The following is a 72,089-nucleotide window of genomic DNA, read 5'->3' as shown; positions in this document are numbered from 1 at the left end:
TTGTATTTAGTGTTCAGTTCAATAAATAATATGAACACTTACCACGCTGCACCTTGGTCCACACCTTCTTCATACGACTACCGTTACAACAATCCAGGTGTGCAAAGCTTTTAGATACTTACCCAGAAAGACTCACAGCTGTTATCACTGCCAAAGGTGATTCTAACGTGGGTGAATACCTAGAGAAATATCTAATTTACATATTTCATTTTCAATACATTTGCAAAAATGTATGAAAGCATGTTTTCACTTTGTCATTGTAGGGTATTATACAGTTGAAGTCGGAAGTTTACATACACCTTAGCCAAAAACATTTAAACTCAGTTTTTTTTTACAATTCCTGACATTTAATCCAAGTAAAAATTCCCTGTCTTAGGTCAGGTAGGATCACCATTTTATTTTAAGAATGTGAAATGTCAGAATAATAGTAGAGTGATTTATTTAAGCTTTTATTTCTTTCATCACATTCCCAGTGGGTCAGAAGTTTACATACATTCAATTAGTATTTGGTAGCATTGCCTTTAAATTGTTTAACTTGGGTCAAACGTTTCGGGTAGCCTTCCACAAGCTTCCCACAATAAATTGGGTGAATTTTGTCCCATTCCTCCTGACAGAGCTGGTGTAACTGAGTCAGGTTTTCTATAGGATTGAGGTCAGGGCTTTGTGATGGCCACTCCAATATTGTTGTCCTTAAGCCATTTTGCCACAACTTTGAAAGTATGCTTTGGGTCATGTCTGTTGTCCGGACCTCTGGCAGTCTCTATGGGGGTGCCACAGGGTTCAATTCTCGGGCCGACTCTCTTCTCTGTATACATCAATGATGTCGCTCTTGCTGCTGGTGATTCTCTAATCCACCTCTACGCAGACGACCCCATTCTGTATACTTCTGTCCCTTCTTTGGACACTGTGTTAACTAACCTCCAGACGAGCGTCAATGCCCTACAACTCTCCTTCTGTGGCCTCCAACTGCTCTTAAAAGCAAATAAAACGAAATGCATGATATTCAACCGATCATTGCCCGCACCTGCCCGCCCATCCAGCATCACTCCTCTGGATGGCTCTGACTTAGAATACGTGGATAACTACAAATACCTGGCTTGACTGTAAACTCTCCTTCCAGACTCACATTAAGCACCTCCAATCAAAAATCAAATCTGGAATCGGCTTCCTATTTCGCAACAAAGCTTCCTTCACTCATTATGCCAAACACACCCTCGTAAAATTGACATTCCTACCGATCCTTGACTTCGGCGATGTCATCTATAAAATAGCCTCCAACACTCTACTCAGCAAACTGGATGTAGTCTATCACAGTGCCATCTGTTTTGTCACCAAAGCCCCATATACTACCCACCACTGCGACCTGTACGGTCTCGTTGGCTGGCCCTCGCTTCATACTCGTCGCCAAACTCACTGGCTACAGGTTATCTTCAAGTCTCGGCTAGGTAAAGCCCCGCCCTATCTCAGCTCGCTGGTCACCATAGCAGCACCCACTCGTAGCACACGCTCCAGCAGGTATATCTCACTGGTCACCCCCAAAGCCAATTCCTCCTTTGGTCGCCTTTCCTTTCAGTTCTCTGCTACCACTGACTGGAACGAACTGCAAAAATCACTGAAGCTGGAGATTCCCATCTCCCTCACTAGCTTTAAGAACCAGCTGTCAGAGCAGCTCACAGATCACTGCACCTGTTCATAGCCCATCTGTATACAGCCCATCTATCTACCCCATCCCATACTGTATTTATTTATTTAGCTCCTTTTGCACCACAGTATCTCCACTTGCACATCCATCTTTTGCACATCTACCATTCCAGTGTTTAATTGCCATATTGTAAATACTTCGCCACCATGACCTATTTATTGCCTTTAACTTCCTTATTTGACCTTATTTGCACTCACTGTATATAGACTTTGTTTTCTTTTTTTCTCCTGTATAATTGACTGTATGTTTTGTTCATTCCATGTGTAACTCTGTGTTGCTGCATGTGTCGAACTGCTATGCTTTATCTTGGCCAGGTCGCAGTTGCAAATGAGAACTTGTTCTCAACTAGCTTACCTGGTTAAATAAAGTTTTTTTTTTAAATGTCCATTTGCAAGACCCATTTGCGACCAAGCTTTAACTTCCTGCCTGATGTCTTGAGATGTTGCTTCAATATATCCACATCATTTTGCTACCTCATGATGCCATCTATTTTGTGAAGTGCACCAGACCCTCCTGCAGCAAAGCACCCCCACAACATGATGCTGCCACCCCCGTGCTTCACGGTTGGGATGGTGTTCTTCGGCTTGCAAGCCTTCCCCCTTTTTCCTCCAAATATAACAATAGTCATTATGGCCAAACAGTTCGATTGTTGTTTCATCAGACCAGAGGACATGAGCCGAATACAACAGGTAGACCTTACAGTGAAATGCTTACTTATAGGCTCTAACCAATAGTGCAAAAAAGGTATTAGGAGAACAATAGGTAAGTAAAGAAATAAAATCAACAGTAAAAAGACAGTGAAAAACAGTAGCGAGGCTATAAAAGTAGCAAGGCTACATACAAACACCGGTTAGTCAGGCTGATTGAGGGAGTATGTACATGTAGATATGGTTAAAGTGACTATGCATATATGATGAACAGAGGGTAGCAGTAGCGTAAAGAGAGGTAGGCAAGTGGTGGGTGGCAGGACACAGTGCAGATAGCCCGGTTAGCCAATGTACGGGAACACTGGTTGGTTAGGCCAATTGAGGTAGTATGTACATGGATGTATAACTAAAGTGACTATGCATATGATAAACAGAGAGTAGTAGCAGCAGCGTAAAAGAAGGGTTGGGGGGGTGGCACACAGTGCAACTTGTCCGGTTAGCCATTTGATTACCTGATTAGGAGTCTTATGGATAGGGGGTAAAAAACTGTTGAGAATACTTTTTGTCCTAGACTTGGCACTCCGGTACCGCTTGCCATGCGGTAGTAGAGAGAAGAGTCTATGACTGGGGTGGCTGGGGTCTTTGACAATTTTTAGGGCCTTCCTCTGACACCGCCTGGTGTAGAGGTCCTGGATGGCAGGCAGCTTAGCCCCAGTGATGTACTGGGCCAAAACGCACTACCCTCTGTAGTGCCTTGCGGTCGGAGGCCGAGCAAATTCGGTACCAGGCAGTGATGCTACCAGGCAGTGATGCAACAAGTCAGGATGCTCTCGATGTTGCAGCTGTAGAACCTTTTGAGGATCTCCTGACCCATGACAAATCTTTTTAGTTTCCTGAGGGGGAATAGGCTTTGTCTTGCCCTCTTCACAACTGTCTTGGTGTGCTTGGACCATTCTAGTTTGTTGGTGATGTGGACACGCTCTCAACCTGCTCCACTACAGCCCCGTCGATGAGAATGGGGGCGTCCTCAGTCCTCCTTTTCCTGTAGTCCACAATCATCTCCTTAGTCTTGGTCACATTGATGAATAGGTTGTTATTCTGGCACCACCCGACCAGGTCTCTGACCTTCTCCCTATAGGCTGTCTCGTTGTTGTCTGTGATCAGGCCTACCACTGTTGTGTCATCTGCAAACTTAATGATGGTGTTGGAGTCATGCCTGGCCATGCAGTCGTAGGTGAACAGGGAGTACAGGAGGGGACTGAGCACGCACCCCTGGGAGTCTCCAGTGTTGAGGATCAGCGTAGCAGTTGTGCTGCTACCTACCCTCACCACCTGGGGGCGGCACATCAGGAAGTCCAGGATTCATTTGCAGAGGGAGGTGTTTTGTCCCAGGATCCTTAGCTTAGTGATGAGCTTCGAGGGCACTATGGTGTAGAACACTGAGCTGTAGTCAATGAATAGCATTCTCACGTAAGTGTTCCTTTTGTCCAGGTGGGAAAGGGCGGTGTGGAGTGCAATAGACATTGCATCCCCTGTGGATATGTTTGGGCGGTATGCAGATTGGAGTGGGTCTTGGATTTCTGGGATAATGGTGTTGACCTGAGCCATTACCAGCCTTTCAAAGCACTTCATAGCTACAGACGTGAGTGCTACGGGTCTGTAGTCATTTAGGCAGGTTGCCTTTGTGTTCTTGGGCACAGGGACTATGGTGGTCTGCTTGAAACATGTTGGTATTACAGACTCAAACAGGGACATGTTGAAAATGTCAGTGAAGACACCTGCCAATTGGTCAGCACATGCCCGGAGCACTCGTCCTGGTAATCCGTCTGGTCCCGCAGCCTTGTGTATTTTGACCTGTTTAAAGGTCTTACTCACGTCGGCTACGGAGAGTGTGATCACACAGCCGTCCGGAACATCTGATGCTCTCATGCATGACTCAGTGTTGCTTGCCTCGAAGCCAGCATAGAAGTGATTTACCTTGTCTGGAAGGCTCGTGTCTCTGGGCAGCTTGCGGTTGTGCTTCCCTTTGTAGTCTGTAATAGTTTCAAGCCCTGCCACATAGGAGAAGCGTCGGAGCCGGTGTAGTAGGAGTCAATCTTAGCCCTGTATTGACGCTTTGCCTGTTTGGTGGTTCATCGCAGGGCATAGCAGGATTTCTTGTAATCTTGCGAGTCCGCACCTTGAAAGCGGCAGCTCTACCCTTTAGCTCAGTTCGAATGTTGCCTGTAATCCATGGCTTCTGGTTGGGGTATGTACGTACAGTCACTGTGGGGATGACGTCCTCGATGCACTTATCGATAAAGCCAGCGACTGATGTGGTGTACTCCTCAATGCCATCGGAAGAATCCCGGAAAATGTTCCAGTCTGTGAAAGCAAAGACCGAGTCACTGGTGCTTCCTGCTTTAATTTTTGCTTGTAAGCAGGAATCAGGAGGATAGAGTTGTGGTCGGATTTACCAAATGGAGGGCGAGGGAGAGCTTTGTATGCATCTCTGTTTGTGGAGTACAGGTGATCTAGAATTTTTCCACTCTTTGTTGCACATTTAACATGTTGATAGAAATTTATTAGAATTTATTTAAGTTTCCCTGCATTAATGTCTCCAGGTGAGTGGTTTCTTGTTTGCTTATTTCCTTATACAGCTGACTGAGTGCGGTCATGGTGTCAGCATCTGTCTTTGATGGTAGATAAACAGCCACTCTCTAGGCAAGTAGTGTGGCCTGCAATTTATCCCAATATACTCTACTTCAGAAGAGCATAATCTCGAGACTTCCTTACATTTCGTCCATTTGTTTACAAATATGCAGTCTTACCGGAGTGTGCTGTTCTATCTTGTCGGTGCAGCGTATATCCCGCTAGCTGAATATCTATGTCGTCATTCAGCCACGACTCTGTGAAACATAGGTTATTACAGGTTTTGATGTACCATTGGTAGGATATTCATGATCGTACCTCGTCTAGTTTAATGTCCAATTATTGCACGTTGGCGAGTAATATTGATGGTAATGGCAGCTTTCCCTCTCGCCTTCTGCGGGTCCTCACGAGGCATCCCGCTCTGTGTCCTCTGTACCTGCATTTCCTCCTCTTGCAAATAACAGGGATGTTGACCCTGTCGGGTGTTTGGAGAACACCTGTGCGTCTTGCTTGTTTCTCCGAAAAGTACAAAGATTGTACTTTTTCTCCATGTGCAGTTGCAAACCGTAGTCTGGCTTTTTTATGACGGTTTTGGAGCAGTGTTTTCTTCCTTGCTGAACGGTCTTTTAGGTTATGTCGATATAGGACTCGTTTTACTGTGAATATTGATACTTTTGTACCTGTTTCCTCCAGCATCTTCACAAGGTTGGTCTGCTGTTGTTCTGGGATAGATTGCACTTTTCGCACCAAAGTACGTTCATCTCTAGGAGACAGAATGCGTCTCCTTCTTGAGCGGTATAACAGCTGCATGGTCCCATGGTGATTATACTTGTGTACTATTGTTTGTACAGATGAACGTGGTACGTTCCCAAGGATGAACCAGACTTGTGGAAATCTACAGTCTACAATTTATTGTCTGAGGTCTTGGCTGATTTTTTAAATATTTTCCCATGAAAATAAGAGGCACTGAGTTTGAAGGTAGGCCTTGAAATACATCCACAGGTACACCTCCAATTGACTCAAATTATGTCAATTAGCCTATCAGAAGCTTCTAAAGCCATGACATCATTTTCTGGAATATTCCAAGCTGTTTAAAAGGCACAGTCAACTTAGTGTGTGTAAACTTCCGACTTCAACTGTATGTAGACGGCTAAGAAAAACAGCTATTTAATCAATTTTGAATTCAGTCTGTAACACAACCTCAAGGGGTATGAATACTTTCTGAAGGCACTGTACATATCAAATTCAAACACAATTACGTCCGTTGGGAAATGTCACAGTCCTCAAGATGATCATGATATTTTTAATACATTTTATACAGAATCTAATGTAATCTAACTACATATTTCAGCCCTCCAGTTAATTATTGGCGGTGTTATGACTTTCCCCCATGGGTGAGGATCAAAGAGACCCCCCTCTTTGGGCCAGTTGTATGACTTAATGACTGGTCGTAAAGTTCTCTCTCTTGCCTTGCAGTATTGAGAATGGAATGTCTGAGTGTTACAATAGAGAGAGACTTTGCAGTACTTTAACATTAAAAGATTGCACATCGAAACAATATTTCTAACATAAATAATGTGGGAGATGGTTGGTGGGGCTCGAAACAATAATCATGTCAAATCAGTTGACGTTTTCTGATGTCATTAAGGATGGAATAACAAGATAACGGTAACTCAACATCTAAATGTTGTAAAACATATATGATTAAATATGAAATTATTTGTGAAAATATAGCAATGTTTTAGCCTTTTAAATGAGATAATAAAGTAAAGTTTTACCCTATTCAGTAACCACACCCATGTGAGCATAGACATTATGCCAACAGGATGGAATACTCTTTTTACATTAGACCAAGCAGGCGGATGGTGTTGAGCTGGACATCACGAATGGTTAGACTCTACCAGACCAGTTATTGTGGAGCAGTGGCTACACATTGAAATGGTTTAAAATTACCAGACCAGAAAATGGTAAGACCCAAAATTTCAAGTGAAGAAGAAAAAGAATACATCAGAACATTCAGTCTGCAGCTGTTTAAGTACTTTAGTCTAGTAAACTCAACCAAAGACCACCGCGTGTGTACCTCTGATGAATCCAGTCTAACGAACACTCAGAGACAAAGAAGCCTACTACAACTGAGGACATGGTATCCTCTGGTGGACAACCAGAGACTTACACATCCAGAGACTTTCTGTCAAAATATTTGTCACGGACGGATCGAGTGGTTTCAACAGAGAGACAAAGACATCTAAGACAAAGACATCTAAGCGTAAATATATGTTGCACTTCTAAATCCGAATGAGCGGTTGTTAGGGTGCTAAATATCTAAATATTTATGGTGAGCATATTACACAACTGTATGTACGATAGTTCAATTCCTTTGTCTCTCCTTCTCCCGCTCTTTCTTTCCCCACCCCTTTCATTGTGTAACAAGCCGTCATATCGGGTTAGTCCACTAGGGACTTTTCATTACATTATTTTAGTAATCAATTCAACCTATATTGTGTGTGTTTATGTATTTCTGTGTGAATATTTAGTTAGTTAGTAAATAAATAATTAAGATAATTTGTGTATCGGTGAACCTATCCCTAAATACTTATTTCCACCATAATTTGCAAATAAATTCATACAAAATCTTACAATGTGATTTTCAGGATTTGTTTTCTCATTTTGTCTGTCATAGTTGAAGTGTACCTATGATGAAAATTACAGGCCTCTCTCATCTTTTTAAGTGGGAGAACTTGCACAATTGCTGGCTGACTAAATACTTTTTTGCCCCACTGTATACAAAATGTTCATTTATAAAGCGCGTTTGATCCAGATAAAAAAACAGCTTACAAAAAACTCAAAGTCACTGCAAAATATTTCAAAAGTTGCCTATAAACTTTGCCAAAATATTTCAAACTACTTTTGTAATACAACTTTAGGTATTTTTAAACGTTAATAATCGATCAAATTATAGACGGGGCAATCTGTGTTCAATACAGGAATGAAAACAAACCAGCTCCACTTTTCACGTCTTGCGCAACTCACAAAAGTGTACCCAGTTCCTAGTTGGCCTACTTCTTCATTGCACAAAGGAATTACCTCAACCAAATTCCAATGACTGGTGGAAGCGGTAGGAACTGAAAACAGGTTCCTAAGAAATATCCCTTGGCAATAACAAGTCAGGGAACAGAGAGAGGCAAAATTTAAAAAAATCGGAACAGTTAGTCCTTGGGGTTTTGCCTGCTACATAAATTCTGTTATACTCACAGACATGATTCAAACAGTTTTAGAAACTTCAGAGTGTTTTCTATCTAAATATATCTTATATTCTTGGCATGAGTAGCAGGAAGTTGAAATTGGGCACGCTATTTAGCCAAAAGTGAAAATTCTGCCCCCTAGCCCCAAGAGGGTTTAATCCAGATCAGTCTACACATTTTCGGATGCAATGCTGTTCTCTGTTAGCAGCTCTCTATTTAGCATATGATAGCACCCCCCAATCCTGGACCCAGGGACCCAGAGTTGGTCAATCAAGGGCATGATAATGAGTTGGTAAGTTGAGTCGAGTGCGCCAGCATCAGGGCAAGAATAAAGATACGTACCCGCCCAGGACCAGACCGGGAGAAGCTGGTCCACACAGTGCCTGGAGAAAACACCAAGGCAACAGTGACAGCATTGCATTGATTGACAAATAGAAAAATACTTTAGAAAAAATGTATTGTTGATAATACCAATGGTAGATACACAAAAGAGAAAAATAATAACAAAAATAAAACAGGTATGACAATAACAATGGGTGCATCATTGTCTCAATTGCGATCCAGGTAATTTGGTTCTGCTATTAGATGAAGCACAGTAATAACACAGTAATTTGTTGTATAAATAAACATAATTTGACATTGTATTCACAAACTTTGCTGTGCTTTTCAATGGTTGAATGCACAGTGATAGATATTTGTCTCAGGGCACAGGGCGAGACCCAGATGCAGACGGTTCGAGTCTCTGATATTTATTATAATCCAAGATGCAGGCAAGAGAGTGGTTGTGGACAGGCAAAAGACCATAACAAGGTCAGAGTCCAGGAGGTATAGAATGGCAGGCAGGCTCGAGGTCAGGGTAGGCAGTATGGTCAGGCAGGCGGGTTCAGAGTCAAGGCAGGCAAAAACAGAGAAAAGGAAAAAACATGAGCACGGAATAACACGCTGGTTGACTTGGCAAGACGAACTGGCAACAGACAAGCAGGGAACACAGGAATAATTACCCAGGGACCAATGAGAAAAACAGGTGACACCTGGAGGTGGGTGGAGACAATCACAAAGACAGGTAAAACAGATCAGAGTGTGACAATTTGGGTGAAAACTAAACCAAAAATCTTGTTTTACCATTGGAATTTGGTGCTTTTAGATGGTTGAAAGCATAGTGAAAACACACTGGAAATGCAACTAACTTTTGGCTGTCTTTTGAGTGGGTGAAAATAGGTTGTAATTTCTTTGATCCGCGCCTCAACCAAATATTACCCAATTACCCACTTTGATGACGTGGGGGAAGAGTGAGCCCTCATGTCTGGCATACACACACATTCTCCAGTTTACCCATGATTTGACACCTGCCATCTTCACATGTGTATTCACGTCGCAGTTTCTCTTCATGCTTGAGTGTGTATGTGTGGGTGTCACCACTCACGGCCGCCTATAGCCTTTTGGGGGCCTAAGCGAGATTTTGATGGGGGGGCCCCCCACCTTGCGGCAAAACATTTTAGTTGTCCCCCTGTTAATGGTGGAGACATTTTTTGGTTTGTTTTAAAGTACATTTCATGCAATTCTACACATTTTTCCATTGGGTGTAGCGAAATGTTGCAGGTTTTAAAGCACGTTTTCTACAATTCTATACATTTTTATTGATTTATGCCATGTTATTATGATATCTGAGTAAGAATGACTAACAAAATCAATGGGAGCCTCCTGGATGTCAGGGCCCCTGGGCATGTGCCCGGTCGGTATTCAGCCATGATTCCTACAAGTTTAGAAAGCTGACTAGACTAACTACCAAAAAAAATCCCCACAAAAATGTTTTCATGAATATAGACAATTTTGACTTTGCAGTTGGCCCATCTAGCGGAAAACGCTCAGTTCTGCCTCAAGGAAAAGACTCATCCCAATTAACGTCAATCTGTGGTTATGATACTGTGATCATACGGTTTACGGGAATACATTACCTTACCTTCTTCAAATCAAATCAAATTTTATTTGACACATACACATGGTTAGCAGATGTTAATGCGAGTGTAGCGAAATGCTTGTGCTTCTAGTTCCGACAATGCAGTAATAACCAACAAGTAATCTAGCTAACAATTCCAAAACTACTACCTTATAGACACAAGTGTGGGGATAAAGAATATGTACATAAAGATATATGAGTGAGTGATGGTACAGAGCGGCATAGGCAAGATACAGTAGATGGTATTGAGTGCAGTATATACATATGAGATGAGTATGTAAACAAAGTGGCATAGTTAAAATGGCTAGTGATACATGTATTACATAAAGATGCAGTAGATGATATAGAGTACAGTATATACATATGAATATGAGATGAATAATGTAGGGTATGTAAACATTATATTAGCTAGCATTGTTTAAAGTGCTTGGGTGATGACGAGTCCTGTAAGAGAATATATTAGAGTCAGCCAGCCAGTTAAAAATGTATTATTAGTGATGGTAAGAGCAATTTAAAAGAAAATGTGTTTGTTGGTGCACTTTGCTCACGTTTGATGCAAAGATGAGAGAATATGTCTTACCTCTGTGGTCCCTCCCAGTTGTACCTGTTTTTTCTTTGGGCGTATTGTAGGCTACCTAATTTTAAATGTAAGAGATTGTAATTAACTAAAAACCTGCCTACATTATGAATAATTTAGCAAATTGCATGCATCAACTAACATATTAGTCTACACCAGGCCCACGTCTAGAGACTACACCAGTGGTTTTCAACAGTGGAACTCTCAGGTGTGCAGCTAAACGTTTCCTAATCTTGATTATTTTTTGGAACACTCACTTATAAACATGCACATTACATTTTTACTTGGGAGCACTAGTGCCACTCAGATAATACTGTTGAATGGCACATGGTTACATCTGTATCGTTGTTTCAAGTCCGGTGCTCTCAGGCTGTTGGTTGTTGTATTTAAGCAATAAGGCCCAAGGGGGTGTGGTATATGGCCAATATACCATGGCTAAAGGCTGTTCTTAAGCACAACGCATCGCGGAGTGGCTGGATACAGCCCTTAGCCGTGGTACATTGACCATCAACCACAAACCCCCGAGGTGCATTTTTGCTATTATAAACTGGTCACCAACGCAATTAGAACAGTAAAAATAAATGTTTTGTCATACTCATGGTATATGGTCTGATGTACCACGGCTGTAAGCCAATCAGCATTCGGGGCTCGAACCACCAATTTTATAATATCATAATATAATATCATTATTGAGGGGCAAGCATTACGAGCAAAGTAATGTATAAGTCTGAAAGGCTTTGTATCCTTGGTTGAAGCATGCCTTTGTTTTGTTGGTTGTGCCTTTACATTGCAGAAAACCACTCGTCTCTTGCCCAAACCATTCAAAACAAAATACCTATTTACTGGAGCTAAATAATATATGTTTCTAGTAGGGATTCACATGATGCTCTTAAAGGGGTACACAAATTAATCATTATGAGTAAGGAACTATGAAAAAAGTTCAAATAAAGCCTAGAAAATCTAGAAAACAAACGTTTGTCAAAATAGATGATTTGCAATGTGTTTCAGATGAGATGGAGGTTATTACCACTAAATAAATGAATAGGGAATTTTTTTTTATCACATCAAGGTATGCCACGGTTTTAAAACATTTAAGAACCACTGGACTACTACTCCCCCACTCGCTACTCCATGTGGTTGTTGTCATCCGATCAAGATGATCCGATCACCATCTGATCGAGATTTGTTGCGTCTATACATGGTAATAAAATGTGTCTCTTATCTGCCCAGATTCGCTGGTCCCTCCTTTTATTCAAATGAATGCAACCTGCCTTGGACCTCCCGTTATGACACAAGATGTATAAATCGACAGAAAACAGTCAATAGTTTTTTAAAACTTTCATCAATACAGCCTACTTTTGTTATCCAAAAATGTAAGACTAGGCATAATAAGCTAATGTCCTGATAACCTCGACCTGAGTGTCCACAGTCATACAAAGGAATATTCGGAGAATCTCAACCATCCGTAAAAAATAATAATCTGGATGTGTGTACTCAATACAATTATTTCAATCCCTTTTATTCAATCCCTTTGTTACGGCAAGACTAAATATCTCCAGGAGTAAAAATGTGCTTAATAAGTTGCATGGATAATAATTCTGTTTAACATGATTTTGTAATGACTACTTCATCACTGTACCCCACACATACAATTATCTGTAAGGTTCCTAAGTCAAGCAGTGAATTTCAAACACAGATTCAATCACAAAGACTAGGGAGGTTTTCCAATGCCTACATGGGTAAAACATTTTTAAAAAGCAGACAGTGAATATCCATTTGAGCACAGTGAAGTTCTTAATTACACTTTGGATGGTGTATCGATGCACCCAGTCACTACAAATATACAGGCGTCCTTCCTAACTCAGTTGCCGGAGAGGAAGAAAACCACTCAGGGATTTCACCATGAGGCCAATGATGACTTTAAAGGTCTAAGCCGTTGGAGGGGTAAGGGGTTCTACTAAGCCAACATACTGAATTGTTTTAAGATGGTCATACCATGGATAATTTAGCTATTTGACTTTGAATTTTAGGAGCCCTTTATGTATTTATTTGATATATTTACAAATTATTTGATAAAATATTGAATTTGGCCTTTGCTAATATAGCCCATTGAAATGTGCTGAAGAATACATTCATCAATGGCATAACAGACAGGCAAAAATTAAGAAATAAGGTTTTGAAGTTTCTGTCCTACATCTTGGAGATATAAGAAAGCTCAGGCAATATATATTTTTTTATCCCTTATTTCTGTTGGAACAAAAAAATACCTCCATACTTCTATTAACACATACGTGTTACCGTCAGACAAGTCCCGTGAGAAGAATGATTTTTGGGATGTCTCATGGTCTAACAAACACAGCTGTACCTTGGAGATGCGGAGTACCTTGGAGATGCGGAAGGGCAACATAGGCAGATGCGGTGGTTCTCGCTCAGACTGGTCTGACTCCTCTCACGGAGGCTGGGGTGAGGCAAGTGCCTCCCGAGACACGTGCTCACCACCGCTGCAGACAAGGGCTACTACAAGTTCTGTGAGCTCCTCATCAACAGGTAATTACTGCTACAGTCTACTTACAGTATGAGAGTGAGAATGTCATTGCAGTCAGAATAACATTCCTCTCCAGTCTCATTGCCCAGACCAGCGACTACTCACTGAGTGAGTTATTAAAATGTTACAACCAGCAGTGTGTAGTTAGACAGTTGCTTCTAGCTAAAGTCCAAAATATTCACTTCGCTCTCTTTTAGTCCCGTCGATCTCAGAGCTGTGGCCAACCCTCATCTCCCAGGCCTAGTACAGCGACTCCTCTCTGAGTGAATATGTGTGCTGTTGTGGATGGGACTCTGCTCCCTACTCCCTACCCTGTGATTTGTTATATGAATTGTAATAAGATCTTTCCTATTTTCTCAAAAAATAAAATATGATTCTGAGCAATTAGTAAATGTCTATTAATTGTTTAAGTTGTTATTTACAGCTGTTTGTAGTTTGATATAGTATAATGCAACTGAATTGAAAACTATCAGGGGGGTGGCTAGGTAATATTAATTTGCATTGGGACACATCTGGGGAGATTCTGGGAAGACACCGGCAGTGTCGGCTTACTTCTGGCAGACGTGATGGGCCGATTCTGGGCAGTCATTCAATATGACATTGAATCGAGCCTGGCACCCGGATTTGGGTCGATTAAATCAGTTCCGGGCTGAGATTGGGCTGAGTCCTCATTGCTAGCTGAGGTGTAATTTACTGTAGATGAAACAGTCACATTAGCCTCTAGGGAACAAATAAATATTGGATGCAGATATGGTGGTACAAGTTAACTCATGTCTGACTACAACATTGTACGAACTAGCAGCAACAAACCCAAGCCAACCCAAGGCTATAGCAAAACATGTCACAGTTGGTTAGATTGTGTAACGGCTTCACCGGCCTGAACTCAATCTGGAACAAGTCAATCTACATCTGTAAAGCATAGAATTACCTTGCAAATTAGATTACGTTATTTCTCAAGCTATGTACACTAACAGAAAGAGGAGGAAGGGAAGCGCTACTAAGGTACACAACAGTAAATGTTGGTAGACAGAAGGTGCTCAATGGTAAAAGGGGTGAATTGGTCATCAAAAATAAAGGAGGACCAAGGCACTCTTCATATAATTAATTATAATGCCTATATTTGTATGGCATGTTCAATAGAAACAAGGTTTAAAGAATTTGACGAGTTTCGGCTGCATGGCCTTCGTCAGGCAGTACAAAGAAATAATACAATGTATACCTAGTAAGCAATACTATACACATTAAAAAGTGAAATACTGTAGCTATGTTATCATAAAAATACAACTCCAAGCTAGAAGTATCAGAAGTAGTAGTTCTAGAAGTAGTTCTAACCTTAAATATGACTGGGAGAAGTGTCAAGAATAAGAAAGCAATATATTCCATAGTACACTAGAACACAGTAAAACATGAACAACAACAGTCCAAACATAGCTGAGGGCAATTGAGCAAAATGTCCACTAGATGACAGCAAATGGACCTATCACAACCCTACAGGAAGGGTGAGAAATCCATATCTTCATTTCAACCAGGGTATTTAGTGGCCTGTAGTTTGTAAATCCCAAAACTTTCCCTTTGGTTTAACTGTTTAAGACGGTCCCCTTTTCTAATAGAGGCCGGAATATGATCAATACCCATAGCTTGTAGGGAGGCAGGGTTGCCATGGTGTAAGGACTTGTAGTGCCTTGCCATGGGGTAGTCTTCATTGCCTACCCGTATGGCATACTTGTGTTCCGCTAAGCGGTCTTGAAGGCGTCTCTTTGTCCGTCCAATGTAGAACACCTTGCACTGTGGACATTCCAATCTATAGATGACATGAGTGGTTTTGCAGTTAATGAAATGCTTGACATAATACTCCATTTTGGAAGCTGTGTCAACAAAATACTTTTTCTGTGCAATATTTCTGCATTGGTTACATTTAAAAGAGCCCTTGGGTTTGTGGTCAAGCCAAGTTTTTTGAGAGTCACCCGGAAGATAACTGTGGACTAATTTGTAATTTAGGGTAGGACATCTCTTAAAGCTTATGACTGGTGGCTCAGGAAATACTTGGTAGTGTATCACTTTGGATGATTCTTTTAATGTTCTCTGCTTCAGTGCTATATTTTGTAACAAAATACACGCTCTCTGATGTATCAAGAGGCACTCCCCTACGCAACAAGTTATCTCTGTCAAGTAATCCAGCCCTTATACCTGCATCTTTCAGGACCTGAACGCTGTAGCCTCGATTCAAGAATACCCTTACGCAATCATCAAAAAGGGGTTCTCAAGAAATATTGATCACAGCCTTGTTCTGGTCCTGCTCCGTGTGGATGGATAGTCTTGATTTCTTCCTCCCCGTCCGTGTTGGCCTCTTCCGCGTCCTCTCCCTCTCTTGTTGTGGTACCTGCGTGACACCTCTTCCTGATCTAAAAAATCTTGGGAGGAGCTGGCCTCTGAGTGTCTAGGGTGATCCCGTTCAAACGTTTGGGGTCACTTAGAAATGTCCTTGTTTTTGAAAGAAAAGCAAAAAAAAATTGTCCATTAAAATAACATCAAATTGATCAAAAATACAGTGTAGACATTGTTAATGTTGTAAGTTACTATTGTAACTGGAAACAGCAGACGTTTTATGGAATATCTGCTTAGGCGTACAAAGGCCCATTATCAGCAACCATCACTCCTGTGTTCCAATGGCATTTTGTGTTAGCTAATCCAAGATTTTAATTTATAAAGACTAACTGATCATTAGAAAACCATTTTGCAATTCTGTTAGCACAGCTGAAAACTGTTGTGGTGATTAAAGAAGAAATAATACTGGCTTTCTTTAGACTAGTTGAGTATCGCATTTGTGGGTTCGATTACAGGCTCAAAATGGCCAGAAACAAATAACTTTCTTCTGAAACTCGTTTTTGTTCTGAGAAATGAAGGCTAATCCATGCGAGAAATTGCTAAGAAACTGAAGATCTCGTACAACGCTGTGAACTATTCCCCTCACAGAACAGTGCAAAATGGCTCTAAACAGAATAAAAAGAGGAGTGAGAGGCCCCGGTGCAACTGAGCAGGAGGACAAGTACATTAGAATGTCTAGTTTGAGAAATAGATGCCTCAAGTCCTCAACCGGCAGCTTCATTAAATAGTACCCGCAAAACACCAGTCTCAATTTTAACAGTGAAAGAGGAGACTCCTGCGACTTCATTATGACAGAAGTGAGTGCTACAGGGTGATAGTCATTTAGTTCAGTTACCTTTGCCATCTTGGGTACAGGAACAATGGTGGCCATCTTGAAGCATGTGGGGACAGCAGACTGGGATAGGGAGGGATTGAATATGTCCGTAAACACACCAGCCAGCTGGTCTGCGCATGCTCTGAGGACGCGGCTAGGGATGCCGTCTGGGCCGGCAATCTTGCAAGGGTTAACATGTTTAAATGTCTTACTCACGTCGGCCATGGAGAAGGAGAGGGAGGGCCCACAGTCTTTGGTAGCGGGCCGCGTCGGGGGCACTGTACTATCGTCAAAGTGGGCAAAGAAGGTGTTTAGTTTGTCTGGAATCAAGAAGTCGGTGTCCATGACATGGCTGGTTTTCTTTTTGTAGTCCGTGATTGCCTGTAGACCCTGACACACATGTCTCGTATCTGAGCCGTTGAATTGCGACTCCACATTGTCCCTATACCGACATTTTGCTTGTTTGATTGTCTTGAGGAGGGAATAACTGCACTGTTTGTATTCGGCCATATTACCAGTCATCTTTCCATGGTTAAATGTGGTGGTTCACGCTTTCAGTTTAGCGCGAATGCCGCCACCTAATGCCACCACCTTCTGGTTAGGGTAGGTTTTAGTAGTCACAGTGGGTACAACATCTCCAATGCACTTCTTGTAAACTCACTCAACGAATCAGCGTATAAATTAATATTATTCTCTGAGGCTTTTCCCAGTCTGCGTGATCAAAACAATCTTGAAGTGTGGATTCCGATTGGTCAGACCAGCGTTAATTTATGTATGCTTCATCAACAAAGACAGGTAATGTGTGTTACAGTATGTGAAACGTTGTATAAAAAAATACCCAGCTTGATATACTAGTAGGCTAATTCCCCATCCAAGCAGATACAACTAGTAAAGTACTTTTGGTTGTGCAGTGCATTAGCAAAAAGATTTGTCATTTCTTTAGATTAAAATGCAAAATAAAAAAATTTAATACCACATTTACATAAGTATTCAGACCCTTTACTCAGTAATTTGTTGATGCACCTTTTGCAGCGATTACAGCCTTGACTATTCTTGGGTATAATGCTACAAGATTGGCACACCTGTATTTGGGGAGTTTCTTCCATTCTTCTCTGCAGATCCTCTCAAGCTCTGTCAGGTTGGATGGGGACCGTTGCTGCACAGCTATTTTCAGTTCTCTCCAGAGATGTTTGATCGGGTTCAAGTCCGGGCTCTGGCTGGGCCACTCAAGGACATTCAGAGACTTGTCCCGAAGCTACTCTTGCTTTGTCTTCGCTGTGTGCTTAGGGTCATTGTCCTGTCCTGTTCGAAGATGAACCTTTGCCCCAGTCTGAGGTCCTGAGTGCTCTGGAGCAGGTTTTCATCAAGGATCAATCTGTACTTTGCTCTGTTCATCTTTTCCTCAATGTTAACGAGTCACCCAATCCATGCTGCTGAAAAACATCCCCACAGCATGTGCCTTTTACTGAGGAGTGGATTCCGTCTGGCATCTCTACCATAAGGGCCTGATCAGTGGAGTGCTGCAGAGATGGTTGTCCTTCTGAAGGTTCTCCCATCTCCACAGAGGATCTCTGGCGCTCTGTCAGAATGACCATTGGGTTCTTGGTCACCTCCCTGACCAAGGCCCTTCTCCCCCAATTGCTCAGTTTGGACTGGCGACCAGCTCTAGGAAGAGCCTTGGTGGTTCCAAACTTCTTCCATTTAAGAATGATGGAGGCCACTGTGTTCTTGGGGACTTTCAATGCTGCACACATTCTTTTGGCACCCTTCCCCAGATTTGTGCCTCTACACAATCCTGTCTCGGAGCTCTACGGACAATTCCTTCGATCTCATGGCTTGGTTTTTGCTCTGATATGTACTTTCAACTGTGGGACCTTATAAGACAGGTGTGTGCCTTTTCAAATCATGTCCAATCAGTTGCATTTACCACAGGTGGACTCCAATCAAGTTGTAGAAACAGCTCAAGCATGATCAATTGAAAGAGGATGCACCTGAGATACATAGCAAAGGGTCTGAATACTTCCATAAATAAGTTCTTTCTGTTTTTTACTTTTAATACATTTGCTAACATTTCTAGATCTGTTTTCACTTTGTCATTATGGGGTATTGTGTGTAGATTGAGGATTTGTTTTTATTTAATTAATTTTAGAATTAGGCTGTAACTTGTGGAAAAATGCACTGTACATTTACATTTTAGTCATTTAGCAGACAGGAGCAATTAGGGGTAAGTGTCATGATCATGGGCACATCGACAGATTTTTCACCTTGTCGGCTTGGGTTACTGGCCAAACGCGACCAGTAAGGGTGCCCTTATCTACATCATGCAGACATGCCCTCGCTGTGAGCATTCCTATGAATGGAACAGTCAGCCACATGTTGGCAAGTTTCTGGCCTGCAACCTTCACCTGTCAGCGGCAACAGCTTTCGCAGGCACATCATTTCTACAAATACAGAAGGAAACCCACTTCATTACTTTGATACATAGATAACTGAAGTGAAATAGAACAGTGAACATAGTGATCAAGTTGGTTCCACCAGTCTAATCATAACCACCATTGATAATGTAATCAGTGGTGTGTGTGAGTGAGTGAGTGAGTGAGTGAGTGAGTGAGTGAGTGAGTGAGTGAGTGAGTGAGTGAGTGAGTGAGTGAGTGAGTGAGTGAGAGACACCGACCAGTATCTTTGATGAGGACCCAAGAGCTGATCAATTTAAATTTTTTATTTGACCTTTATTTAACTAGGCAAGTCAGTTAAGAACAAATTCTTATTTTCAATGACGTCCTAGGAACAGTGGGTTAACTGCCTGTTCAGGGGCAGAACGACAGATATGTACCTTGTCAGCTTGGGGATTCGATCTATACTGCTATGGGGCTCTGGCAAAGACCTCACCTCCAGCCTCACCTCTTTCCAGCTCACCAATGGTTTGTCGATGGGGAGAACAGAATTAGGTTGGTGACTTCTTCAAACTTCAACATAGTATCTATCACCTATTCAGACTGCCATTGGTAATAGAACAGTGGCTATGTGTACACAGTGCCTTCAGAAAGTATTCATACTCCTCGATTTACTCCACATTTTGTTATGTTACAGCCTGCATTTTTTTTAAATGAAATAGATTTGTATAAAAAATGAAATACAGACAAATAAATCTCATTTACATAAGTATTCACACCCCAGAGTCAATACTTTATGGAAACAACTTTGGCAGTGATTACAGCTGTGAGTCTTTCTGGGTAAGTCTCTAAGAGCTTTCCACACCTGGATTATGCAACCTTTGCCCATGGTTCTTTTCAAAATTCTTTCAACTCTGTCAAATTGGTTGTTGATCATTGCTAAACAACCATTTTCAGGTCTTGCCGTAGATTTAAGTCAAAACTGTAAATCGGCCACTCAGGAACATTCACTGACTTCTTGGTAAGCAACTCCAGTGTAGATTTGGCCATGTGTTTTAGGTTCTTGTCCTTGTACAAAACCACTCCCACTTCTAACCTACCTGGAGGGGAGCCATCCCCTCATTGGTCGCCACACACCTCCATCAAAGCTAGTTAGGAACAATCATGTCCATCTGAAAGAATAATGAATTCTGCTTCCCTCCAGGCCTGAGGGCACACACTTTCTAGTAGGCTAAATTGAATGCTCCAGCCCCTGGTCTACCCATACCAGCCTCCAGCCCCTGGTCCAGCCATACCACCCTCCAGCACAGACCCCCGCTCAGCCCTACCAGCCCCTGTTCCAGCCATGCCAGCGCTTAGCTCAGCAACCAGCTCATCCCCATCAGTCTTGGTCCGGCCATGCCAGCCTCTGGCCCAGCCATACCAGGTTCCAGCTCAGGCCCTAGCTCAGCAACCAGCTCATCCCCATCAGCCTCATCCCGGCCATGCCATGCCCTGGCCCAGTCCTACCAGGCCCCAGCTCAGCAACCACCTCATCCCCATTAGACTTGGCCATGTCATGCCAGGCTCCAGCTCAGCTCTACCAGCCCCTGGCCCAGCCATAACAGGCCTCAGCTCAGCCCTACCAGCCCCTGTTACAGCCATAACAGGCCCCAGGTCAGCCCTACCAGTCGCCGACCCTACAACACCCCAGCTCAGCTTCTACTCCAGCCCTACCAGGTCCCACCTCTGCTACCAGCTCAGCCCCACCATGCCCCGGCTCAGCTACCAGCCCAACTTTACCTAGAGAAAAGCCCAGTGGCTCCAGCTCAGCAATGAGTTCAGCCTTACCAGGCCCAAGTCCAGCAACCAGCTCAGCCTTACCAGGCTCCCTATGCCTACCCTGAGCAGCCAGGCAGCTACCCCCATCTCCAGTCAAGTTGGGATGGATACCAGACACCTAGTCACAAATCCAAAGTGCCACCCTTCCAGAGTGTTTCCCCTCCAGTGGCCAGTGCCAAGACCCCACCCTCCCTCCAATGGACCAAACCCCCAGAACGCTTCCCCTTCAGTGGGCCACCACCCCAGAGCACTCCCCCTAAAATAGGGGTGTCAAACTCATTCCAATATGTTTTACCTTCCATTTAAGACCTAGACAACCAAGTGAGGGCAGTTCCTTACTAATTAATGACCTTAATTCACCAATCAAGAACAAGGGTGGGGAAAACAGGCAGACACTCGGCTCTCCGTGGAATGAGTTCGACACATCTGCCCTACAATGACCAGTATGTCATGCTCCCCGAATGGGTGGCATTCCATGGGGTGGCCAAATTGAGCCATGCCACCACCTACACCCCACTATCAGGCGGCCATTGCCTCCTCTATCCGCTAAGACACACCACCATCTGCAGCCCACATTCACCACAGAATATTAAAATGTGCATGCACATTTTTGAAAGGCGGCTGTACAAAACCCCTCCTTACTCCCTTCCTACCTGGAAGGGAGCCCTCCCCTCATTGGTTGCCACACACCTCCATCAAAGCTCATTAAGAACAATCATGTCCACCTGAAAGAGGCGGGGCTACCCCTTTAAACCAAACCAGCAAGGACAACTGATGTGTTATTGACTGTGTATTGGATGAGGATGGGGTGTGGCGACCAAGGTATTTTTCCTTTGTTCAGCTTTATTAATTTATTTAATTCTTCAAAGCGCCACACTGGTGAATGTCACAAGACACTGTGGGTCATTTTGAATTCCAACTATTTTTAATGTGAACCTTTTCCACTGCTCCTCCTCAAGGGGGGGGGTCCCTCACTCGTTGAATAAAGGACGGTGAAAAGTGCAAACACAAGAGATAGAGTGAGCAGGAGAAAGATACAGACTAAGAACTGGGCATAACAGTGGGTTAAAAAGGCATCTCCAAAATGCAGGTTGTGGGGCAAGCCAGCAGAAAATAGGAGCATTGCGCCTGATTTGCTCAGTGTTCTGTCATTCATGAGGACAGGTCAAGTCCTTAGTAAGAGTAGACATCAAAAATGTCAGCCCTTTGGGTCCTGCCATAGAGTTATATAATAAGTGCCCTTCCAAGAAGGCTCAAGACCATTGGCCACAGATAGAATTATGTCAAATCACGTTATATGTACAGTAGCTTTGATTGATTGGACTGATCATGTCAACATCTTACCTTTAAAATCTTAGCTAGCTGTCATCATCATGAATCAAGTCGACAATCTACTGGCAAATCCTTTTTAATCCTTGTCATATGAAGATAAATAATGAAGAGAATGTGTAGATGAACGTCTCGGTGCTCATTGGCAATTGGACATACCCATTACAAAACAAGTTGGAAATCGCTAATTCAACAATGAGTGGTTTGGAAGTAATCAGTGGCTAACTGCAAGCATTGCAAAGCAACCACTAGCCACTAGCCTCCAATTCAGTGGAGTGGCTGTGTGTGTTTTTTTCCTGAGTTACCACCATAAATCCAGAGAATGCCAGACTTTGATGACAAAATTTGCCCACAAAGGACCGCCACACCACCTTCCTGTTTAAGTGAGCAAGTGAGTCCAAAAATGTATTGTATGCTGCTGCATAAATGATGTATTATGCCAGGGAGATATGTACAGTGCCTTGCGAAAGTATTCGGCCCCCTTGAACTTTGCGACCTTTTGCCACATTTCAGGCTTCAAACATAAAGATCTAAAACTGTATTTTTTTGTGAAGAATCAACAACAAACATGCAAAATTATTCAGCCCCCTTAAGTTAATACTTTGTAGCGCCACCTTTTGCTGCGATTACAGCTGTAAGTCTCTTGGGGTATGTCTCTATCAGTTTTGCACATCGAGAGACTGACATTTTTTCCCATTCCTCCTTGCAAAACAGCTCGAGCTCAGTGAGGTTGGATGGAGAGCATTTTTGAACAGCAGTTTTCAGTTCTTTCCACAGATTCTCGATTGGATTCAGGTCTGGACTTTGACTTGGCCATTCTAATACCTGGATATGTTTATTTTTGAACCATTCCATTGTAGATTTTGCTTTATGTTTTGGATCATTGTCTTGTTGGAAGACAAATCTCCGTCCCAGTCTCAGGTCTTTTGCAGACTCCATCAGGTTTTCTTCCAGAATGGTCCTGTATTTGGCTCCATCCATCGTCCCATCAATTTTAACCATCTTCCCTGTCACTGCTGAAGAAAAGCAGGCCCAAACCATGATGCTGCCACCACCATGTTTGACAGTGGGGATGGTATGTTCAGGGTGATGAGCTGTGTTGCTTTTACGCCAAACATAACATTTTGCATTGTTGCCAAAAAGTTCAATTTTGGTTTCATCTGACCAGAGCACCTTCTTCCACATGTTTGGTGTGTCTCCCAGGTGGCTTGTGGCAAACTTTAAACAACACTTTTTATGGATATCTTTAAGAAATGGCTTTCTTCTTGCCACTCTTCCATAAAGGCCAGATTTGTGCAATATACGACTGATTGTTGTCCTATGGACAGAGTCTCCCACCTCAGCTGTAGATCTCTGCAGTTCATCCAGAGTGATCATGGGCCTCTTGGCTGCATCTCTGATCAGTCTTCTCCTTGTATGAGCTGAAAGTTTAGAGGGACGGCCAGGTCTTGGTAGATTTGCAGTGGTCTGATACTCCTTCCATTTCAATATTATCGCTTGCACAGTGCTCCTTGGGATGTTTAAAGCTTGGGAAATCTTTTTGTATCCAAATCCGGCTTTAAACTTCTTCACAACAGTATCTCGGACCTGCCTGGTGTGTTCCTTGTTCTTCATGATGCTCTCTGCGCTTTTAACGGACCTCTGAGACTATCACAGTGCAGGTGCATTTATACGGAGACTTGATTACACACAGGTGGATTGTATTTATCATCATTAGTCATTTAGGTCAACATTGGATCATTCAGAGATCCTCACTGAACTTCTGGAGAGAGTTTGCTGCACTGAAAGTAAAGGCGCTGAATAATTTTGCACGCCCAATTTTTCAGTTTTTGATTTATTAAAAAAGTTTGAAATATCCAGTAAATGTCGTTCCACTTCATGATTGTGTCCCACTTGTTGTTGATTCTTCACCAAAAAATACAGTTTTATATCTTTATGTTTGAAGCCTGAAATGTGGCAAAAGGTCGCAAAGTTCAAGGGGGCCGAATACTTTCGCAAGGCACTGTATACTGTAGCTAAGAAAGTAATACTAAGTGTATGTTGTGTAGTAAGCCGGTAGTTGCCCATGAGCCTCACCCTAATCATTTGGTATATTTTCACCTCTTAATTTCGCCTACTGTTCTAACTTGGTGGTGCGAATGTAGCCTATAACTTGTTTAAGGCAAATATTGTAAGAGCTTTCATTGTCTGCTTATATGCCCTCTTTATTTATCCTACGGTTCTGACTTGGTGTGCAGGGAATACGCTGTAAAAACGGCCCATGTTCTAAATTCTGTTGCTGTCCATTTCAAAAGTGCTGAACAAATAGTTAGATTGACTATGTCCGTCGTTGCTCGCTCATTAATTTCTTAATCTAAATTACGGATGGCCTCTTATCGGCTTGTCGTCCTCTTATGCCATAGTTTGTATATCTCAATTGTCAGTAGAAAACATATTTGTGTAAGCAAGTCAGCCATATCAGCTATGTTTTTTTAAAGGCAGTAAATGATGCTGAATGAACTGTTTAGCTGCCATACAAGGCTCCGCTGATAGCCAGGTGTAGCAGTGGTAGTAAGGTGTTGGGACTCTAACAGTTTGTGGTCACCGTTTGTCACCGTTATAGTGCAATTCATGTAATGTATTGTTTAGTGTTGTGTTATGTAGTGACTTAGCTGGCAAGCATCCCACATTAGTATTTTTTACCCCACCAAGATTTATATGCTAAAATCGCAAATGATAGTGCTCATTTGTCAAGTGTCCAGTGCAAAATACCAGTATTGGGTGTAGTTTCCCTTAAGATCCATAGGAGGGCAGAAGAGAAAAGGATAATAATTACATAACAGCACACCTCATGGTATTTGGTTTGAGGAGGGAATGCTGTCCTTACTGCAAATCTAATCTCTGGACATAATGTTATTTCTCTAGTATGTGTGTGTGTATGTATGTGTGTGCATGTATGCGTAGCTAAGGAGATATGGACAGCTGGGAAGTATAGATCATAAAAGTTGCGAGAGAAATAACATAGTGACTGCTCTCTGTATTTTTAAGTTAAAACAAGAGTTTGTTTAAAATATCATAATTCCTTAAAGTGGAACGCAAGCCATGATTAAATGTGTCAGTCTGTGATTGGTACATACATTTTTGGAATTAATGATCTGTTCTAAATCCGCCCTATTTTAAAGATAATTTCCGATTTTAGCTGACAAATGCAGTATTTACCATGAATGCAGTGTCCATGAACAAAGCTTCAAAACAGGGTTAAAACGATCATTTTGATCTCATGGATGGTCAACCGTTGCATCCACATCTCCTAGAAACCTAGTCAGTTTCACAACTGAATCCATTCAATGTTTTGAACCCAACCGCTAGCCTACAATGGTACATTTTTCTCACTATAAAATAATTTCTAGGTCACAATTAAGTACCTTAATCAATCAATCAAATGTATTTATAAAGCCTTTTTACATCAGCCGATGTCACAAAGTGCTGTACAGAAACCCAGCCTAAAACCCCAAAATGCAAGCAATGCAGTTGTAGAAGCACTGTGGCTAGGAAACTCCCTAGAAAGGCCAGAACCTAAGAAGAAACCTAGAGAGGAACCAGGCTCTGAGAGGTGGCCAGGTCTCTTCTGGCTGTGGCGAGTATAAAAGAACATGGCCAAGATGTTCAAACGTTCATAGATGACCAGCAGGGTCAGATAATAATAATCACAGTGTCAGCACCTCAGGAGTAAACGTCAATTGGCTTTTCATAGCCAATCATTCAGAGTTAGAGACAGCAGGTGTGGTAGAGAGATAGTCCAAAACAGCAGGTCCAGGACAAGGTAGCACGTCCAGTGAACAGGTCAGGGTTCCATAGCCGCAGGCAGAACAGTTGAAACAGTATTTTTCGTAGCTGTCACATACCACCACAGACCGATGCTGGCACTAAAACTGCACTCAAAGAGCTGTACACCGCCATAAGCAAACAGGAAAACGCTCATCCAGAGGCAGCACTCCTAGTCGACGGGGACTGTAATGCAAGGAAACTTAAATCAGTTTTACCTAATTTCTATCAGCATGTTAAATGTGCAACCAGAGGGAAAAAAATTCAAGACCACCTTTCCTCCTCTCACAGAGATGCATACAAAGCTCTCCCTTGCCCTCCATTTGGCAAATCTGACCATAATTCTATCCTCCTGATTCCTGCTTACAAGCAAAAATGAAAGCAGGAAGCACCAGTGACTCTGTCAATAAAAAAGATGTCAGATGAAGCAGATTCTAAACTACAGGACTGTTTTGCTAGCACAGACTGGAATATGTTTTGGGATTGTTCCGATGGCATTGAGGAGTACACCACATCAGTCACTGGCTTTATAAATAAGTGCATCGAGGACATCATCCCCACAGTGACTGTACGTACATACCCCAACCAGAAGCCATGGATTACAGGCAACATTCGCACTAAGCTAAAGGATAGAGCTGTGGCTTTCAAGGAGAGGGACTCTAACTCGGAAGCTTCTAAGAAATCCTGCTATGTCCTCCGATGAACCATCAAACAGGCAAAGCTTCAATACAGGACTAAGATCTAATTGTACTACACCGGCTCCGACGCTCGTTGGATGTGGCAGGGCCTGCAAACTATTACAGACTACAAAGGGAAGCACAGCCGAGAGCTGCCCAATGACACGAGCCTACCAGATGAGCTAAATCACTTCTATGGGCGCTTCGAGGCAAGTAACACTGAAACATGCAAGAGAGCATCAGCTGTTCCGTACGACTGTGTGATCACACACTCTGCAGCCGATGTGAGTACGACCTTTAAACAGGTCAACATTCACTAGGTCACAGGGCCAGACGGAATACCAGGACGTGTACTCCGAGCATTTGCTGACCAACTGGCAAGTGTCTTCACTGACATGTTAAACCTCTCCCTGTCTGAGTCTGTAATACCAACATGTCTCAACCAGACCACCATAGTCCCTGTGCCAAAGAACACTAAGGTATCTGCCTAAATGACAACCGAACCGTAGCACTCACAACTGTAGCCATGAAATGCTTTGAAAGGCTGGTCATGGCTCACATCAACACCATTATCCCAGAAACCCTAGAGCCAGTCTAATTTTCATACCGCACCAACAGATGACGCAATCTCTATAGCACTCCACACTGTCCTTTCACACCTGGACAAAAGAAACCTATGTGAGAATGCTATTCATTGACTACAGTTCAGCGTTCAACACCCTAGTGCCCTCAAAGATCATCACTAAGCTAAGGACCCTGGGTCTAAACACCTCCCTCTGCAACTGGATCCTGGACTTCCTGATGGGCCGCACCTAGGTGGTAAGGGTAGGTAACAACACATCCGCCACGCTGATCCTCAACACGGGGGCCCCTCAGGTGTGCGTGCTTAGTCTCCTCATGTACTCCCTGTTCACTCATGACTGCACGGCCAAGCACGACTCCAACACCATTATTAAGTTTGCTGATGACACAATAGTAGTAGGCCTGATCACCGATAACGATGAGACAGCCTATAGGGAGGAGGTCAGAGACCTGACTGTGTGGTGCAAGGACAACAACCTCTCCCTCATCTGGATCATGTCAAAGGAGATGATTGTGGACTACAGGAAAAGGAGGACCGAGCACGCCCCCTTTCTCATCGGCAGGGCTGTAGTGGAGCAGGTTGAGAGCCAACAAACTAACATGGTCCAAGCACACCAAGACAGTCGTGAAGAGGGCAAGACAAAACCTTTTCCCTCTCAGAAGACTGAAAAGATTTGGCATGGGTCCTCAGATCCTCAAAACCTTTCACAGCGGCACCATCAAGAGCATCCTGACGGGTTGCATCACTGCCTGGAATGGCAACTGCCCGGCCTCTGACCTTTAGGCATGACAGAGGGTAGTCCGTATGACCCAGTACAACACCGGGGCCAAGCTGCCTGCCATCCAGACCTCTATACCGGGTGGTGTCAGAAGAAGGCCCTAAAAATTGTCAATGACTCCAGCCACCCTAGTCATAGAATGTTCTCTCTGCTACCGCACGTCAAGCGGTACCAGAGGACCAAGTTAAGGTCCAAGAGGCTCCTAAATAGCTTCTACCCCCAAGCCATAAGGCTCCTGAACAACTATTAAAATGCATTGCCCCCCCCCTACCGTGCTGTGAACCTAAGCACACAAAACATAGTTGAAGTCGGAGGTTTACATACACTTAGGTTGGAGTCATTAAAACTTCAAATACTACACAAATGTCTTGTTAACAAACTATAGTTTTGTCAAGTCGGTTAGGACATCTACTTTGTGCATGACACAAGTCCTTTTTCCAACAATTGTTTACAGACTGATTATTTCACATATAATTCATTGTGTCACAATTACAGTGGGTCAGAAGTTTACATACACTAAGTTGACTGTGCCTTTAAACAGCTTTGAAAATTCTAGAAATGATGTTATGGCTTTAGAAGCTTCTGATAGGCTAATTGACATTATTTGAGTCAATTGAAGGTGTACCTGTGGATGTATTTCAAGGACTACCTTCAAACTCAGTGCCTCTTTGCTCGACATCATGGGAAAATCAAAAGAAATCAGCCAAGACCTCCGAAAAAAAATTGGAGACCTCCACAAGTCTGGTCCATCCTTGGGAGCAATTTTTCTTAAACGCCTGAAGGTACCACGTTTATCTGTACAAACAACAGTACACAAGTATGTAGTATCTGGGATCTACATCTGTTTATATTAGTTACTGTGCAGTTACTAAGCAGTAATGCATTTCGTCAGTGTTACGTTACTACACCTAATAGGAAATGCACATGCGCACTGGAATGCCGCGAACTGTAGAGCACAAGGGGTTTTGACTAAACGAAAACTAACTGTACTCCCGTCTCCTGCCTGGTCATTTCTCCACAACACAAATATTACAAAGTATAAACACCATGGGACCACGCAGCAGTCATACTGCTCAGGAAGGAGACGCGTTCTGTCTCCTAGAGATGAACGTACTTTGGTGCGAAAAGTGCAAATCAATCCCTGAACAACAGCAAAGGACCTTGTGAAGATGCTGGAGGGAACAGGTACAAAAGTATCTATATCCACAGTAAAACGAGTCCTATATCGACATAACCTGAAAGGCCGCTCAACAAGGAAGAAGCCACTGCTCCAAAACCATTGCTCTAAAACATATGGACAAAGATTGTACTTTTTGGAGAAATGTCCTCTGGTCTGATGAAACAAAAATAGAACTGTTTGGCCATAATGACCATCATTATGTTTGGAGGAAAAAGGGGATGCTTGCAAGCCAAAGAACACCATCCCTCTGTGAAGCACGGGGGTGTCAGCATCATGTTGTGGGGGTGCTTTGCTGCAGGAGGGACTGGTGTACTTCACAAAATAGATGGCATCATGAGGCAGGAAAATGATGTGGATATATTGATGCAACATCTCAAGACATCCGTCAGGAAGTTAAAGCTTGGTCACAAATGGGTCTTCCAAATGGACAATGACCCCAAGAACTGAAAAAGTGTATGCGAGCAAGGAGGCCTACAAACCTGACTCAGTTACACCAGCTCTGTCAGGAGGAATGGGCCAAAATTCACCCAACTTATTGTAGGAAGCTTGTGGAAGGCTACCCGAAAAGTTTGACCCAAGTTAAACAATTTAAAGTCAATGCTACCAAATACTAATTTAGTGTTTTAAACTTCTGACCCACTGGGAATGTGATGAAAGAAATAAAAGCTGAAATAAATCATTCTCTCTACTATTATTCTGACATATCCCATTCTTAAAATAAAGTGGTGATCCTAACTGACCTAATAACAGGAATTGTGAAAAACTGAGTTTAAATGTATTTGGCTAAGGTGTATGTAAACTTCCGACTTCAACTGTACATATTACCTCAATTACCTCGACACCGGTGCCCCCTGTACTTAGCCCCAATATTTTAATGTACTGCTGCTGTTTATTATTTTATTTTTTTTACCTTTATTTAACAAGGGTGACCTGACAAGAAGGCAAAACAGGGAAATTCAGCATGTCCATAAAACATTACAGAACAATACAGAATAACCACAAAAGAAAAAGTGTTCTTATCTCACACTTTTTTATAGTTTTTTTCTCAAAACTGCATTGTTGGTTAATTAAGTGCTTGTAAGTAAGCATTTCACTGTAAGATCTACTCCTGTTGTATTCGGCGCATGTGACAAATACAATTTGATTTGATTTGGATATCTCGAGGCTACCCACATGTACAGTACATGACCAAAAGTATGTGGACTCCTGCTCGTCGAACATCTCATTCCAAAATCAGGGGCATTAATATGGAGTTGGTCCCCCCTTTGCTGCTTTAACAGCTCTTCTGGGAAGTCTTTCCACTAGATGTTGGAACATTGATGCAGGGACTTGCTTCCATTCAGCCACAAGAGCATTTGTGAGGTCGGCACTGATTAGGCCTGGCTCACAGTCAGCATTCCAATTCATCCCAAAGGTGTTCGTTGGGGTTGAGGTCAGGGTTCTGTGTAGGCTAGTCAAGTTCTTCCACACCAATCTCGACAAACCATTTTATTTTTATTCATTTTATTTTATTACCCCTTTTTCTCCCCAATTTTGTGGTATCCCATTGGTAGTTACAGTCTTGTCTCATCGCTGAAACTCCCATACGAACTCGGGAGATGCGAATATCGAGAGCCGTGCGTCCTCCGAAACACAACCCAACCAAGCCGCACTGCTTCTTGACACAAGGCCCACTTAACCCTGAAGCCAGCCGCACCAATGTGTCGGAGAAAACACCGTACACCTGGCGACAGTGTCAGGTTGCACAGCGCACAGCCCGACAAGGACATCCCTGCTGACCAAACCCTCTTTTGCATCAGACATTTGTAGTCCTGACTTGGAAACGGAAGGCAGTTTTCAATGGTTTTAGCAGAGCTGAGGGTCTCCCTACCCCCAGCAGCCAAATCGAACGCTCAGCATCTTATTGTGAAGTTTTATTGATAACAACCTATAGGTGCAACCAATGGGTTCTGAATACCAGTAACAAAAATGTATTCAAAGAACTAAATATTTGTGGAAATTATATCATCACCCAAAAGTGCACTTTGTAGACTGGAAGGGCAAATGGGCATGTGCTCTGCACAGGTAGAATCTTATCTGTGCATGTGCCTGATGTCATGGCCATACTTCGACCAATTCTATTACACTTTAAGCCTTTTACTTAATCTAATTGAATCCCCCTTCTTGGCAATAGAATAGCTTATACTCAACAAATATCTTATCTAAATAAATGGTGAAATCCATTGAATCAGACCTGGTTTTCCTGTCTTAATGACTATAACATATAATCTGAAGACTAATCAATGTAATGAACACGAGGGGAGACAGAGACCTGGTTTCAAGCACAGGGCGCAGCAGGTGTTTATTGCAAAGGACCACAGGGGCAGGCAGAAGGTCAAATATAGGGGTCCAAAAGGGTGACAGTAGAGGCAGGGAAAAGGCTAGTAACATAGTCCGGGAGATCAGGCAATAGGTAAATAACAGGAAATCCGATAGGCTAAAGTATAGGCAGGGAATAGGCAAAAGACATTGTTAGTGAGGCAGGCAAAAACTATCATTCACGGGAACACCAGCATTCCAAAAGACATGTGTCAGAAATCAAACAATACCTCACAGTGATGGGGTGCAAAGAACTGAACTAAATAGTGTGTGATAATGACATACAGGTGTGTGAACAGGTGATTAGAATTCAGGTGATTAGGATCTGGAGAGTGAGCTGCGTTCAGGGGAGCTACGTGTTTGAGGATGTGAGTTGGAAGCAGATGTTAAAATCTACATTACCATGACATTCATCTCAATCAAGACCGTTATGTCTAGAGCACAACTTATTTGTGCCATGATCACTACACAAAAAAAGTTGTTTTGTCGAGATCACAAGATAATCAAAATACCACTCATCACCTATTAATTTGTTCAGATGCACGATAACCGCCTCATCAAGGAGCTCGTTGACTGTGTTGATTGCAATGCACTCGATGGGGGCATTTAAGCCCTGAAAGCCTATAAACCAGCATCCTAATTTATCACTCTCTGGGCCTGCTATTGAATCTGATCAGCCTTCCAGGAATAGAGTGCACCCACTCTTGATCATATACATAATGCACTGACTGCTAATCTGCCTGCAAACAGCTTTACCTATGAAACAGCCTACAAGGCAAAATCCTGATTTATCACCCTCTGGGGCTGTTTTTGAATCTGATCAAGCTCTGAGGCTGGTCCAACTCAAGGTGTCATGGGAAAAAAAATTCGCCAACCTCAGAATTTATTTAAATTATGTTTACGACCACAACTGTAATGGCGCCATAGGAGATGGTCTCCGTTTTACGGGCTCGTGACCAATTGTGCAATTATTATTACGATATTGTCTCATTACTGCAACTCCCCAACGGGCTCAGGAGAGGGAAAGGTCAAGTCATGCGTCCTCCGAAACATGAACCGCCAAACCATGCTTCTTAACACCCGCTCGCTTAAAGCCAACTGCACCAGTAAAGCCCCCCCAATTGTGCGGCGCCCTATGGGTCTCCTGGCAATTGTGCTATTTTGTGTGGGGGGGGGGTTTGCACTGTTTTTAACTTTTTGGGCACAAAATGTTTGCGATTACTCACCTCGGACTGGACAAGGATTTTTTCTTTAATGAGTCGGACGTGAAGGATGTACTGCTCTTCCTGGACCAGGCCCATATCCCTGTCATTTCTATTAAGAGGAGACTCCGTTACATAGGTCGAAGAAACTGCGTTGGCGAGTGGATCATCCACCTTTACCATCCGTTCCACTGGCGAACTGGATGAGCTCTGTTCGAGATGGGACATGAAAAACTGTAATATATTTTATTTCACCAAGTCGTGGTTGAACAAGGACATGGATAATATACATTTTGCTGGTTTTCCGTGCATCGGCAAGACAGAACAGCAGCCTCTTTTAAGATCAGGTGGGGTGGTGTGTGACCCTTTGTCAACAGCTGGTGTGCAATCTCTAATATGAAGGAAGTCTCGAGTTAGAGTACCTCTTGATAAGTAATGTGGTCTACATCTTTTCATCTATATTCTTTGTTTATTTATTTTTTATTTTACCTTTATTTAACCAGGCAAGTCAGTTAAGAACAAATTCTTATTTTCAATGACGGCCTAGGAACAGTGGGTTAACTGCCTGTTCAGGGGCAGAACGACAGATTTGTACCTTGTCAGCTAGGGGGTTTGAACTCTCAACCTTCCGGTTACTAGTCCAACGCTCTAACCACTAGGCTACCCTGCCGCCCCAAGGGTGGCTTTGTAGCTGTCTGTTTACCACCACAAACCAATGCTGGCACTAACACCGCACTCAACAAGCTGTATAAGGCCGTAAGCAAACAAGAAAATGGTCATCCGGAAGCGGCGCTCCTAGTTGCCTGGGACTTTAATGCAGGGAAACTGAAATCACTTTTACCTCATTTTTACCAGCATGTCACATGTGCAACTCGAGGGGGAAAAAACTCTACATAACCTAAACTCCACACACAGAAATGTGTACAAAGCTCTCTCTCGCCCTCCATTTGGCAAATCTGACCGTAATCCTCCTGATTCCTGCTTGTCAAGCAAAAACTCAAACAGGAAGTACCAGTGATGCGCTCAATACGGAAGTGGTACGATGATGCGGATGCTAAGCTACAGACGGGAATATGTTACGGGATTCATTCGATGGCAATGAGGAGTATACCACGGCAGTCTCCTGCTTCATTAATAAGTGCATCAACGACCCAACACTGACCGTACGTACATATCATTCATTCTATCAATCAAATGTATTTATAAAGCCCTTCTTAATTCAGCTGATGTCACAAAGTGATGTACAGAAACCCAGTCAAAAACCCCAAACAGCAAGCACTGCAGGTGTAGAAGCACAGTGGCTAGGAAAAACTCCCTAGAAAGGCCAGAACATTGGAGCACCTTAATGGTGGTGGGATAGCGCTGCTTATCATTTGAAAAAACACATTTCATTCAATGCATGGCAGGAGCCCCAATGGACTCTCAGAGTGGGCAGACGACATGAGACCAAAGAGTGTCATGCCGGAATGTGCCTTCACCGTGTGAACAAGTAGGTTGTCTAGGTAGGCCAAAACCTATATTACCTGACGGCGCAACGGTTTATTTCTGCCTCCAAGCATTTGCTTGGAAGGCGAAACGCAGGAGCTTCCTGTGACGCAGACGCACCGGAACTTGGAAGTATGCATCCTTTAGGTCTATGCTTATACAGCTTTGTTCCGGACACAGTCCAGCAGACGCTTTGTCATAAGCATTCGAAAGGGCCGTTTGACTACGCTCTCGTTGAGAAATCTTCATCACCATCTCCGCCATGCCCAAAAACAGGGGAGGTGTTGGATGGCATAACCCTTGTCCAGCGTCCAGCTTGGCCAGGGGGAGAGGGTGCAGCTTTGCTACCACTCACAATAATGCTCTGAGAGCGGGAGAGTGCGAAGCTGTGGTGCAGACAGTAGGAAGAACCTGTATTCCTCTATGGCCCAAGCCGCTGTCCCCCAACATTGAAGTGGTGCGAGAGCCCAAGGTGAGCCCCCCTCAAAAAGGAGAGGAAAAATTGGGCGTTCTGTGAGAAACGGGGGCGACGACGCGTTGGTTATACTCGTTTAACCCTCGTGGTTCCAGCCCTTCGTGAACGTAGCACTGGTCTGAGCTGCACTGACTGAGGTGCCAGCCTGAGTCAGAGCGCCCTCCCCAAACAGCGATTGCGTTATCAGCTCCGAAGCGGGCTGTGCACACAGTCTGCTATGTACAACCTGAACCACATTACTCCTAGGATACTGTGGTGTGAGGTTTTTATAAGGTGTAGCTCGGGGGCTCATGTTCACCCTGCCACCTTATTTTTAACCTTACTCAAACCGGTCTATGTGTGTGCTCAGCTACACACGCAAGGTGGGCTGTGCTACACTCAGAGTGGTGAGAGTGAGAGAGAGAGAAAGGGAACCTGAACGGTCTCTGGTTTGTCATGGAAAAGAGGTTGTCTTGAGACAAAGTCAATTGGAATCCATTCTTTATTAGACAGACAACATGTTGGCTCAACCATGGAAATCAGAACGCAGAGAGGCCGTTGCGTAGGAGGGGGCTGCTGAAAACTCAGAGCTCGTCTCTTCTTCGCCGAAGGATGTGAAATTCCCCTCACTCTCCCTATGGAGGGAGGTCATTTCAGCCACGGTCGGTGGGGTGGGTTTTTCCAGAGAAAAACCCAGACACTTCCCAACATCCTCTTCTTCTCTGGAGGTGCCGTTGTCATATGACGCCTCAGAACATGTGGCTAACACAGACATGGCATCCTCTAGAGGGAGATCTACCCTAAAAAAAAATCCCACCTCTGCTTCCTCTCCTTTAAAGAAAGGAGGGCGCAGCTAGGGCATTCTGTGAGGCCGCCCCTACCGTGCTGTGAACCTAGGCACACGAAACATAAAGTTGCAGTCTGAAGTTTACATACACTTAGGTTGAGGTCATTAAAACTTCAAATACTCCACAAATGTCTTGTTAAGAAACTATAGTTTTGGCAAGTCAGTTAGGACATCTACTTTGTGCATGACACAAGTATTTTTTCCAACAATTATTAACAGACAGATTATTTAACTTATAATTCACTGTATAACAATTCCAGTGGGTCAGAAGTTTACATACACTAAGTTGACTGTGCCTTTCAACAGCCTGGAAATTTCCAGAAAATGATTGACATAATTCGAGTCAATTGGAGTTATACCTGTGGATGTATTTCAAGGCCTACCTTCAAACTCAGTGCCTCTTTGCTTGATGGGAAAATCAAAAGAAAGCAGCCAAGACCTCAGATTTTTTTTTTTTGTAGACGTCTACAAGTCTGGTTCATCCTAGGGAGAAATTTCCAAACGCCTGAAGGTACCACGTTCATCTGTAAAAACAATAGTACGCAAGTATAAACACCATGGGACCACACAGCATTCACTCCGCTCAGGAAGGAGACGCGTTCTGTCTCCTAGTGATGAACGTACTTTGGTGCGAAAAGTGCAAATCAATCCCTGAACAACAGAAAAGGACCTTGTGAAGATGCTGGAGGAAACAGGAACAAAAGTATCTGTATCCACAGTAAAACGAGTCCTATATCGACATAACCTGAAAGGCCGCTCAGCAAGGAAGAAGCCACTGCTCCAAAACACCCATAAAAAAGCCAGACTTCCATTTGCAACTGCACATGGAGACAAAATATCATACTTTTTGGAGAAGAATCCTCTGGTCTGATGAAACAAAAATAGAACTGTTTGGCCATAATGACCATCGTTATTTTTGGAGGAAAAAGGGGGAGGCTTGCAAGCCGAAGAACACCATCTCAACTGTGAAGCACGGGGGTGGCAGCATCATGTTGTGAGGCTACTTTGCTGCAGGAGGGACTGGTGCACTTCACAAAATAGATGGCATCACAAGGAAGAAAATGTGGATATATTGAAGCAACACTTCAAGATATTAGTCAGGAAGTTAAAGCTTTGTTGCAAATGGGTCTTCCAAATGGACAATGACCTGACCTCAATCCTGTAAAACATTTGTGGGCAGAACTGAAAAAGTGTGTGCGAGCAAGGATGCCTTCAAACCTGAATCAGTTACAGCAGCTCTGTCAGTAGGAATCGGCCAAAATTCACCCAACTTATTGTGGGAAGCTTGTGGACGTCTACCCAAAATGTTTGACCCAAATGAAACAAAGGCAATGCTAACAAGTACTAATTCCACACCCATGTAAACTTGTAAACTTCTGGCCCATTGGGAATGTGATGAAAGAAATAAAAGCTGAAATAAATAATTCTCTCTATTATTCTGACATTTCACATTCTTAAAATAAAGTGGTGATCCTAACTGACCTGAGACAGGTAATGTTTACTCTGATTTAATGTCAGGAATTGTGAAAAACTGAGTTTAAATGTATTTGGCTAAGGTTTATGTAAACTTCAGACTTCAACTGTAAGTCGTCCGTAGCCGCCATAGTGGAGCAGTGATACTGAGCTCTTAAAAGAGCTTTTGGGTGTGGAAAATGCGTGCTCATTGAAGGACTAAGTCGAGACCAGGATGCCGGGTTTCTCGCTTCTCTGGTTCTTCAGACCAGTCCTGCTGCTGAAGATAATGGGAGGCTGATTGAGAGGAAGCATTCTCTTATATAGGGACACCTGTACCCCTATTGGCTGCAGGTGTGTGCATAATTTTCTCTCAGGCTATTTGCTGCCTAGGCAGCTGGGTAAACCACTAGGAGGAGAGCTCCCATATGGGGCGGAGCTCCACGATATAGAAACCTTAGCTCACTATATTTCACTGATGAGTTGTAATTAGTGTGAAGAAAAGGTGGAGAGAAGACGCTTGTGGCGCCATCACAATAGGTACCCTCCTCTCTCAACCTGTCTTATCACAAGCTCCCAGACACCGCAGCCTTTTAAAGTCCTGAAACTAAAGCACTTAAGTCTAATTCTGCGGAACAGCAAATCGTTTTGGAATATCACCCAGATAGCAGGACTGAAGTATTTGACGGAGGCAAAACTCTTCCTATGGCAAATGACACAGAGAATGACCCATGCCACAGCAATCTGCACATTGACAAGGGGAACCCGCGCATCAGCGCGATCATGTTCTCCGCCGGAGTGATAGGGAACTTGGCCGCTTTGATCCTTTTGGAGATCCGCCGCAGGAAGTACCAGAGCCGGCAGCGACTGTCGCTCTTTCACGTTCTGGTCACCACGCTGGTCGTCACGGACCTGATGGGCACCTGTCTGGTCAGCCCTTTCGTCCTGGCTGCCTATTCCTTAAACACCACCATTATTGCTATGATTAACACTGAACCTCCTGCAATGTGTGAGTATTTTGGATTCTGCATGACTTTTTTCAGCTTGGCCACTTTATTTCTCCTCTTCGCCATGGCGCTCGAGCGATGCCTCTCAATTGGCTACCCCTACTTCTACGGGCGGCACATCACTAAACGTTGTGGATACATCACCATTCCTTTCATCTATTTAGTTTGCGCGGTGTTTTGCATCATGCCCTTTTTGGGTTTCGGGGACTACGTGCAGTATTGCCCGGGGACGTGGTGCTTCATTGACATGAATCCGTTAATGCCCGAAGACCGTGTTTACCCAGTCCTGTACGCAACTGTTATGCTCATTTTAGTCCTTTCTGTAGCGGCTTGTAACGCCTTTGTCGTTTATCACCTGGTTTTGATGTACCGGAGGCGCAAACTAAACGGGGGATCCGTGACAACTCGGAGTAAGAAGGACCGGAGAGTCCTCTCCATGTCCGAAGAGGTCGAGCATCTCATCGTACTGGTGTTCATGACGGTGATATTCATGATTTGCTCCCTTCCTCTGGTGGTAAGTTTTTTAAAACTGTTCTAAATGTTGTACTGTTCGCCTCCCAAGTGTCCCTTTGATAGTCTGACACATATTTTGCGCAATCGAGTCAAGCTATATTTCTCACTTGATAGGTAATAACAATGTACTTGTCTGCAGACAGCTCTAATGCTATATTACTTGTTATAACAGTGGTAGGCTACATGTGAGATTTATATGGTAGGCTATGTCTCTCTATGAAATCTTTAACGTACTCAAAATTACTGTTATTTAATCATGATCATTATTATGATAATAGTTAGACAAGCTAATAGCCCGTCTCGCCATGCATTATACCTTGGCATATTGTCTACTGAAAGTAAAAGGCAAAGCCAACATCCAAACAGTTTGACATCCAAAAATATTAGGATGCCTGTCTAATACAGTCAGCATAAAAATGTGCATGTATAAACAGTGTTTCTCAGAAAAAGAAAGACAAAAATGAGTAACACATGTTCTTATTCAGTACTGTTAGGCAATAAAGAGGGCATTGAATTTCAATAAAGACATTCACATATACCTTATATATCTCAAAGCATTTTTGCAACCGAAGATGAAGCATTAAAGGTTAACCACAACCAGCATGTCAAATCGTGCCCATATGTTGGAGCTATATTTCTCCTGCTCCTAAAAATCCGCCTGTCATTGACTGAGGTATTGCCTCAATGCCCTGTTCATGGCATATTCTGAGGATCAATGTACATTAACCTAAGATTTTAGATGGGATTTTGTGAATCCATGTGCAATGGTATGTCAGGGGTGGAGACTTGTCTCAGTCAGCTGTGATTTGTTGTGATTAGCAGATTGAGTCCTGTAAAGACACAGCAATCCCAGTGTCCCATATATCACCATTCATGGAGTTACATGGTCATTAGTCCTAATTGCCTCTGGTTCAATAAAGTGGTGATTGAATCCTCCTGGCTCTTGATATATGTCAGATTAGACTAGCGTTCCCTGGGGATAGTGTGCCAGTTATGCTATGATATAAACACATTATGTACTTCAACACTTACTACATGGAGTTTGTGTTATTATTACTATATTTTATGAAAGACACTCAGAAGCGAAAGGAAATAGACAACCATAGGAAACAGTGGTACCTATTTATAGATCACTGTATGTGTCATGTAGGCAGGAAACCAAATGCCAACCAACCAGTGACATTTCACACAGCAAAATTCCCCCACAAAACCAAAAGTGATCATTACAAAAGTCAACTTTGGTCATTTAACTCTGACAGGTATAATCATTTAGAGTGCATTGACATTTATGATGTCTCGTTATAAGGCTATAAGGGGGTCATATATTACGAAAAGTCAATGCATTATAACTGTATCATAATGCATTATCTGTCAGGTCAGCTTTCTCACAATTGGGTCGCACAGTGGCGGTCCAGGTCCCCAACAGTGGGACCAATTCAGTTTCCCTCTCAACCACCCCCGCTCCGTATGATGGATGAGATCCATTGATAGATTTAAGGTCACCAATAGGTAGATGGCATGAAACATGTGCTTGTTACAGAAGAATGATCTCCTGCTAAATTGACAAGGTGTCTGCCCCGATGGAGAAAAACAACAACGGTCCTACGCACAAACGCATGGATGTCCCATGATGCCGTCTGTAAATCAATCGTGAAAGCGGAACATCGGCCTTGCTTATCGTGCCAAACACAGGACCCCACATACTGTAAGAGTCTGGTTGTTAACCACATAACTTGTATGGGTTATAAATAACATAATTTGTTCAATTTCAAACATTCCATTGTGTTCGAAAACTCTGACTCTTAAAAGGTGATAAATGAGGATCCTATAGTTTTAAGCGTATTTCCCACGTCTTGGTTAATCGTTCTTATCTCTCAGAGGTAGTCTTATAGGCAGTATAGTGCACTAGACTCTATCTAAGGCAATGCAGACACAGTCAGACCCCCCTGTGGGATTCAAGCCTATACTCTAGGTCGGTCTGCTGTTAATGAAACCGCATCCTGCCTCTGTGCCCTCAGTCACAGATGATATGATGAATAATTAAACATAGTTTCACTGTTGCGATTGGACACCTACTGAGAATACAGCTATCTGCTTGTCTCATCAACATCCACCCAGAGTGCTCTCTAACTAAACAACAAGCAACCGCGTGAAACAATCCCCCCAGCGTTTTCTCAAGTTCCAGGGTACGTAGGGTTCAGACAGAGCATAATTAGTGGAGAATTTGAAGGAGCTCTCTGAAGTATTTGTGTTTAGTAGATTAAGCCCTGGGGATAAGGTGCTGTTCCCTGACCCCCTGACTCTTGGGAAACAAAATTGCACCTCGGTTGGAGGGAATACCAAAATTACATGTAGGCTATTTCTTCAGTCGTCTTTTGCTCGATTCCTCAAGTCCTATCTCATCGCTTCCTTCTCAAAAACGCATTGGAGGAGAAAGTCAGAAAGGAGGAACCATGCCTTCTCCAATACGTTCTGAGGAGCCATAGAGAAAGGACACAAGGAAAGAATAGTAGAGAATCAACATCTGGTGGTACTTATAAAGCCATTACTCTATTTGCCTAATGCTTACTGGAATACGAATGTATTGAGAGCACTAATCAACCCTCTCACACTTAGTAGTGTCAATAATTCATATGGATGAGCTTGGCCCCATTGCACTTTGTGAGTACCTAAGGTCCTGTGCACCGTGCAGACACAGAAGTAAGGCCAGGCTGCGGTGTGTTTTTCACTCTCCTCGAGGTTGTTCTCACTGCTAGTTCCACCCACAGGATATTGGAGTAATTATGGTTGTTTCAGGAAATTGGCCCACTTTTACTGGGGTCAGCACTTGTGTGTCACACTGGGAAAGCCAAATAGTGCACATAGCTTAGCCACATAGAGCAGGGGCTGTGTGTGTTTGTGTGTGTGTGTGTGTGTGCCCGGTCGAGGAATGTGTCTCACTAATACTGAGAGTAATAACCTGTGAGATGGTCACATTTTCCAATCATTATTGTGGAATTATTTGATAGGGATATTGATGGCATTTGTACTTTATTTGACTTTATTTCAGAAAATAGCATCTGTTCTAAAGGTATCTAGCGACAGACAGACTGTTGGAAATTTGTTCCAGACCAAATCTTGTTTCGCTCCTGCAAATACATCTTCGGCTCTGTGCCATTTAGCATGTGGAATAGATATTTAGATAGTGTCATTGTTGCTCTGGCCTCAGCCTACCCTCTCTCTTGTTTGATTAGCTTATCAATAAACTCTGTATGTTTTAAAGTTGCACTATGCAGAAATTGCTCCACCATTTCCTGGTTGCTAAAACTCTAATAGTTTGCCTAATTTCAGTTTATGTGGCAAAATAAGCGAGTATAGTGTTGAGAATCTTTGTACCATCTAGTGTATTTTCCATAACCAAAAATATTATTAGTTCAGCTGTGTCAGAGTCTAGATGATGTGGGTAAGGCGGAGTCAGGCGCAGGACACAGCGATGAGTAATAATAGTAACTTTACTTTACTTCCAACAAGGAGAACGAAAATCCAGAATCACATAAACGAGACAACTGACAACAATAAACACACACAAAACCATGATGGCTCCAGAGGGTTAAATAGGGAAATAATTCAAACGTAATGGGAACCAGGAGTGTACAATCAAGACAAAACGAATGGAAAAAGAAATGTTGATCGGTGGAGGCTAGAAAGCCGGTGACGTAGCCCGCCGAACGCCGCCCGAACAAGGAGAGGCACCAACTTTGGCGGAAGTCGTGACAAGCTGTTTGAAGCTGGTGTACAAAACCGACAGTAAAAGACACAAAAACAAAACTTAGAAATAGAAATAGTGCACATAAAACATATCTACCGCTTGTTATACTTAACATTTTTATTCGTTATTATTATTTTGTAGATTGTGGCTTCCATCAATGTAATTGTTTGCATCATTTCCAATCCCCCATATATTTATTTTGTATATTTCCTTTATTATTTTCCGCTAACCCTACCACACCTCTGCTATTTGGAGTAAAATAATGGACAACAACACTTAGGCTTCTACTTCCAGCTTATATATACATTTTCCAGACCCAGAATATTTTACAATAGTTACCTTTTTGTTTGTTTTTAGTCCCATCCTTCAGCTATCCTCAAATCAAATCAAAATCAAATCAATGTATTTATTTAGCCCTTCGTACATCAGCTGATATCTCAAAGTGCTGTACAGATACCCAGCCTAAAACACCAAACAGCACGCAATGCAGGGGTAGAAGCACCCCTTTCATATATCTCTGAACACCATCCAGTTTTGATTTATATTTGCCATATATTTGTCAACTGTGCTGTGATGCTTCACAAAAGTATTGAACCTTTCTATTCTCATAGATTCTACATATTGTAAATTAAAGAATAATTTTTCTAAGAATATTATCATATTATTGATTGATTGACTATGACTTTTTAAATCAGCCAGCAGTGCTATTTAGCTCCAGGTAAATGTTGCAATTCTTCAGCCATTCCTGAACCTACGACCAAAAACAAGCTACATATGGACAGTACCAAAACAAATGATCTAATGATTCAGTCACTTCGCAGCAAAATCTGCAGAGCTGGGATGGTTGTATCCCCCATATATATAATATTCTATTGGTTGCAAGAATTTTGTAGAATAATTTAAATTGAAAAACTCTTAAAACTCTTTGTTAATCGGTTGATAAACCGTGTGCCATGGAATTAGTACATCAAATCTCTGTGGTGTAGCTGTTAATTTTTTTGTCCATAAATTAAACTGGTATACTTTTTTTTTTTATTATCACAATTTTCTTTAACTAATTTTGGTCTTAAAGCAAGGCCAACAGACAAGTTCCTTATTTTCTCCCCCTTCCACTTGGCTCTTCCATTTTTGTGGCAATGCTGCAATTAGTTGGTTGTAATTTTGAGTAGAGCAGACATTTCCATATATTTTTGTGAGCTGCATGTGTGACTACTCCACCAGTCCTTTTTATGATAACATTTACAAAGATTATATATATATTTTTTAATTATGACATTGTTTTTTTTAATCAATTAGTATATTTGAGTTTAACCATAACATTTCTTGTAATATTTGTTCTGTCTTTTCTGGTGGATTAAACTGAAAATGCAACCAACTTTTTATGGCATGTTTTAATAGCGATATTTTGGATTTAAATTTTCAAATAACCGAAAGTGAGAGATTGTAATCTGATTAAAGGGAAAAGGGCCATTCTTGAATATGGGGTGAGACATTTTTACTCATCTGCTAGATAACCAGTTTGGGTTTAAGTATAACTTTTGTATGACTGAAGACCTTTGTGAGAGGTCTACTGCTTTAATATTGAATCATTTCTGCCCTCTGAATTCATATTTGTTATATAAATAGGCCCGTTTAATTTAGTCTGAAATGCCGTTCCAAATCAAATGGAATATTTTTGGCTCATAATTAAAAAAACAAGTCACTAGGTGTAGGCAAGACCATAAGCAAATAGGTATACTGGGAAATTACTAAAGAGTTAATCAGGGTGATTATTTTCATTTCCATGGTAGCAAGATCTTGATGGAAGCTTGGGAGGTGTGAGCATGGCCACTAAAGTGCTATGGATAGTTAAAGCCAGGACTAAGTTATTGGCTAGAAAGTCCAAGCTGCTTGATAAGGACTCCATGAGAGTGCTAGCCACTGCCCTCATTCAATGCAATTTTTACTACACTGGTACTTTCTGGTTTGGGGGCTTATCAAAGCTTCTGAAGGGGAGCATTTGGCTGTGCTGGTGTAGAGACCCATCCACTTGGCAATATGTGGCTGGGGGTTATAGCATTTCTTTCAAATCAAATCAAATCGTTTATTTGTCACGTGCGCCGAATACAACAGGTGTACAACCTTAAAGTGAAATGCTTACTTACAGGCTCTAACCAATAGTGCACAAAAAAGGTATTAGGTGAACAATAGGTAAGTATAGAAAAGAAACATTAAAAAGACAGTGAAAAATATCAGTAGCAAGGCTATATACAGTAGCTAGGCTATAAAAGTAGCAAGGCTACATACAGACACAGGTTAGTCGGGCTGATTGAGGTAGTATGTACACAAGACCTACTTCCAAGAAAACAACATCTTAAATGAAATGCAATCAGGTTTTAGGTCTGGACACAGCACTTTTTCAGCAACATTGAAGGTTTTAAATGACATCCACTGTGCTCTTGATAAGAAGTTACATTGTGTGTCTGTTGTTATTGATTTGTCAAAGGCTTTTGACACCGTGAACCATGCTGTGTTATTGCAAAGGTTAAAATGTTGTGGAATTACTGGTCATGCTCTAGATTGGTTTATAAATTACCTATCAAATCGTACACAATGTGTAATGGCGGATGGTTGTATCTGAGTCCATAGAGGTGTGCTCAGGTGTTCCGCAAGGTTCTATTTTGGGCCCACTGTTGTTCATTTTGTTTATCAACAACATTGGGGATCTTATTGAAACAGCGGATGTTCATTTTTATGCAGGTGATACGGTTCTTTATTCAAGTGGTAGTAGTTTATCTTTAGCTTTTGAAAATGCCAAAAGAGCATTTAACATCATTCAACAGAATCTGTATGATTTAAAGCTGATTCTAAATTCGGGTAAAACAAAATGCATGGTATTTTCAAATGCCAGGCATGTAATAAATCATGTCATTGCTACATTGGCTGGACATAATATAGAGCAAGTTAAAGTGTACAAATATTTGGGTTTGTGGGTTGATGATAAGCTGACCTTCACTGTGCATGTAGAAACTTGATAAGGAAGCTCCAGCTGAAAACAAGATTTTATTACCAGCATAAGGCTTGTTTTTCTTTTGAGGAAGGAGCTGGCACGATGTACATTACTGTCGGTTTTAGATTTTAGTGATATTATATATATGCAGGCCTCAGGCACTACCCTGAGAGCACCTGATTCAGTGTATCATGCAGCCCTCAGGTTCATTTCAAATCAGAAACGTCTAACACATCATTGTGATCTCTACAGCGCTGTTGACTGGTCGTCATTGACCTTACGTAGGCTTAAACACTGGTATACACTGATTTATAAGGCCATATTGGGTAAAATGCCATTTTATCTCTGTTCTTTTTTAGTCTGGTCAGTAAATAAATATCAATTTGGTCCCATTCTGATTTGCTTCTAACAGTACCAAAAATTAGAAGAGTCCTGGAATTATCTCCTGAACATTTTAAAATGTTCAGATCTAGTTTCGTTGGTGGAGTTTAAACACTTGATCTATGTATATATATATTACAAACAGTACAACGGAGCGGATCCTATGCAGCGACCCAAAAAAACGACTCCGAAAGAGAGGGAAACGAGGCGGTCTTCTGGTCAGACTCCGGAGACGGGCACACCGTGCACCACTCCCTAGCATTCTTCTTGCCAATGTCCAGTCTCTTGACAACAAGGTTGATGAAATCCGAGCAAGGGTAGCATTCCAGAGGGACATCAGAGACTGTAACGTTCTTTGCTTCACGGAAACGTGGCTCACCGGAGAGACGCTATCCGAAGTGGTGCAGCCAACGGGTTTCTCCACGCATCGCGCCGACAGAAACAAACATCTTTCTGGTAAGAAGAGGGGTGGGGGCGTATGCCTTATGGCCAACGTGACATGGTGTGATGAAAGAAACATACAGGAACTCAAATCCTTCTGTTCACCTGATTTAGAATTCCTCACAATCAAATGTAGACCGCATTATCTACCAAGAGAATTCTCTTCGATTATAATCACAGCCGTATATATCCCCCTACAAGCAGACACATCGATGGCTCTGAAAGAACTTTATTTAACTCTCTGCAAACTGGAAACAATTCATCCGGAGGCTGCATTCATTGTAGCTGGGGATTTTAACAAGGCTAATCTGAAAACAAGACTCCCTAAATTTTATCAGCATATCGATTGCACAACCAGGGGTGGAAAGACCTTGGATCATTGTTACTCTAACTTCCGCGACGCATATAAGGCCCTGCCCCGCCCCCCTTTCGGAAAAGCTGACCACGACTCCATTTTGTTGATCCCTGCCTACAGACAGAAACTAAAACAAGAGGCTCCCACGCTGAGAACTGTCCAACGCTGGTCCGACCAAGCTGACTCCACACTCCAAGACTGCTTCCATCACGTGGACTGGGAGATGTTTCGTATTGCGTCAGATAACAACATTGACGAATACGCTGATTCGGTGTGCGAGTTCATTAGAACGTGCGTTGAAGATGTCGTTCCCATAGCAACGATTAAAACATTCCCTAACCAGAAACCGTGGATTGATGGCAGCATTCGTGTGAAACTGAAAGCGCGAACCACTGCTTTTAATCAGGGCAAGGTGTCTGGTAACATGACCGAATACAAACAGTGCAGCTATTCCCTCCGCAAGGCTATCAAACAAGCTAAGCGCCAGTACAGAGACAAAGTAGAATCTCAATTCAACGGCTCAGACACAAGAGGCATGTGGCAGGGTCTACAGTCAATCACGGACTACAGGAAGAAATCCAGCCCAGTCACGGACCAGGATGTCTTGCTCCCAGGCAGACTAAATAACTTTTTTGCCCGCTTTGAGGACAATACTGTGCCACTGACACGGCCTGCAACGAAAACATGCGGTCTCTCCTTCACTGCAGCCGAGGTGAGTAAGACATTTAAACGTGTTAACCCTCGCAAGGCTGCAGGCCCAGACGGCATCCCCAGCCGCGCCCTCAGAGCATGCGCAGACCAGCTGGCCGGTGTGTTTACGGACATATTCAATCAATCCCTATACCAGTCTGCTGTTCCCACATGCTTCAAGAGGGCCACCATTGTTCCTGTTCCCAAGAAAGCTAAGGTAACTGAGCTAAACGACTACCGCCCCGTAGCACTCACATCCGTCATCATGAAGTGCTTTGAGAGACTAGTCAAGGACCATATCACCTCCACCCTACCTGACACCCTAGACCCACTCCAATTTGCTTACCGCCCAAATAGGTCCACAGACGATGCAATCTCAACCACACTGCACACTGCCCTAACCCATCTGGACAAGAGGAATACCTATGTGAGAATGCTGTTCATCGACTACAGCTCGGCATTCAACACCATAGTACCCTCCAAGCTCGTCATCAAGCTCGAGATCCTGGGTCTAGACCCCGCCCTGTGCAACTGGGTTCTGGACTTCCTGACGGGCCGCCCCCAGGTGGTGAGGGTAGGCAACAACATCTCCTCCCCGCTGATCCTTAACACTGGGGCCCCACAAGGGTGCGTTCTGAGCCCTCTCCTGTACTCCCTGTTTACCCACGACTGCGTGGCCACGCACGCCTCCAACCCAATCATCAAGTTTGCGGACGACACAACAGTGGTAGGCTTGATTACCAACAACGACGAGACGGCCTACAGGGAGGAGGTGAGGGCCCTCGGAGTGTGGTGTCAGGAAAATAACCTCACACTCAACGTCAACAAAACTAAGGAGATGATTGTGGACTTCAGGAAACAGCAGAGGGAACACCCCCCTATCCACATCGATGGAACAGTAGTGGAGAGGGTAGCAAGTTTTAAGTTCCTTGGCATACACATCACAGACAAACTGAATTGGTCCACTCACACAGACAGCATCGTGAAGAAGGCGCAGCAGCGCCTCTTCAACCTCAGGAGGCTGAAGAAATTCGGCTTGTCACCAAAAGCACTCACAAACTTCTACAGATGCACAATCGAGAGCATCCTGGCGGGCTGTATCACCGCCTGGTATGGCAACTGCACCGCCCTCAACCGTAAGGCTCTCCAGAGGGTAGTGAGGACTGCACAACGCATCACCGGGGGCAAACTACCTGACCTCCAGGACACCTACACCACCCGATGCTACAGGAAGGCCATAAAGATCATCAAGGACATCAACCACCCGAGCCACTGCCTGTTAACCCCGCTGTCATCCAGAAGGCGAGGTCAGTACAGGTGCATCAAAGCTGGGACCGAGAGACTGAAAAACAGCTTCTATCTCAAGGCCATCAGACTGTTAAACAGCCACCACTAACATTGAGTGGCTGCTGCCAACACACTGTCAATGACACTGACTCAAGTCCAGCCACTTTAATAATGGGAATTGATGGGAAATGATGTAAATATATCACTAGCCACTTTAAACAATGCTACCTTATATAATGTTACTTACCCTACATTATTAATCTCATATGCATACGTATATACTGTACTCTATATCATCGACTGCATCCTTATGTAATACATGTATCACTAGCCACTTTAACTATGCCACTTTGTTTACATACTCATCTCATATGTTATACTGTACTCGATATCATCTACTGTATCTTGCCTATGCTGCTCTGTACCATCACTCATTCATATATCCTTATGTACATATTCCTTATCCCCTTACACTGTGTATAAGACAGTAGTTTTTTTGGAATTGTTAGTTAGATTACTTGTTCGTTATTACTGCATTGTCGGAACTAGAAGCACAAGCATTTCGCTACACTCGCATTAACATCTGCTAACCATGTGTATGTGACAAATAAAATTTGATTTGATTTGATTTAGAAGAGTGTAATTGTTTTGAGGCCAGCTGTTTTTAGTCAAGATGTTTGTGTTTTTAATGTAAAATATTTGTGGTACTGTATGTGTGTTTATAGTTTTGTTTAATGTTGTATTAGTGTATGTAAGTTGTTTTGTCTGAAACGCTGTTCCCTTTGCTGCTTATTAACTGAATCAGCCCTGCCACAAAAGGACCAGCTGACATCATGTCAGTGATTCTCTCGTTAACACAGGTGTGAGTGTTGACGAGGACAAGACTGGAGATCACTCTGTCATGCTGATTGAGTTTGAATAACAGACTGGAAGCTTCAAAAGGAGGGTGGTGCTTGGAATCATTGTTATTTCTCTGTCAACCATGGTTACCTGCAAGGAAACACGTGCCGTCATCATTTCTTTGCACAAAAAGGGCTTCACAGACAAGGATATTGCTGTCAGTAAGATTGCACCCAAATCAACCATTTATCGGATCATCAAGAATTTAAAGGAGAGCGGTTCAATTGTTGTGAAGAAGGCTTCAGGGCGCCCAAGAAAGTCCAGCAAGCGCCAGGACCGTCTCCTAAAGTTGATTCAGCTGTGGGATCGGGGCACCACCAGTACAGAGCTTGCTCAGGAATGGCAGCAGGCAGGTGTGAGTGCATCTGCACGCACAGTGAGGCAAAGACTTTTGGAGAATGGCCTGGTGTCAAGAAGGGCAGCAAAGAAGCCACTTCTCTCCAGGAGAAACATCAGGAACAGACTGATATTCTGCAAAAGGTACAGGGTTTGGACTGCTGAGGACTGGGGTAAAGTAATTTTCTCTGATGAATCCCCTTTCTGATTGTTTGGGGCGTCCGGAAAAAAGCTTGTCCGAAGAAGACAAGGTGAGCACTACCATCAGTCCTGTAAAGCAAAAAGCCTCCTGAGACCATTCATGTGTGGGGTTGCTTCTCAGCCAATGAAGTGGGCTCACTCACAATGTTGCCTAAGAACACAGCCACGAATAAAGAATGATACCAACACATTCTCCAAGAGCAACTTCTCCCAACCATCCAGAAACAGTTTGGTGATGAACAATGCCTAAAAAGAAAAAAGAAAAACAATTAAAAAAAATAACTAAGTGGCTTGGGGAACAAAACATCGATATTTTGGATCCATGGCCAGGAAACTCCCCAGACCTTAATCCCATTGAGAATTTGTGGTCAATCCTCAAGAGGCGGGTGGACAAACAAAACCCCACAAATTCGGACAAACTCCAAGCATTGATTATGCAAGAATGGGCTGCCATCAGTCCGGATGTGGCCCAGAAGTTAATTGACAGCATGCCAGGGTGGATTGCAGAGGTCTTGAAAAAGAAGGTTCAACACTGCAAATATTGTCTCTTTGCATCAACTTCATGTAATTGTCAATAAAAGCCTTTGACACTTATGAAATGCTCGTAATTATACTTCAGTATTCCATAGTAACATCTGACAAAAATATTTAAAGACCCTGAAGTAGCAAACTTTGTAGCAAACTTTGTGAAAATGTATATTTGTGTCATTCTCAAAACTTTTGGCCACAACTGTAGATATGGTTAAAGTGACTATGCATATATGATGAACAGAGAGTAGCTGTAGCATAAAAGAGGGGTTGGCGGGTGGTGGGTGGCGGGACACAATTCAGATGGCCCGGTTACCCAATGAGCGGGAGCACTGGTTGGTCCGGGCAATTGAGGTAGTATGTACATGAATGTATAGTTCAAGTGACAATATGATCAACTGAGAGTAGCAGCAGCGTAAAAGAAGGGTTGGGGACACACACAGTGCAAATAGTCTGGGTAGCCATTTGATTACCTGCTCAGGAGTCTGATGGCTTGGGGGTAAAAGCTGTCGACCCATCAATTTAGACAAGTGTGTTTGGGTAAGTGTCATCTAATATTTATAAAATATTTTTTATCTGGACACTTCCTGTTTACATGGAATTTTTCCTTATTGTAGGCTACTACTTTTACCACATTTGGTCTTAATCTTTACTACACCACTCACTGTTTAGCACCTCATGCGAATCCTTAAAAAGATGGGTGGGGCTGGCTTAAGAGGGCGTGAACAATGCTGAATTGGGTGTAGACAAAGGAGAGTTCTCCAGTAGGTACCAAACATTCAAAGACTATTCTCTCAAAAGTTGGTATTTACAAGTCTGTCAACTTTCAAAGCAGAATTACTTTCCCATTGTTCCTCATATGCAGTGTATGATGTACCATTTTGTAGCTCTGAGTTTTAATAAATCTAAATTTCCTACATAAGACCGAGCCGGTCCCCCACATTTATGGTTCTGCATCCAGATATCTAACTGTTTACTTTCCCCATGTTAGGGATGCACACAACCACAGCAGCAGATCAAAGAAATGTTATTGGTCACATACACATGTTTAGCAGATGTTATTGCGTGTTTAGCAGAATGCTTGTCTTTGTAGCTCCAACAGCACAGTAATATATAACAATTCACAACAATACACACAAACTTCAAAGTAAGTTGTCGGAGTGGCATAGACTAAAATACAATAGAATAGAATACAGTATGAGATGAGATGAGTAAAGCAAAAATATGTAAACATTATTAAAGTGACTAGTGTCCCATTATTGAAGTGGCCAGTGATTTCAAGTTTATGTATATAGGGCAGCAGCTGCTCAGGTGCAGGGTTACGTAACCGGGTGGAAGCCACCTAGTGATGGCTATTTAACAGTCGGATGGCCTTGAAATAGAAGCTGTTTTTCAGTCTCTCTGTCCCAGCTTTGATGCACCTGTTCTGACCTCGCCTTCTGGATGATAGTGGGGTGAACAGGCAGTGGCTCGGGTGGTTGTTGTCCTTGATGATCTTTTTGGCCCTCATGTGACATCGGGTGCTGTAGGTGTACTGGATGGCAGGTAATTTGCCCCCGGTGATGCGTTGTGCAGTCCGCACCACCCCCTGGAGAGCCCTGCGGTTGCGGGCGGTGCAGTTGCCATACCAGGCGGTGATACAGCCTGACAAGATGCTCTCAATTGTGCATCTGTAAAAGTTTGTGAAAGTTTTAGGTGCCAAGCCAAATTTCTTCAGCCTCCTGAGGTTGAAGAGGCGCTGTTGCGCCTTCTTCACCACGCTGTCTGTGTTGGTGGACCAATTCAGTTTGACCGTGATGTGTACGCCAAGGAACTTAAAACTTACTACCCTCTCCACTACTGTCCCGTCGATGTGGATAGGGGGGTACTCCCTCTGCTGTTTCCTGAAGTCCACAATCATCTCCTTTGTTTTTTTGACGTTGAGTGTGAGGTTATTTTCCTGACACCACAATCCGAAGGCCCTCACCTCCTCCCTGTAGGCCGTCTCGTCGTTGTTGGTAATCAAGCCTACCACTGTAGTGTCGTCTGCAAACTTGATGATTGAGTTGGAGGCGTGCATGGCCACGCAGTCGTGGGTGAACAGGGAGTACAGGAGAGGGCTCAGAACGCACCATTGTGGGGCCCCAGTGTTGAGGATCAGCGGAGTGAAGATGTTGTTACCTACCCTCACCACCTGGGGGCGGCCTGTCAGGAAGTCCTGTACCCAGTTGCACAGGGCGGGGTTGAAACCCAGGGTCTCGAGCTTGATGACGAGTTTGGAGGGTGCTATGGTGTTGAATGCCGAGCTGTAGTCGATGAACAGCATTCTCACATAGGTATTCCTCTTGTCCAGATGGGTTAGGGCAGTGAGCAGTGTGGTTGCGAATGCGTCATCTGTGGACCTATTGGGGCAGTAACAAATTGGAGTGGGTCTAGGGTGTCAGGTAGGGTGGAGGTGATATGGTCCTTGACTAGTCTCTCAAAGCACTTCATGATGACGGAAGTGAGTTACCTTAGCTTTCTTGGGAACAGGAACAATGGTGGCCCTCTTGAAGCATGTGGGAACAGCAGACTGGGATAAGGATTGATTGAATATGTCACCACCAGCCAGCTGGTCTGTGCATGCTCTGAGGACGCGGCTGGGGATGCCATCTGGGCCTGCAGCCTTGCGAGGGTTAACACGTTTAAATGTTTTACTCACGTCGGCTGCAGTGAAGGAGAGTCTGCAGGTTTTGGAATCTGGCCGTGTCAGTGGCACTGTATTGTCCTCAAAGCGAGCAAAGAAATAGTTTAGTCTGTCTGGGAGCAAGATATCCTGGTCCGCGACGGAGCTGGTTTTCTTTTTGTAATCCATGATTGACTGTAGACCCTGCCACATACCTCTTGTGTCTGAGCCGTTGAATTGCGACTCTACTTTGTCTCTATACTGACGCTTAGCTTGTTTGATTGCCATGAGTGAATAGTGAATAGCTACACTGTTTGTATTCGGTCATGTTTCCGGTCACCTTGCCCTGGTTAAAAGCAGTGGTTCGCACTTTCAGTTTCGCTCGAATGCTGCCATCAATCCACGATTTCTGGTTGGGGAATGTTTTAATAGTTGCTGTGGGTACGACATCGGCAATACACTTGCTAATAAACTCGCTCACCGAATCAGCGTATTCGCCAATGTTGTTGTTTGATGCAATGCGGAACATAGCCCAATCCACGTGATCGAAGCAATCTTGAAGCGTGGAATCAGATTGGTCGGACCAGCGTTGAGCAGACCTGAGAGTGGGAGCTTCCTGTTTTTGTTTCTGTCTATAGGCTGGAAGCAACCAAATGGAGTCATGGTCAGCTTTTCCGAAAGGAGGACGGGGGAGGGCCTTATATACGTCGCAGAAGTTAAAATAACAATGATCCAGGGTTTTACCAGCCCTGGTAGCACAATCTATGTGCTGATAGAATTTAGGGAGTCTTGTTTTCAGATTAGCCTTGTCAAAATCGCCAGCTACAATGAATGCAGCCTCAGGATACGTGGTTTCCAGTTTACATAGAGTCAAATAAAGTTCGTTCAGGGCCATCGATGTGTCTGCTTGGGGGGGAATATATGCTGTGATTATAATCGAAGAGAATTCTCTTGGTAGATAATGCGGTCGACATTTGATTGTGAGGAATTTAAGTCAGGTGAACAGAAGGACTTGAGTTCCTGTGTTTTGTTATGATCACACCACGTCTCGTTAATCATAAGGCATACCCCCCGCCCCTCTTCTTACCAGAAAGATGCTTGTTTCTGTCTGCGCGATGCGTGAAGAAACCAGCTGGCTGTACCGACTCCATAGCGTGTCTCGAGTGAGCCATGTTTCCGTGAAGCAAAGAACGTTAGTCTCTTATGTCTCTCTGGAATGATACCCGTGCTTGGATTTCATCAACCTTGTTGTCAAGAGACTGGACATTTTGGCGAGTAGTATGCTTGGGAGTGGTGCACGATGTGACTGCTGTGGGATCCGCTTCGGGAAAGTCGTATTCCAAGTCGTAATGATGGTGAGATGACATTGCTCTTATATCCAGTAGTTCCTCCCGACTGTATGTAATAAAACCTACGATTACCTGGGTACCAATGTAATAAATAACATGTATAAAAAGGCGAGGCACCGGAAGTGTAAAAATATACCTTTGACCATATACCTTTGACTATTGGATGTTCTTATAGGCACTTTAGTATTGCCAGTGTAACCATATAGCTTCTGTCCCTCTCCTTGCGCCTACCTGGGCTCGAACCAGGAACACATTGACAACAACCACCCTCGATGCATCGTTATCCATCGCTCCACAAAAGCCGCAGCCCTTGCAGAGCAAGGGGAACAACTACTCCAAGTCTCAGAGCGAGTGATGTTTGATATGCTATTAGCACGCACCCCGCTAACTAGCTAGCCATTTCACATCGGTTACACCAGCCTAATCTCGGGAGTTGATAGGCTTGAAGTCATAAACAGCGTTGCGAAGAGCTGCTGGCAAACTCATTAAAGTGCAGTTTAATTGAATGCTTACGAGCCTGCTGCTGCTCAGTCAGACTGCTCTATCAAATCATAGACTTAATTATAACATAATAACACACAGAAATACGAGCCTTAGGTTATTAATATGATCAAATCCGTAAACAATCATTTCGAAAATAAAACGTTTATTCTTTCAGTGAAATACGGAACGATTTCGTATTTTGTCTAACGTATGGCATCCCTAAGTCTAAATATTGCTGTTACATTGTACAACCTTCAATGTTATGTCATAATTATGTTCAATTCTGGTAAATTAATTATGGCCTTTGTTAGGAATAAATGGACTTCACACAGTTCGCAATGAGTCAGGCGGCCCAAACTGCAGCATATACCATGACTGCTTGTGGAACGGTTGTTAAGACACTAACAGCTGACAGACAGGCAATTCATGTCACTGTTATGAAATCTTAGGAGGCCTTTCTACTGACTCTGAAAAACACCAAAAGAAAGATTCCCAAGGTCCCTGCTCCTCTGCGTGAACATGCCTTAGGCATGCTGCAAGGAGGCATGAGTACTGCAGATGTGGACAGGGAAATACATTGCAATGTCTGTGCTGTGAGATGCCTAAGACAGCACTGCAGGGAGACAGGACGGACAGCTGATCGTCCTCGCAATGGCAGAACAAGTGTAACAACACCTGCACAGGATGGGTACATCCGAACATCACACCTGCGGGACAGGTACAGGATGGCAACTGCCCAAGTTACACCAGGAACGCACAATCCCTCCATCAGTGATCAGACTGTCCACAATAGGCTGAGAGAGGCTGGACTGAGGGCTTGTAGGCTTGTTGTAATGCAGGTCCTCACCAGACATCACCGGCAACAACGTGGCCTATGGGCACAAACCCACCGTCGCTGGACCAGACAGGACTGGCAAAAAGTGCTCTTCACTGACGAGTCACGGTTTTGTCTCACCATGGGGTGATAGTCGGATTCACGTTTATCGTCGAAGGAATAAGCATTACACCCTGAGGCCTGTACTCTGGAGCGGGATCGATTTGGTGGTGGAGGGTCCGTCATCTGACGCTGTGTGTCACAGCATCATCGGACTGAGTTTGTTGTCACTGCAGGCAATCTCAACGCTGTGCGTTACAGGGAAAACATCCTCCTCCCTCATGTGGTACCCTTCCTTCAGGCTCATCCTGACATGACCCTCCAGCATGACAATGCCACCAGCCATACTGCTCGTTCTATGCGTGATTTCCTGCAAGACAGGAATGTCAGTGTTCTGCCCTGGCCAGTGAACAGCCCGGATCTCAATCCCATTGAGCACGTCTGGGACCTATTGGATCGGGGGGTGAGAGCTAGGGCCATTCCCCCCCTAGAAATCTCAGGGAACTTGCAGGTGCCTTGTTGGAAGAGTGGGGTAACATCTCACAGCAAGAACTGAAAAATCCATTGCAGTCCATGAGGAGGAGATGCACTGCAGTACTCAATGCAGCTGGTGGCCACACCAGATACTGACTATTACTTTTGATTTTGACCCCCCCTTTGTTCAGGGACACATTATTCCATTTCTGTTAGTCGCATGTCTGTGGAACTTGTTCAGTTTATGTCTCAGTTGTTGAATATTGATATGTTCATACAAATATTTACACATTTGCAGATTTTTACACAGTTTGCTGAAAATAAACGCAGTTGACAGTGAGAGGATGTTTATTTTTTTGCTGAGTTTATATTACACTTGATCTTACTTGAATAAGTTCCTTCATTTCTTTTTGTTTTTCCTCCAAAGTATTATGTGCCTCTATGGTACAGTTTTTATTGGTATCTATCTGTACTATTAGTTCCTCTATTTGGTATTGTGAATTCTCTTGACCTAAATTGATTTTGTTTTAAAGATGACCACTGAATTACATGGCCTCTAAAGGAACATTTTAAAAGTGTCCCATACAATAATGGAATCTGCTGTACCTACAGTTGAAGTAGGAAGTTTACATACACCTTAGCCAAATATATTTAAACTCAGTTTTTCAAAATTCCTGACATTTAATCCGAGTAAAATTGCCTTTTTTTGCAACTGCTCATGGGGACAAAGATCGTACTTTTTGGAGAAATGTCCTCAGTTCTGATGAAACAAAATGGTTCTTCCAAATAGACAGTGACCCCAAGCATACTTCCAAAGGTGTGGCAAAATGGCTTAAGGACAACAAAGTCAAGGTATTAGAGTGGCCATCGCAAAGCATTGACCTCAATCCCATAGAACATTTGTGGGCAGAACTGAAAATGCGTGTGCGAGCAAGGAGGCCTACAAACCTGAATCAGGTACAGCAGCTCTGTAAGGAGGAATGTCCAATATTCACCCAACTTATTGTGGGAAGCTCGTGGAAGACTACCCGAAACGTTTGACCCAAGTTAAACAATGTATAGGCAATGCTACCAAATACTAATTGAGTGTATGTAAACTTCTGAACCACTGGAAATGTGATGAAAGAAATAAAAGCTGAAATAAATCATTCTCTCTACTATTATTCTGACATTTCACGTTCTTAAAATAAAGTGATGATCCTAACTGACCTAAGACAGGGAAATTTTTCAAGGATTAAATATCAGAAGTTTTGAAAAACTGAGTTTAAATGTATTTGACTAAGGTGTATGTAAACGTCCAACTTCAACTGTCTATCTCACTAGGTCATGATATTTAAGCCTCCATATATCCACGATATTCGTGATTTCCTTTCCTTTCCTTTACGGTCTATTGATGTATTTAAAACCGTATTATAATCTCCCACCATAATAATAAAGTCTTGTGTTGCTTTTAGGCTTGATAAATGATTATATACTGAACAAAAATGTAAACGCAACATGTAAAGTTTTGTTCCCATGTTTCATGAGCTGAAATAAAAGATTCCAGAAATTTTCCATACGCACTAAAAGCTTATTTCTCAAACATTTTGTGCAGAAATGTGTTTAAATCCCTGTTAGTGAGCGTTTCTTCTTTGCCAAGATAATCCATCCACCTGACAGGTGTGGCAAATAAAGAAGCTGATTATCATAAACAGCATTATCATTACACAGGTGTACCTTGCATTGGGGACAATAAAAGGCCACTCTAAAATGTGTAGGTTTGTCACACAACACAACACAATGCCACAGATGTCCCAAGTTTTGAGGGAGGGTGCAATTGGTATGCTGACTGTAGGAATGTCCACCAGAGCTGCTGCCAGAGAATTTAATGTGCATTTCTCTAACGTAAGCCGCCTGTTTTAGAGAATTGGTAGTTTGTCCAACCAACCTTACGACCGCAGACCACATGTAACCACGCCAGCCCAGGACCTCCACATCTAGCTTCTTCACCTACGGGTTCATCTGAGACCAGCCACCCAGACAGCTGATGAAACTTAGGAGTATTTCTGTCTGTAATAAAGCCCTTTTGTGGGGAAAAATACATTCTGATTGGCTGGGCCTTGCTCCCCAGTGGGTGGACCTGGCTTCCAAATGGATGGGCCTGTGCCCTCCCAGGCCCACGTGTGACTGCACCCCTGCCCAATCATATGAAATCCATAGATTAGGGCCTAATGATTTTACTTAAATTCACTGATTTCCTTATATGAACTGAGTAAAATCACAGAAATGTTTGCATGTTGCATTTATATTGTTATTCAGTATTTACAGTATGTTTTCAAAGAAGCATGGATCATCATTATTCTTATACTCTGCTTTCAAGTAGAATGACGAATCTATAACTTACATTACTATGTGAATTTGGTCGAGTCGCCCAAAAAGTTACATATTGGCATTTTAATCAGGGCACAGTTACAGTAAAGATCCATATTATTATATTATTTGAATGTTCTCCATAGGTAGGATTGCATATTTCCATCTTCTTTGGTCCAATTAATATATAAAAATGTGAGGCTATTTTAGGAAAATAAACAATTTCTCAAGTTTAAGGCCATCTTAAATCATCTAAATTACAGTACTCTTGAGTATAGGGTTACATACCGCCTGTGCGTGGTCGTGTTGGTACGTTTTCTCACTCACAGTCAATCATTGCTGTGACCCTTGCAACGCCATGGGCCCAGTAGTGTGTTGTAGGGGATCACTTTTTATGAGCAAGTGAAGGGTGGTGTTCGAGAGGACACAACCAAGGTTCCCATGCTGCTATTCTCTGAGGTCCTGCCAAAATGTGTTTATATATTTATTTATTTATTACTTTACAGCCTTCCCTTTTTGTTTATTTGAGAGCATTACTCCATAATTAGCTTCCTCTTCTGAAGCTTTTGTTTCACTAAAGACGATCTGTTTCCGATAATCTGACATTGAAGCTGATCTCCTAAAATGAAGTTGGCCCTTGCCAACTTCACCCATTGCCGATCCTGTGTTTGAGGGTTTCAAAACAAACAGAGGATACAAAGAATGTGGTTTGGCTGGTTAGGTACCAGCAAGGAGTACATTCTGGTCTGCTTTACTTTTGGGAGAATGAGATAAACAGGATGTTTGCGAGAGCTTAAAAAATATGCTCTTTTAAGCCTTGCCAGTTATTGTTTGGTTTGGTTTGGTTTCTCAAATGATTGCCTCGCCTGGTTCACCAACTACTTCTCTGATAGAGTTCAGTGTGTCAAATCGGAGGGTCTGCTGTCCGGACCCCTGGCAGTCTCTATGGGGGTGCCACAGGGTTCAATTCTTGGACCGACTCTCTTCTCTGTATACATCAATGATGTCGCTCTTGCTGCTGGTGAGTCTCTGATCCACCTCTACGCAGACAACACCATTCTGTATACTGCTGGCCCTTCTTTGGACACTGTGTTAACAACCCTCCAGGCAAGCATCAATGCCATACAACTCTCCTTCCGTGGCCTCCAATTGCTCTTAAATACAAGTAAAACTAAATGCATGCTCTTCAACCGATCGCTGCCTGCACCTGCCTGCCTGTCCAACATCACTACTCTGGACGGCTCTGACTTAGAATACGTGGACAACTACAAATACCTAGGTGTCTGGTTAGACTGTAAACTCTCCTTCCAGACCCACATCAAACATCTCCAATCCAAAGTTAAATCTAGAATTGGCTTCCTATTTCGCAACAAAGCATCCTTCACCCATGCTGCCAAACATACACTTGTAAAACTGACCATCCTACCAATCCTCGACTTCAGCGATGTCATTTACAAAATAGCTTCCAATACCCTACTCAACAAATGGTTGCAGTCTATCACAGTGCCATCCGTTTTGTCACCAAAGCCCCATATACTACCCACCATTGCGACCTGTACACGCTCGTTGGCTGGCCCTCGCTTCATACTCGTCGCCAAACCCACTGGCTCCATGTCATCTACAAGACCCTGCTAGGTAAATTCCCCCCTTATCTCAGCTCGCTGGTCACCATAGCATCACCCACGTGTAGCACGCGCTCCAGCAGGTAAATCTCTCTGGTCACCCCCAAAACCAATTCTTTCTTTGGCCGCCTCTCCTTACAGTTCTCTGCTGCCAATGACTGGAACGAACTACAAAAATCTCTGAAACTGGAAACACTTATCTCCCTCACTACCTTTAAGCACCAGCTGTCATAGCAGCTCACAAATTACTGCACCTGTACATAGCCCACCTATAATTTAGCCCAAACAACTACCTCTTTCCCTACTTTATTTATTTGATTTATTTATTTGTTTTGCTCCTTTGCACCCCATTATTTTTATTTCTACTTTGCACATTCTTCCACTGCAAATCTACCATTCCAGTGTTTTACTTGCTATATTGTATTTACTTTGCCACCATGGCCTTTTTTTGCCTTTACCTCCCTTATCTCACCTCACTTGCTCACATCGTATATAGACTTGTTTCTTCTGTATTATTGACTGTATTCTTGTTTTACTCCATGTGTAACTCTGTGTCATTGTATGTGTCGAACTGCTTTGCTTTATCTTGGCCAGGTCGCAATTGTAAATGAGAACTTGTTCTCAACTTGCCTACCTGGTTAAATAAAGGTGAAATAAAATAAAAAATGTATGGTGACAGCGGTGACACTTTTTATGTTGGGGGTTTTTTCATTTTATTCAGAGAGGGATAGGAGGAAATGAGTGGGGAACAACAGAGAGGGGGAATGAAGAATAGTAGTGGGGCTGGGATTCGTACCCACGCTGGGGAGGGGTGGAGGAATACTGTATGTGCTGCAGATGTTGGCGTTACCCGTTAAACAAGCCTCAGGCACGGATACCGCACTTAGACATCCCGCGGTAAGACATTAGGACTTGCTATTCAGTGTCTTTTCTTCCTCTCTTGTCTCTTAGATCCGTGTGTACATAAACTCCGTGGGCCAGCGGAAAGAGAGCCACAAGACGGACCTCATCGCCCTCCTCTTTCTCTCCACCAACTCCATCGTGGACCCCTGGGTGTTCATCTTCCTCAGCCCGTCAGTGCTGCGCTTCTTCTGGGGAGCGTTGTGCAAGGTGCCCCTCCTGCGCTCCAGGTAGTCCTTCTTCAAGTCTTCCCTGGGGAAGGACACGCCCACCCAGCTGGAGCTGTGCCATCCCAGTGCTTCCTTCTGAGTTCACCCACCCCCCATGTCCACGCAGATGGTTTGACCCGCTGATGTATTGGACCTGATTGGGGCCTTGTAATTGCCTCCGAAGGGAGTAGCCACTCAGAATAGAGCTGCTGCCCACATGTCCCGGCCTGCCCAGTGGTCCGGTTCTATGGCGGTGGGAGAGGTGTTGAGCTACTTAGGGGCAACAGCTGGACAAGCGGAGCAGCAACCTACACATTCCTGCAAACGTAGGCTGCAGCGTTCTTGTTTTAGAACAAGCTCTGAGAGGCTCAAATTGGAACTCCGGAGGCCAGCAGCAGACGGACAGTTGGACTCGAACTCTAAGGAGAGTGGGGTTGCATTACGGGTCATGTTCTTAAAAGCACTACACGTTATATGTTCTTACAGCATGGACTCGCAAACCAGAGGCCACTACAAGGACAGCAACATAGGATTCACAACACTGAAGGGACTAAATCAGATAAGGACTGTATTTTATATGAGTTGATCATGTTCCAGAGGCTTGCTTTGTTGGCGCCATGCCCTTTTAGCATGCCCCGGGACTCCCAGGGAAGTTTCTTTGTATTGAGATGTTCCTTCCACTATCATATGACATCCTTGTGGTTTGGGGAATTGCGTATCATGAATTGAACATTCAGAGACTTCATCCATGTGATGCAAGCTGGATTCACACACACACTATCCCTGCTCCCTGCAGCTATGATCTGTTCACCTTTCCTCCCACTGGGTGCTCACCTCGAAAAGCCAAAGGGCAAGAGCTCGAGAATGACATTTATTTTTGACACACTGATTTTTTATCCTTCTTTTGTCACATGGTTGAGTGGCACTATGAACTTGGAACCAGGTGTTGGTTATTTGAAGTTGGGTAGCATGCAAAAATGTATGTGGTGATGGAATCGTAAGAAGATAAAGGAGGTGTCCTCTGTATTCTTGAGGTTTCTTTGTGATGAAATGACAGCCTGAGTATTTATCATGATGTGTGTTCAGATCTCATTGATGTATTAATGCACCCGAAGCTGACAAGGAGATTATGATGTTCAGTGTGCAGTTCTAAATCTGTCGTTCCCGTGTGCACGTGTGTGTGTCAGTGTCAAAGAGATGGCACCGAAAATACATGATGTTTACAGGGAATCCTACCATGTACCTATTATACCTATTGTTCATGTATTCGCGTTAATCAGTACTGCGGAAGATCCTGATTGAGACTGACAGACGTGTATTAATGTGCCAGCGCGTGTGTGTGCGCCAGTGGGTGTGTGTACGTTTGTGCATTTGTGTGTATGCGTGTGTTAACACTTCTGTAAATTTGCGCCTGACTCATCCATCCGTCAGCCTTTATCCGCCCAACCCTTTCTGGAACCCCACCTCCTGTCATAGGCCCACGTCAGGGATGGCATCCAGATGTGTGTTTTAACAAAGTTAGACTCTTAACCACCCCTTTAAAAAGTTATTACTCTTCCATAATCAAAACAAACTGAGGGATCTGACGAGCTCCACCAATAGAACTTGCACAAGCAAATCAGATGCTCATGTGGCCTTTGGGAGACAACATTAGATTAACAACATGCAGAGCCTTGAATTGGATCACTAGTCACGAATTACTAACGAAATAAACAGAATAATAACATCATAATTATATGGAGTTAATTACATTGCAGCTGGCTCCCCGGGAACAGGCATACGATTTTGATTACAAATGTGATTCATTCGGTTTATTCTCTGGATTGATTAATGATTGATTAATAAAGCCGATTAGTCATGTAATTTGCATGTCCTGGGTCATGTTCTTTAGGCACAGAACAAAATATAAATGGAGGAACTAGCTGAACTTTTCCAATAAGAAAAGCTCAATTTCTGTTTTAGCTGCCATAGCTAAGGTCTGTTATGGTAAGGCGGCCTAAGGTCCCCTGCCTCGTGGTGGGAGAATGTTGAATGGATTTATATTCTCAAGCTCCTGCAAAGGGGAATGGGAGACCAGAGGCACAAACCTCCTCTTCCAGAGTGCCTTCAGAAAGTACTCACACCCCTTAACTTTTTCTACATTTTGTTGTGTTACAAAGTGAGAATTATTTGTTTTCAATTGTCCTTTTTGGTCAACGATCTACACAAAATACTTTGCACACCTGGATTGTACAATATTTGCCCATTATTATTATTTTTTTTTCATTCAAGCTGTGTCTAATAGTTCGTTGATCATTGCTAGAAAGACATTTTCAAGTCTTGCCATAGATTTTCAAGCTGATTTATGTCAAAACTGTAACTAGGCCACTCAGGAACATTCAATGTTGTCTTGGTCTTGTGTTTTAGGTTATTGTCCTGCTGAAAGGTCAATTAGTCTCCCAGTGTCTGTTGAAAAGAAGACTGAATCAGGTTTTCCTCTAGAATTTAGCCTGTGCTTAGCTGTATTCCGTTTATTTGTATCCTAAAAAACTCCCTAGTCCTTTCTCCGTTGACAAGCATACCCATAACATGGTACTCAGTGATGTGTTGGATTTGCCCCAAACATAATGCCTTGTAATTCAGGATAAAAAAGTAAATTTCTTTGCCACATTTTTTTTATTACCTAAGTGCCTTGTTGCAAACATGACACATGTTTTGGAATATTTGTATTCTGTACAGGCTTAATTCTTTCCACTGTGTCATTTAGGTTAGTATTGTGGAGTAACTACAATGTTGTTGATCCATCCACATTTTTCTCATATCACAACGATTAAACTCTGTAATTGTTTTTAAAATACCCATCGGCCTCATGGTGAAATCCCTGAGCAGTTTATTTCCTCTCCGGCAACTGAGTTAGGAAGGACGCTTTGTAGGGACTGGGTGTATTGGTACACCCTTCAAAGCCTAATTAATAACTTCACCATGCTCAAAGGGATATTCAGCTTTTTTTTTATACACATTGACCAACTGTTGCCCTTCTTTGCAAGGCACTAAAAAACCTCCCTGGTCTTTGTGGTTGAATCTGTGCTTGAAATGCAGTACTCGATTCAAGGACCTTACAGATAATTGATTGTGTGGGGTGCAGAGAAGGGGTAAACATTCAAAAATCATGTTAAACACTATTGAACACATGTCATTTTTGTGATTTATTATGCCCATTTTTACTCCTGAGCTTAGGCTTGCCATAACAGAGGAGTTGAATACTTATTGACTCAAGACATTACAGCTTTACATTTTTTTTTTATTAATCTACAAAATGTTCTACAAACAATATTTCACTTAACTTTATGGGGTATTGTGTGTAGATCAGTGACACAAAATCTCAATTTAATCACAAAAAAAGGGGTGTGTATACTTTCTGAAGGCACTGTATGTAATCAATGGCTGAAGCCATGGCAACCCACCACTAGCCCTGCAGCAGATACACAATTCAGAAGTGCTTAACAAATGTGTGTCTTTGTGCTTCCTTTATCAGATAAGATGATTCACCTTGTCCGTTTTAAGAAAATGTGGTATTGATACAGTTGCTGTTCAAAGTCATTTCACATTTCAAAATGGTATTTATATATTTTAGAGAGAGCAGCATGCATCAATCTGCTGAACATATCTCTCTTTGGTTGCATCCCAAATAGCACCCTAATCTCTACATACTGCACTTTTATATATATATATATGGTAGGGTGCCATTTGGGACATAACACACTGGGCACAAACTTGTTTCAATGTAATTTGTCAACGTATTGTGATGTGGAATCTACATAGACAGAAAATCTCAAACTGTTGTTTTGAGGGTGAAATTTCAACCACAGGATTATGTTATCATAGTAAACAAATTTGAAAATAGACAAACATCTGTATCTTTTTAAAACAATTCAGTCACTCATCGGAGAGGGAAGGAAATGTGTTTATCACCAACTGCAATGTGGTGTCTGTCAATGTGGCACGCGTCGCCAAGAGCTGCCATCCTCCCAGACGTGATCATTTGATTCCCCTCGTTCAACCTGTCTGGTGTCATTTGGGTTCGGCTGACTCGTACGTTCTGCACATTTAGAATGTACACGTGGTTGCCTTGACGGAAACCCAACGTGACATATTCCAGGCCTTGTACCTACGTATCATTGCAGGCTATGATCATTTCAAGAAAGGCAGCTCAAAGTATGTCCTTTTTTGCCTTGTTGCTTGCAGCTAGTACGGTTTGTGTCTCAACGGCCGATTTTTGTTTTTTAAATGTGTCATTAAAATGATTGATGTTTTGGTTTTGTAACATGACATAATAAAGCTGGTACCACTACAGATGATTACTGTGCCATGTTCTTTTTCCCGGCTTTTGTCAGCTACCCTACCATTTCCTGTGAGACAGTTATCACCTAAACCGAGGGCCTAATCACGAGATCCAAAATGTCAGCACTGTTTCGTTCCTTCATCAAATTTTTTATTCAATCTCATATTATTAAAGATGTCCTTGTTAATATAATTATCTCTTGGCAGCCCTGGGTTTAATGGGCGCAGAGGGAGGAAGCATTCACAAAGTTGATATGTGTTTAATGCGTTCCTCGGGACAGGCAAAGGCAGGGCACTGGTAGATCTACAGAAGAGAGTCAGAAAAGGGCAGACAGGAAACAGCTGCTATGTGGCATGTTGATCGATAGGAGTGCGGCTGGTTAGACGCACGCACGCACACACACACACACACACACACACACACACACACACACACACACACACACACACAGAGAGAGTTCAAGTGAGATAGGGGAGACCTCATGGGTGGAGAGTGCTAAATGCCAATCGTAAAGGCCAAACATCAGCACTTGAAAGATTAACAATGCATACTCAGAGATAGATGGTACATGAATAAATATACATACCCTTCCGTTCAAAAGTTTGGGGTCACTTAGAAATGTTGTTGTTTTTGAAAGAAAAGCACATTTTTTGTCCATTAAAATAACATACAATTGATGGGAAATACAGTGTAGACATTGTTAATATTGTAAAGGACTATTGTAGCTGGAAATGGCAGATTTTTAATGGAATATCTACATAGGCGTATAGAGGCCCATTATCAGCAACCATCACGCCTGTGTTCCAATGGCAAGTTGTGTTAGCTAACCCAAGTTTATCCCTTTAAAAGGATAATTGATCATTAGAAAACCCTTTTGCAATTGTTAGCACAGCTGACACCTGTTCTGATTAAAGAAGCAATAAAACTGTCCTTCTTTAGACTAGTTGAGTATCTGGAGCATTAGCATTTGTTGGTTCGCTTACAGGCTCAAAACGGCTAGAAACAAAGAACATTCTTCTGACACTTGTCAGTCTATTCTTGTTCTGGAAAATGAAGGCTATTCCATACGAGAAATTGACAAGAAACTGAAGATCTCGTACAACGCTGTATACTACTCCCTTCAAAGAACAGCGCAAACTGGCTCTAACCAGGATAGAAAGAGGAGTGGGAGGCCCCGGTGCACAACTGAGCAAGAGGACAAGTACATTAATGTGTCTAATTTGAGAGACCGACGCCTCACAAGTACTTAACTGGCAGCTTCATTAAATAGTACCCGCAATACACCAGTCTCAACATCAACCGTGAAGAGGCGACGCCGGGATGCTGCCCTTCAAGACAGAGTTGCAAAGAAAAAGACACATCTCAGACTAGCCAATAAAAAATTAAGATGGGCAAAAGAAAACAGACACTGGATAGAGGAAGACTGGACGAATCTAAGTTTGAGGTGTTTGGATCACAAAAAATAACATTCGTGAGATGCAGAAAAAAATGTAAAAAGATGCTGAAGGAGTGCTTGACGCCATCTGCCAAACATGGTGGAGGCAATGTGATGGTCTGGGGGTGCTTTGGTGGTGGTAAAGTGGGAGATTTGTACAGGGTAAAAGGGGTCTTGAAGAAGGAAGGCTATCACTCCATTTTGCCATGCGATACCCTGTGGACGGCGCTTAATTGGAACCAATTTCCTCCTACAACAGGACAATGACCTAAATTACAGCTCCAAACTATGCAAGAACAATTTAGGGAAGAAGCAGTCAGCTGGTATTCTGTCTATAATGGTGTGGCCAGCAGTCAACGGATCTCAACCCTTTGAGCTGTTGTGGGAGCAGCTTGACCGTATGGGTACGTAAGAAGTGCCCATCAAGCCAATCCAACTTGTGGGAGGTGCTTCAGGAAGAATGGGGTGAAATCTCTTCCGATTACCTCAACAAACTGACAACTAGAATGCCAAAGGTCTGCAAGGCTGCAAATGGAGGATTCTTTGATGAAAGCAATGTTTGAAGGACACAATTATTATTTCTAACCTCGTCAACGTCTTGACTATATTTGTCACGACTTCCGCCGAAGTCGGTTCCTCTCCTTGTTCGGGCGTCGTTCGGCGGTCGTCGTCACCAGTCTTGTAGCCATCGCCGATCCACCTTTAATTTTCCATTTGTTTTGTCTTGTTTTCCCACACACCTGGTTTACATTCCCTCATTGCTTGTCATGTATTTAACCCTCTGTTCCATCCATGTCTGTGTGTGAAATTCTTTGTTGTAAAAGGGTTTGTGCACTCTGACTGGTTCGCAACGGGTTATTTTGTACCCATATGTTGTTGTTCTGGGTGCCGTTGGTTATGCATATTAAACTGCTCCGGTTATTACCCAGTTCTACTCTCCTGCGACTGACTTCCCTGCAGCCAGTCACGCACCTTACAATATTTCCTATTCATTTTGCAACTAATTTCATGTATGTTTTCATGGAAAACAAGGACATTTCTAAGTGACCCCAAACACACTGAAATATGGGTATTGGGTAAATAAAGTTATTCCATTGATTTTAATATTCACCACTGGTACATATGTCTACACACAAACACACAGATAAGCCACTGATCTAGCTTTTGATGGTGTTTGTGTGTAGGCGTATGCACCTCTGGTGTGCATGCACACACACCAATAAGCAACTGATCTGTCCATCTTTTGCTACTGTGTGTGCGGCAGCCATGGCTGCTTTAGTGATAAACCTCTTGCTGAGCAGAGGACTTGAGTGTTCCCTGGCGCCAGCTCCCTGCCTCGGGTTACAAAATGGATATTTGGCAGTTTGGCACTGTTCAAGCAGTGTGTGTGTGCATGCATGTGTGCAAGATGTGTGTGTCAGCATCATGACTTCCCTGGAAATTGCAACCCCTTAAACACAATTTCACAGCCCCCGAGAGTCAAGGTACTGTATGCACCAGGAATTACTGGAAAGTCTGTACCACAATGCGTCACTATCTTACAGTATATTACTCATCTAAGAGTAGTTTGATTGAACCCAATGAGTCCCACCATCGCGATTTAGGACTTCTAACCCCTTTTAAACATTGTGTGTTTGAACTACATACTTCTGGGTTGTACAATTAGATTTGTCTATTTCTTCTGTATCCGTTACCAACCGTTAGTCTCTGTGATTAAAAATGTTTTTAGAGTCAGGATGCTTTGGTCTACAAACTATTAAACGTTATCTATGAAAAGCTGAGACAAGTTTTGCTCTGATGCTCACAAACTACACAAGTCATTAGAAGGTAAGGGGTTCTTCCACGTAGACGATCATAGGAAATAGTGTATATAATGTAATAAGCTCACATAGTGGCTGTCAGAAACTCCAAACAGTTGTCACTCATATTTAAAATATCCAGTAATGCATTATTGTTCTCTTTTTTCCAGTTTAAATTTTTTAAAGTTTCACACCAAATTCAATTTTAATATCATAAAAGTACAAACATATAGACCAGTATGTTCACAATATAAAAGAATACATAACATCTGTCAATTAATATTCCTTTCACATACAATACATAGAAACTAGTAATTACCTTTCAGGCTGTTCTGTTACATATAACCGTATAAAGTTATTGTCAAAAGATCTACACAGATAAACTGTTTCATTACAAATAAATCAAACAATGAAAACCCTACGCCTGTTCTCTGACCAAAAGGTAATGCTAACTCTGAACAGTGCTATGGCATAGCAATGAAATGTACACTTTCTCTACAAATATTAACTTTTAAATCCCAAACACAGAGTAACCTTTAGGAAGTCAGTGCAACATATATACAGTGCCGTCAGCAAGCTTTATCACAACCATTGACATTTTCCAAATTTTTCTCTGTTACAGCCTGAATTTAAAATGTATTTAATTGAGATTTTGTGTCATTGGCATACACACAAAGTGGTATTTTGACATTTTTACAAATTAAATAAAAATGAAAAGCTGAAATGTTTGAGTCAATGACTATTCAATCCCTTTGTTATGGCTAGCCTAAAAAAGTTCAGGACAATACTATTAACAATACTGTAAGTTGCATGGACTCACTCTGTGTGCAATAATAGTGTTTAACATGATGAATTACCTAATTTCTGTACGCTCCACATACAATTATCTGTAAGGTCCCTCAGTCGAGCAGTGAATTTCAGACCCAGATTCTACCACAAAGACCAGGGAGGTTTTCCAATGCCTCGTAAAGAAGGACACCTATTGGTAGATGAGTAAAAAAGCAGACATTGGATATCCTTTTGAGCATGTTGAAGTTATTAATTACACTTTGGATGGTGTATCAATACACCCAGCCACTACAAAGATACAGGCGTCCTTCCTAACTCAGTTGCCGGAGAAGAAGGAAACCACTCAGTGATTTCACCATGAGGCAAATGGTTACTTTAAAACAGTTTAATGGCTGTGATAGGAGAAAACTGAGGATGGATCAAAAACATTGTAGTTACTCCACAATACTAACCTATATGACAGAATGGAAAGAAGGAAGCCTGTACAGAGTAAAAATATTCCAAAACATGCATCCTGTTTGCAATAAAGCACTAAAGTAAAACTGCAAAAAAATGTGGCAAAGAAATTAAATTCATGTCCTGAATACAAGTGTTATGTTTGGGCCAAATCCAACACAACACATCACTGAGTACAACTCTTCATATTTTCCAGCATGGTGTTGGCTGCATCATGTTATGGGTATGCTTTTCATCGGAAAGGACTAAGGAGTTTTTTTAGGATAAAAAGAAACGGAATACAGCTAAGCACAGGAAAAATCATTGAGGAAAACCTGGTTCAGTCTGCTTTCCAACATACCCTGGGAGACAAATTCACCTTTCAGCAGGACAATAACCTTAAACACAAGGCCAAATATACACTGGAGTTGCTTACCAAGACGACATTGAATGTTCCTGAGTGGCCTAGTTACAGGTTTGACTTACATCGGCTTGAAAATCTATGGCAAGACTTGAAAATGGCTGTCAAGCAATGATCAACAAACAATTTGACAGAGCTTGAAGAATATTTTTAAGAATATTGTTCAAATATTGTACAATCCAGGTGTGCAAAGCTCTTAGAGACTCACAGCTGGAATCACTGCCAAAGGTGATTCTAACACTCAGGGGTGTGAATATTTATGTAAATGAGATATTCCTGTATTTAATTTTCAAAACATTTAAAATAAAATCTAAAAACATGTTTTGAATTTGTCCTTATGGGGTATTGTGTGTAGATACTGTCACAACAAAATGTGGAATAGTTCAAGGGATATGAATACTTTCTGAAGACACTGTAGATCGAAAATATAACTTAATAAGATGTTATTAGTATGTTATTTAAATCAAAAGGCAAATTTACCGTAGCATATTTGACCATTCACATTCACCAGACATACAGTAGCTTAGCATAACAGAACATTAGCTTCCAATGGAGGAAATGCTAACATAGCTTAACTCGGTCAAAAATATATATATACTCAAATTAGACACCATAGTAAAGTTAGATGAACTTGATATCTCAATAATTGAAGTCATATTTCGTACATTACTAACCATTTCACACAGGGAGAAAGAAGACACAGGAGATACGTTTGTTTTTCATTCTGGCAGTTTTATCCTCTTTTTGGCTATAGAAGAACTTTATGTGTTCTATACCCTCACGCTCCTGCAGCGCCCCCTAGTGGTACACACTGGATAACATTGTTCCCATTGGAGGTTCATGAAAAACTGAAGAAGAAAAAAAACAACACAAAAAGTTTCTCAAAACAGTAAATTGTGACCAACATATGTTGTGTGTGACAAAAACAAGATAGCTCCTGACATTCCTACATATTTACAACTTGTTAACTTTCTTCCACACTTTAGGTCCTTTAGTACACATGGGTGGGGAATTGGTAAGGAGGTGGGAAGTGGCAAGTTGTTCCCCATACTTGCAAATAAGGTGCATTATAAGCCCCTATTGAGGTGACTGTAAGATGTGTAGTGAAGGCTGACCTAGGGTATGGTATGTGAACATCTGTCCCTACTGGATCGTCTGACTTGTTCAGTGTGTGAGGCATTTACTGGGGAATTTATAGATCTCTCTTCAGTAACTGGTTCTTCACACTGTTCGTGTGAAAAGTGCGTGTTTACTGTGAACACTGAAGATGTATCCGCTTTAAGTTACAGTTTCAGACAGTGGTAGAGTATATTTCGGCTATTTCGGCTATTTGATCGTAATGTAGGCCTATCAGATTGGCATACCATCAAAAAATGCATCCCATAACATTTTAACATGGAAATAGCTGTTATATCATACAGCCTTCAGTAGCAGCCAATGTGTGGTGTTCAGTGTAGGCCTACACTCCATGAGACAATTTTTTAAAAACATGCTGGGCTTGAAATGAACCTGTTTATACACTTGTCTTTCAGACAATGAGGTGACTGAAAATGTTGTTGTGTTTTTTTTTGCAAGAAACCACTTTTCAAAATAAAATGCATTATTATTCCCATAGCATTATTACAGTGAATCAGACAAATTATGCTACCCTCTGCCTATTGGCGATTTAGCTTCCGCAAGCCTGTTTTAAAATACAACACTGCCCCCTTTAAGACAAAGAAAAGCTCTTTACACGAAATGTACATG

The 72,089-nt window shown here is 42.6% G+C and overlaps 1 protein-coding gene across 1 annotated transcript; it reads left to right on the top strand.

Moving 5' to 3' along the window:
• Positions 1-37,357: 37,357 nt before the first annotated feature.
• On the top strand, positions 37,358-65,480 carry ptger2a (prostaglandin E receptor 2a (subtype EP2)). The gene is made up of 2 exons (XM_020500809.2): positions 37,358-38,384; positions 60,986-65,480. Exons 1-2 carry the CDS (start codon positions 37,569-37,571, stop codon positions 61,166-61,168), a joined length of 999 nt encoding a protein of 332 aa, XP_020356398.1. The 5' UTR covers positions 37,358-37,568; the 3' UTR covers positions 61,169-65,480.
• Positions 65,481-72,089: the final 6,609 nt, after the last annotated feature.

This window comes from Oncorhynchus kisutch, linkage group LG14, assembly GCF_002021735.2.
Source record: "Oncorhynchus kisutch isolate 150728-3 linkage group LG14, Okis_V2, whole genome shotgun sequence".
Classification (NCBI taxonomy): Eukaryota; Metazoa; Chordata; class Actinopteri; order Salmoniformes; family Salmonidae; genus Oncorhynchus; species Oncorhynchus kisutch.
The sequence above is the reverse complement of the archived record's forward strand: the minus strand, read 5'-3'. Positions and strand labels throughout refer to the sequence as shown.

Bases quoted from the DNA above. Each gene is read 5' to 3' on its own strand.
- ptger2a (XM_020500809.2), top strand. From the start codon at position 37,569: ATGGCAAATGACACAGAGAATGACCCATGCCACAGCAATCTGCACATT. The intron at 38,385-60,985 runs GTAAGTTTTTTA...CTTGTCTCTTAG, and splicing joins TTTGCTCCCTTCCTCTGGTG to ATCCGTGTGTACATAAACTC.